The sequence below is a fragment of the Dreissena polymorpha genome, chromosome 1, assembly GCF_020536995.1.
Source record: "Dreissena polymorpha isolate Duluth1 chromosome 1, UMN_Dpol_1.0, whole genome shotgun sequence".
NCBI lineage: Eukaryota > Metazoa > Mollusca > Bivalvia > Myida > Dreissenidae > Dreissena > Dreissena polymorpha.
Genome location: NC_068355.1, coordinates 195036683 through 195108771, shown reverse-complemented (window position 1 = coordinate 195108771; position 72089 = coordinate 195036683). Strand labels below are relative to the sequence as shown.

At 34.9% G+C, this 72089-nt stretch overlaps 1 protein-coding gene and 1 long non-coding RNA gene across 2 annotated transcripts; both read right to left on the bottom strand.

Annotated features, from left to right (window-relative positions):
• Nucleotides 1-24828: 24828 nt before the first annotated feature.
• LOC127864452 (uncharacterized) lies at nucleotides 24829-30044 on the bottom strand. Its single transcript, XR_008041997.1, has 4 exons — nucleotides 29779-30044; nucleotides 29184-29325; nucleotides 26738-26944; nucleotides 24829-26268 (listed from the first exon to the last, which is right to left on the bottom strand). It is a non-coding gene; the product is annotated as an uncharacterized LOC127864452 (long non-coding RNA).
• A 14274-nt stretch (nucleotides 30045-44318) lies between these two features.
• LOC127865502 (uncharacterized) lies at nucleotides 44319-65462 on the bottom strand. Its single transcript, XM_052405355.1, has 3 exons — nucleotides 65049-65462; nucleotides 45545-46527; nucleotides 44319-44668 (listed from the first exon to the last, which is right to left on the bottom strand). The coding sequence occupies exons 1-3, from the start codon at nucleotides 65405-65407 to the stop codon at nucleotides 44319-44321; spliced, it is 1692 nt and encodes a 563-aa protein (XP_052261315.1). The 5' UTR covers nucleotides 65408-65462.
• Between the last annotated feature and the right edge of the window lie 6627 nt (nucleotides 65463-72089).

The following is a 72089-nucleotide window of genomic DNA, read 5'->3' as shown; positions in this document are numbered from 1 at the left end:
CCTGTATTATACTAGAGCCTGCATTATACTAGAGCATGTATACTAGAGCCTGTATACCAGAGCCTGTATACTAGAGCCTGTATACTAGAGCCTGCATTATACTAGAGCCAGTTTACCAGAGCCTGTATAATAGAGCCTGTATAATAGAGCCTGCATTATACTAGAGCTCTTATACTAGAGCCTGTATACTAGAGCCTGTATACTAGAGTCTGTATACAAGAGCCTGTATACTAGAGCTTGTATACTAGAGCCTGTATACTAGAGCCTGTATTATACTAGAGTCTGCATTATACTAGAGCACGTATACTAGAGCCTGTATACTAGAGCCTGTATTATAATAGAGCCTGTATACTAGAGCCTGTATACAAGAGCCTGTATACTAGAGCCTGCATACTAGAGCCCTGAACTAGAGCCTGTATACTAGAGCCGGTATACTCGAGCCTGTATACTATATTCTGTATACTTGAGCCTGTATACTAGATTCTGTATACTTGAGCCTGTATACTAGATTCTGTATACTTGAGCCTGTATACTAGATTCTGTATACTTGAGCCTGTATACTAGATTCTGTATACTTGAGCCTGTATACTAGATTCTGTATACTTGAGCCTGTATACTAGAGCCGGTATTCACCAAACAATTCTAAGTCTAAGAATATTTTTTTTCTTTCAAGTCAAATATTCTTTAATTACTTTTAGTTTGACTCAAACATGGTACTTACCACCTCTATATACAGCATTCGTCATTAATAACATGCTTTACCTTGTTTTCAATGTAATACAGACATTAGTAAAAAAAACTTATATAACACATTTGTAATACAACATTTTAAGCGTTTTCATTGGCCACAGAATCAATGACTAACCAATCGCATGGCTTTATTTTGGTAAAATGACGTCGTCAACATGAAATGACGTCACGATAGTAAACAAATTTTAGATCTATCAGCATTTGTTTGGTCAATTTATAATATGTATTTTATTTAGTTAAAAAGCATGTGATTAAAAAGATCTGACACTCGTTGTCATATCATATCATATTTTATTAAACTCGTCCTGGAAATTCGTTAGTAAGCTCGCCAAAGGCTGGCTTACTCACAAAATCCTAAACTCGTTTAATAAAATATGGTATGATATGACAACTCATGTCCGATCATATATGTAGAACATTTTGTTAAATAAAATTAACGCCAGTGGAAGCATGTATATATTCAAACGCTTGACGTATTTGTCTTGGTTCTACGTCTATTCTTTATTCTTAAGTCTAAGCATGGGTTGGTGAATACGGGCCCTGATCGGAACGAGTGGTATTCAACTTAACCCAGTTATGCTAAGCGTCTCGAAAAAGGCCTTGGCAAATAGCATAGACCCAGATGAGATCAGGGTCTGCTCTGTTTGCTTATAGGAATTTCTGTAAGAAATATTCTTAATATAGAAATAAATATATCCGACATCTCTAATTTTGGAAATAAATTGACCCAATTTAGAAGGATGGGAGAGTACACTAGGCATAAATGTGTTAATTGCTGTTCACATGACACCTAAGCAGTTATGGAACATGAGACTTGAAGTTTTCGTTTATAATAAATTTAATTGCTTGTGTGCAATTTTGCACGAAATAACGTTTGTTTTGGAGGACACAAATTGCTAACAAATAGTTGATCAGGTTAAAAAGTGTGTTTCCTACATATCCGTATTCCTCTTTATGTATGTTAAGGGAAACAATTACATAGCTTAACGTCAATTTTAATGAGTTGATTGATTACTAAGTAAGCGGATATAATTGTTTGTCCACTAGGCATAAATGGGTTAACCAGTTACATACAATTTTAGTTTCCCGTGTTATAACCGTAAACACACTTTTCGATCGCGAATTAACCAAATGTTGTCATTTTTGTCGTTAACGAAATATGTATGTTTTGATTGATGATTATTTGTGTCGTGTTCTGAGAAAACTGGGCGTCATGCTTGTGCGTAAATTGTCATCACAGATTAGCCTGTGCAGTCTGCACAGGCTAGTCAAGGACGACAATGTCCAGTTTTATGGAATTTTACGTTTAAATGATGTCTCTTCTTAGCAAAAATCAAATTTTAGCAGAAAGTGTTGTCCCTGATTAGCCTGTGCGGACTGCACATGCTAATCTGGGACGACACTTCACGCACATGCATTATGCCCAGTTTTCTCAGAACAAGACTCAAATATTGACCAATAAACAACGATCTGAAGGTTGGATGCATGAAGTGCATCCTAGATACGTATTACAAAATGATTGTTGAGCTCATGTCGGTAGTATTTGCGATTTGTGATGCAGAAAAAGAAACGAGAGCGCAATCGTATTATAAAGTCGCAAAACAACGAAAAACCCATAAGTCGTCAGATGACCTTTGAACTTAGTCCGTAAAGAACATGATATTTTCCAATATATAAATAGGCTTTGTTAAAATGGGGTTAAATGTGCGTAAAGTGTCGTCTCAGATAAGCCTGTGCAGTCTGCACAGGCAAATCAGGGACGACACTTTCCGTTTGTATTGCATTTATAGTTTAAAGGAAGTCTCTTCTTGACGACAATCCAGTTTAGACGGATAGACTGCACAGGTTTATATGGGACGACACATAATGCACATACATTAAACCCTTTTTTGACCGAGAGAGGCTCGTATACTTTGCCTTTGATCTCAATTTAAACAAGCGTCTCAATCGATATGTATAAGAAGGTCTTAAAATTGTTTTGGTTTACATGTTAATGGTTTTCGAACCTGAGCGTTTATGTGAATAGCTTAGGACGAAATACATGTAGATATTAAACCCACGCAAAAATGGCCTGATTTCGGAGACGTGAAGCAAGGTTGTGAGTTTACCAAGCGTTACGTCTTAAAAGCACTTGTTCACAGATTGTCGTATTTTTGAAAATATATATTTGAATTAAATTTTTAACAAACCTGTAATATTTTTAAAAGTTTTAAATGACTGCGATTAAAAATTAAAAGAAAACATTACTACATCTGCTTGCCCTGAGGACCATAATAAGCAAAGACTAAGTCCCTTCTTCTGCTCGATTGGTCATTGTCGTCTCGGGTTCTACTTAAATGTACCCCCGATGCGCTTAATATACTAAAACGTACCCGGTCAGTTTAGACTGTACCCAAGTTTTGTTCCCGCCCAAAATCCGATGTCGTAAAACACGCTACGGAATACGGAACAAAATTCTCTTTGAACAAAACCTTCCTCAACATGCTTGTTTAAGTATGTGTTTCGATAATATAGAGGTGACTTATAGGTCCAATGGGCCGGGTGCTTATTTTATATGTATATGTTATTGATTGTATTATATGGAATGCACATGTCACTATAATAAACTATTTACTTACTTACTTACTTATTGAGGCCATTTAACAACATATTGAACATAAATATAAACATAATTAATTTTTTTAAGCCGATAACGACCAATTTAGCGTTAGAATTTCCGGGTACGTTTGAGTATGTTTTCCGTACCCGGGGTACATTTAAGTATACTTAATAATACTCGGGGTACATTGAAGACGTACCGGAGCCGACAATGAGCAATCGAGCCCTACTACAAGATCACACAGGATTTAAAATCAGACATGTGATTAAAACGTTGTGTCGGTAATACACGTTTTTTTTTCTTCGTTTGATCGATGAAAAGCGTTACGAATGCTTAATAATGTTTTATAACTGTTATTTTTCAATAAACAAAAACTGTTTTAACATTTAAGTTGTCTGGAATGTTATTTTGATTTTTTGGATATACCGGTAATATATACATTCAATCATTTTTTATCATAAGATAATTTGTATTTTTTTGTCTGTGAACAAGTCAATTTTAAATACTAAAACAAAATATTTAATTGGGGATTTTTGAAAAACTCTGGGTTTGAATGGGAAAGTATCATATTTAAAAGTTGAGTCACACTGTCTGTTTGCGGGAACTCCACGCGGTTATCGTGTACCAAATACTGCTACTTGCGTGATTGTAATGGCCCGTAAAGTTTCACCTTTGTGAAACTTTTCAAATCGTCGACACAGGTCAATAACTTAAGCAACGCACTTGATATACCGTAATGACAAATGTCCGTGCAATGTTTAAATTACTATATTATGACAGTTTGCTATAAATGACCCGTGGTCAGTGGAGCTAAAAGTTGAATAATTTTATTTTTTCTGACAAAGTCAAACGTAAGGTAGTTTGAGCAGAGCACTTGTCTTGTATTTTTAAAATGAAGAGTGCAGTTCAGTGTTTGAGTTATTAGAAATACTAATCTAAGGATTCAGCTGGTAGGCAAATAAAACTTTATTCGTTTTGCAACTGTATGCAAAATTAAGAAATAAAGATTAACTCAATAAGGTTCCATCCACTGTTGTTTCAAAATTTTAAAATGTTGACATGAACATTTGCGTATCAGACACTACAATGTTAATTAATTCAATAAGTACCAAGTATATTACGTCATGTTACCATTAATGAGTTTAATTGATTACACTGGCAAGATTTATATAGTTCAATTAAATTACTGACGTGCGAAAAGTTGTCAATGAAATATTTTTTAAAGTTTACTGTGCCAGTAATATATTTCACATTCCTTAGCCAAGCCTGTGTTCCGCACATAACACTATTTAAAATACTATTCAAATAAATGAGCCTCGCTCTGTGAAAATGGAGTATAATGCATGTGCGTAAAGTGTCGTCACAGATTAGCCTATGCAGTCCGCACAGGTTAATCAGGGACGACACTTACCGCCTAAACTAGATTTTTTGTTAAGAAGAAACTTTCTTACTATAAAAGCTGAAAATATCGTCCCAGAAAAGCGTGTGCAGACTGCACAGGCTAATCTGAGACGACACTTTACGCATATGCATTAAACCCCCCTTTCACAGAGCGAGGTGCAAATAAATAAGAACAATCATATTGAGCGGCTATTATAAGTTCGTTTTCAATATTAACTAATTATACGATTTTAAATCATACCTAAAGTATGCCTGCTGATATATCAATTGGAAAATATTTGGATGTAAGAACATATAACTATGCCTTCCAATCACAGATAGTGAAAAAGAGACATCACTCGTGATAACGCAAGGGAAGTTACTTAGTTTTTGAAAAAGCCGTTGTTGGTAGAAACAGTTTCGTTCGATTTCTGTAAACGTATGATTGAGCACAAACAGAGGCATTTATTTATTTATTTGTTTATTTGACACGTTTTCTTATTGTGCCTGTTAAACGTATGATCTCTTTGATTCGCTACATGTTATTTTTCCGTTTGCAAGTAGGCGTCTATATGTATTCTTAAACACGAAATTAAGAAAACAAGCTTTTCAATTGATTCAGCCTCGTTCTGAGATAAATGGTCTTAAAGCATGATCGTAAAGTGCCATCCCTGATTACCGGTAGCCTGTGCAGTTCGCAAACAGGGACGACACTGTCCGCCTCGTTTCAAAGAGACCTTCTTTAAACGAAAACATCCATAAAAAGTGGAAAGTATCGTTCTTGATTTCCTAGTGCAGTCTGCACAGGCTAATCTGGGACGACACTTTAGGCACATGGCTTAAGCCCAATTTTCTTATAGAACGAGGCTTTATTAAAACGGTCAAAGGCTCGCCTAGCAACCGGGAGGTCATGGGTTCGATCCCCACTGTTGAGCGTTCTCAGATTTCCCCCGTAGACACCAAGTACTGGTTCTAGTCCCAGAAAACGGACTCGGGAGCGTTTCAAATAAGCATTTGGCTTCCTATGCAATCGAGCTAAAATAAAAAGTTTAAAAAAATGACTCGCTAATATCCGCCATTTTTATTTGCTACTTGTCCACTATCTGGGTCTAAAGATATTCCCCAGTCAATTCCGTACAACACGTGCTTGCTGGATCGCGAACAGGCACACATGAATATAAACAAAGCCGAAGGTTAGTAAAAAGAAGAGACTTTCTTTCTATAAAAGTTGAAAGTATCGTTCCAGATTAGCGTGTGCGGACTGCACTTCCTTTAAACAATACAAAAAATGAATCGCCTACACGTGTATAAAGACTTGTTTGGGACATTCTCATTTTTTTTTCTTACGAGCAAATATATGAATCAACATCCGCATTCACCGTTATACGTTGCAAACTACCAGATCAACATGTATTAAGGAATCTTTAAACGGGGTAGTCTATTAGATGAAAAGCGTTTATACATTTGAGCCTCGCTCTGTGAATAGGGGTTTAATGCATGTGCGTAAAGTGTGGTCCTATATTAGCCTGTGCAGTGCACACGGGCTTTTCAGGGACGACACTTTCAGTCTGTATTGTATTTTTTGTTGAAAGGAAGTCTCTTCTCATCAAAAATCTAGTTTAAGCGGAAAGTGTCGTACCTGATTAGCCTGTGCGGACTGCAGAGGCTAATCTGGGACGACACATTACGCAAATGCATTTTACCCCCTTTTCACAGACAGACAGGCAGACAGATAGACAGACAGACTAACAGAGAGACATACATACAGAGAGACATACAGACAGACAGACAGACAGACAGACAGACAGACAGACAGACAGACAGACAGACAGACAGACAGACAGACAGACAGACAGACAGACAGACAGACAGACAGACAGACAGACAGACAGACAGACAGACAGACAGACAGACAGACAGACAGACAGACAGACAGACAGACAGACAGACAGACAGACAGACAGACAGACAGACAGACAGACAGACACACAGACAGACAGACGGACGGACGGACGGACGGACGGACGGACGGACGGACGGACAGACAGACAGACAGACAGACAGACAGACAGACAGACAGACAGACAGACAGACAGACAGACAGACAGACAGACAGACAGACAGACAGACAGACAGACAGACAGACAGACAGACAGACAGACAGACAGACAGACAGACAGACAGACAGACAGACAGACAGACAGACAGACAGGCAGGCAGGCAGGCAGGCAGGCAGGCAGGCAGACAGGCAGGCAGGCAGGCAGGCAGGCAGGCAGGCAGGCAGGCAGACAGACAGACAGAATGCTCATTGTTTAATATGTCGTCGTTGTGAACAGTATTTAAGTTATATTAAGGTTTCAAAGTTCACCTACTCATACACATTTCCATTGCTTACTCACCTGATATAAACGGTTTTATTGAATAAGAAAACTGGTTCTGTTAAGCATAACGGGACGTATGCCCTCCCGGACGAATGCCCACCCGGACACTGACCCTCCCTATATTGTCATCAACAATAGACAGTGTTTAAGTTAGTTACAAGTAGTTACAGGGCAACTATGTGATTGTATATCATTTGTGTATTATTGGGTCGGTGTCCTTCATTTACTTAAATGAAATTGTTTGAGTTTGAGGTCATGACAGGTTAGGCTCCCACGAGTATAGGCTCTATCGCAATTGAAAGTGTACAGATTAATGGTATTGTAACTGTCAACATTCCTTTGGAATACAATGATGGGTGAATGAACATTTACCGGTACTTAGATAAATAATTGGGCCTCGCTCTGTGCAAAGGGGGTTTAATGCAAGTTCGTAAAGTGACGTCCCAGATTAGACTGTGCAGTCCGTACATACTAATCAGGGACGACACTTTTCGATTTCATTGTATATTTCGTTTAAAGGAAGAGACTCTTCCTGGCGAAATTCCCATTACGGCGGAAAAAGTCGTCCCTGATTAGCCTGTGCGGACTACACAGGCTAATCTGGGACGACACTTTACGCACATGCGTTAAACCCCCTTTTCACAGAGCGCGACTCAACTTCATGACTAATCCTGTAATACGTATTCTTGCCGCGATGCTTTTTAAATTATGGAAAATCGTTTGGTCTTTCTCTTTATTTCCGTTAATTCTGTTATTTTTAGAATAACTATATATTATCTTGTCAATTAATATTCAAAAACATTTGTTAATTGTTACTTTTTCAATTGACTATGTAACTGAAGAACCTATTTTTGTACACAAACACATCCACCGGAAAATACCATTTGCGAGAAGCTTAACCCATTTATGCCTAGCGTCTAGAAAAAAGCATGATGCGGCGTCTCATCAGGGTCTGCGCTGTTTGCTTCAAGGAATTTCTATAAAAAAATATTCTAAAATAGAAATAAATATACTAGACATCTCTAATTTTGGAAATAAATTTATCAAATTTAGAAGGTTGGGAGAGTCCACTAGGCCTTTTTGTGTTGCACTTTATATTCAAAATATATTTAAAGGAAAGTTGAGAAGCTGTTGAGTTAAGCCTTACCATCGGGTCTCCTCATGAAACCAGCCCCAACACACCCAACAGTGAAAAAGCTTAGTCGAACGCACGAGCTCACGTGCTCTAAACATTTCTGTTTCAGACCTGCATGAGCATGCATGCAGACACCAACTAGTACATTATTTCCTTCTTATCAAGATTGTAAAAACATTTTTATTCGCGGGGCACTTGATATTGTTGATTTCGTGTTTGGATCGAATTGATGTGTGCAATGAATAAAAGATCGGTTTGCTATATTACAACACCCGATTGTGAGTCATCATATAAAGTTACTAACACATACAAAGTATAAATTGGGGAAATATATTAACTACGTGTTATCACCAATAAATTGAAATATTGTAGTGTTTTTGTGATTTAATTGTTACTGCAAACAGGATGCCATTTTGTATCATACGTGCAGATAAATATGATCCATTTTATTTGCGTGTGACATCTTAATCCCCCTGGCGGTCCAAAACGAGGCCCCAATGTACTTTAACCCATGTATGCCCTGTGGACTCTCCCATCCTTGTAAACTGTATCAATATATTTCCAAACTAAGGGAAGTCTAGTATATTTATTTCTATATTTAGAATAGTTCGTACAGAAATTCCTTTAAGCAAACAGCGCAAACCCTGATAAGACGCCGGATCATGCGGCGTCTCATCTGGGTCTACGCTGTTTGTGTAGGCCTTTTTTCTAGACGCTAGGCATAAATGTGTTACTACGCTCGACGTACTAGTATAATATTCTGCTGCCCATCCACTAATTCTGTGTATTGGATTGTATCGTTTTCTCACATAGCAACGTTTTATGTGCAACGTAAATACTGTCCATGTTGCAAAGTTAACATTTTACAACGATTTAGTACTGCACTGCTTACTAAATTAACTTTATTTGCACCTTCAGTTCAACAGTTTGTTTATAATCGAGAAATTAGTAACTAACTTCGTTGTTTTTTCACGTGTTTTTTTATGTCAAATGTGTTTAATTAGGGGTGGATGGTTCACTGTCTAATTGACACTATGCAGCCAGACATTATCTCCTTCAGTGGCGTCCCCTATTTGCATAACACTACTTAACGCAATAAATGAAATGTAAAATCCGCGTATGAAAGCGCCGACGAAATAAAAAAATAAATGCAAAATAACCAAATTTCATGCAGGGGAATATTTATGTTTTATGTGTGTGAATGTCAGAGTTAATTTAAGGCAAGTCTTTACGACTACCCTATATGCTGAACTGCCCCTGTGACCTTTCAGGAGAAAATATTTAATTTTGAGCCAAAATAGGTTTAATTTATCGCGGCAACCCTGGTATAAACAAAAGAAATAATTTTGATCCAAATAAATCCCAGTGCACGATGGCCAATAAGACCTTAATGTTCACTGGAGAATATTCATGGTTTTACAAAATATTTTATATAAGCGACTGGTTATCAACATAAAGGTGCATGTTTCCATACTCCCCGTTGCGTTATCATTTTGTGATACTTTATTCAAGTTTGACAGCCATACACAGCATCAATCTCCTTGTATGAACAGAGCCCCTTCATTGCCGCCAGAACCTATAATGGCCCATTTCATCGCATTGGTCAAGTGTTCTAATGTTGTTAACCAGATGACGTAATAGTCCGCTCGATGGTTTTGATCAAGTGGTGTCACAATAAATCCAGGTAAGCGCCATTTGGTTTGAACCAGAACACCAAATACCACGATTCGTGTAACAGTCTGGCAACGTATCTACAGTTGCAGTAAAATGTTTTTATATGTGCGCTATACGTGAAGTCAATTGTACTTTGCGCTTGACCTAATCGACACATGGACATATAATAACGCAAACCCGATTAACGCAGTGATTGAAACATTTAACCCATTTATGCCTAGTGGACTCTCACATCCTTCTAAATTGGATCAATTTATTTCCTATATTAGGAATGTCTTGTATATTTATTTCTATATTTAGAATATTTCTTACAGAAATTCCTTTAAGCAAACAGCGCAGACCCTGATGAGACGCCGCATCATGCGGCGTCTCATCTGGGTCTAGGCTGTTTGCCAAGGCCTTTATTTCTAGACGCTAGGCATAAATGGGTTAAACATATGTATTTAAAGATCTTTGTTTTAACAAGTGTTTCTCAGGTGCTTCTCACATAGGTAAACACTGGTCAATCCCCGCTCCCTGCGAACGTGAGCTTTGTCGATGGCCACTATACCGGACACGTGGGATCTCCTCTGGGTTAAAAGGTTTCCACACCACATCAGAAGACCACTCACAAATGTAACAGCTTTCAGTAAAAACGAAATCGCTGTAAAATGCAGATATAGTTCAAAAGTCGTCCAATCTTTCATTAGTTTGGTAAATTGGTGTACGGACATAATCCCTGTGCCCACCAGCCCCGAGGTATTCACTCCGCCCCCCCCCCCCCCCCCGATGGTGTAATTTAAACTTATAATATATTTTAAAAGTTTTTTTTATATTTCTATTCATCATCGACATATTACAGCATACTAGTAGTACTGTGTCATCGTTTAATTTATATCATCAGTACATTCTATTTCAAGTCGTCTTCATTGTACAGGAAGCAAACTGCAAATTATTGAATGTGTATTTTATGTTGAACTTTATATGACACTGCTTTAATTGGCATGATTATATAACAACTTAAAATCACATCATCGACTGTAAAGGGATCTGTTCATGGAGTTTGGTATGTATTGGATTTCGTCATTAAATGCTTGCAATTGATAAATGTAAATATTGGAATTAAATAGCTCAAATAAACACCAAGAACACAATTTAAGAAAGACAAAAAGTAATACTCAACTGGGCTCGAACCACTGACCTTTGGAGTAAAAGTATATCCCTTAAACCAATCGGTCATCCGTTATCATACAGGGCATGCAGAGAGCGGAGTATTTTATACTTTATATTAGCAATCTTCGTAATGTCACAAAATATAACTATAACAACAGAACACTCCAAATTATTCAATCGTTTAGCGTTTGTAACGCTGTATAATGTTCAAGTTCTTAAATCGTTAAAAAGATGCGTATAATGGATACTTTAGAGCATGGAAAATGTTCAATATTACTGTTTCATCGCGGCAAATATCATAAAAACAACGAACATTTGCAAATCTGAAACAATTTTTTAAATATTGTCTTAACATGAAAAGGTCCCTTTAAAGAACGTGTTTATAGTGTACGGTGGAATAGATAAATCATGGTCACATAACCCCAAACCGGAACTCCTGTTTACAGGGTTACATGCAGTCAATTTGATATATAGCACACATTGTTCAGTGAATGCTGCCTAGGATTTGTAAATAGAATGCAAATGGTACGTTTTGGTATTAATTTGAATGTATATTTGTAAGCAATAAGAAAAAGAGCCATGTTTGTGCTCTACTTTTTCTGTTGATGGTTCCCGGCTTTGAAAGTAGGTCATAGTAATGAGTAATGAGTAAAAATGGTCGCCTCCACATGTGTCAAAACTGGTGTGCCTATTCTAAGGTAAATATTTTGAGTTACAACACATAGAATTTGATGGCATGCATTTTTTTCAAAAGATTATGCATTTATCTTTCCAATGATGTATGATGATATAGTGTTGAAACGCTTGGTCATGGTAAAAATTGATATCGAACATCAACTATTTTATATGTAATATAGAAGGAAATTAATTGCGCATGCGTAACCTCATTGCCGATTTTACAAAATTAGCCGAGGTGAAAAGCGTGCCTACCCATAAATTTGAATCCGGGTATGGCGACAGTTTTAAAATCGGGCGTATCTAATCAAATAGGGCATTCCCTGTGCATCCTACTTTAATGACAACTTTAACTGACATCATCGGGTTTAATCAGTTCAATCGTGTCAATTCGATGATTCATTATACGACTTTAAAGTATGCGTTTATGGTGTCTGTTATAATTTTTGGTTAAACAAAGTGAGATTACTCAATCTATATTCAAGTCTCAAAAAAAAAGAGACGGGAAAACAGAACTTGTGTTTTCCGCTCCAACAAAAAAGACGTGAAAACAGAACTTTTGTTTTCCCGTCGCATAAAAAAAACTCCTGAAAACAGACTTATTTTGTGTTTCCCCGAGTTAATTTAATTTTTTTTGGCGACGGGAAAACATAACATGTGTTTTCCGGACTTTTTTTTGAGCGGTGATGTCACCTTAGTGCCAACGTATAACCGCTTTAAAGAAATATGACCGTTAAATATCAATCCATCTTTCTGCAAATTCATTCATTGCCTTTTCTTTATTTCAAACGAATCATCAGCATTAATAGTCTCAAATCTACAAGTCTTCTCAAATCGTTATTCGTCAAAATTGTCTTTCAGGTTTAATTAATTCAGAGCTATTTATAGGGAACTCGAACACGACTCACTCGCCTATATGACAAATGTCACGTAAGTGCATGTATAAAGCACCACACTCACTTTGGGATTAATCAAAACAAGTCGGTATGGAATGTTTTTTGCTATTTATCGAATAAAAACACATTTTTTTTTAAGAATGCTTTAAACATAAACCTTACATGAGTACAGTTATCACATGGTATATATATGGTTTGTTTTATTCTTATATGATTTTGTACACAATGCATAGAATGTATGTTTCGCCAATATGCATACTCTTGGTAAACCGGAACTCTCTGAAAATCGGACGATCAGGCCGGTCCCCAGCCTGTCCGGTTTATAGAGAGTCTACTGCATACACAAAATTTAAAATGTACAGCGCCGAGCAGTCCGCTGGGTCAAGCATAATTATTCTCCATATGACAGTGTCACCTCCATGCAACAGGAACTTGGTAGGCAGACCCTACAAGACAGACGAAATGGCACTAAATTAATAATCTTTTTTCAAAATTGTTCAAGGTTTAGTGGCCGTGCCCCTACCATCATATTTCGAGCGAACCACCAGATTCACTCGTCACATGCACCCCCTCTCTTTCAGACAGATCCATACCACTGCAAATTATTATAAGTTTTCATTTTCCCCAAGTGCTTTTGTGATGTGGAACAACCTCCCTGCCACTAAAGTGTTACATCCTGATCTTGAAATGTTTAAGCGGTCCCTGCTTTCCCCTTCTGCCCCTTGAACTCCAAGAGACATGTTTTAAAGCGGGTATATACGATTTTGTCAAATATTTATGAATTTATATAAAATGTGTAAAAAATTATTATATATATATTTCAATATAAATAAAAATAAAAGTTAAGAAGAACATGTGTCGAAAAATGCGAAATAAGCCAGATATTTTATTCTGAAATTGAAAACGGCTGTACAGCCGAATTCGCAAGCATGTATACCATACATGTACGATGTGAATCTAAACTTAGTTTAACGGTTTATTTGAATTCCCACAACGATATCTATTCATACGACACACGAACACTAACTCCGATCCTAATACAAAGACGAATGCTTCGGTTATTGTAAAAAAATATGTACGTCACAATCGGCTCGGGGCGCTAATTTGTCTTTGCTGCATTTTATGAAATTCGGCTTTAATGTATACTTTTTCTTTCCCATTTTATGTTATTGTAACATACTTTCTCAATATATTACAATTAAACACATATAAAAAATCGTATATACCCGCTTTAATCAGTTTTTTTTATCTTTAAATCACTTCACCATGCATGATAAATCTAACATACTTTTATCTTTCTCACTTTTTCACTTTTAACACTTTTATCTTGCACTGACTTAGAACCTGTCAACAAAACCCGCAAGGGGAGTTAGACAGTATAGATAGATAGATAGAATATAAGATGAAACATATTAACAGATCGTTAATCAAGTACTATTCTTTGTTAGCGGCATACAATAAAAAAAGTAAAATGCATATCAAATTCTGAAATAATGTGAACTATGCGTCCATATAGACCCGCGAGCCATTATACATGCCGCAAAAACTGCTACACTGATCTTTTTTAAACACCTACTACAGCTATTGTTTTTCTTTAAATTATTTTAAAAGTTGTTTTCAAATATTTTTTGACAAAAATTGAACTGAATGTTTGAACATGTTATTAAATACATGTATATAAAACAATATCAGATGCCGGGCCATATGAAAACAACATGATGGGCTACTGCTTTATGTAATTTAACGTGGATCAGATTCAAAAGCATACATATAAAGTGTAAGTTAGCGCAAACCTGTAACGTTTGTATGTGACGAACAAAAATCCGTATCAGGAACCGCTAATACATCGTTAGTGTCACCGGAATGTGGACAATGTATCACTAATCTCTCGCTATACGGACAAGTAGAGTTACCGAGTGAGCCTAGCTGGCCTCGTTCACAGCTAAAGTTTGGTACAGGGACGAAAGCATAGTTTCATTAAAACACTCACATATTTTTCCATAAAATAATGGGAATTTCAAAATTAAAATCAATTTAGTAAAACAAGTATCAGATGCCATTAAACACCTCCCTCATGTTTGTAATGAGGATTTCTTATTACACTATATCGATGTTTCTTATTTGTAAATTTACTAAAACTTACATTTCCTCCTTGATAAGGCATTTGACTTTAAAATTCCTCTATGGGAGTGCATTGGTCCATTTTCTCAGGAGTGGGAATATGCCGTGTTATAAGTTTAGCCGCATTGTGGGATAACTAGGCTTTATACATGTGCGTAAATGTCTAAGTCTAATCAGGGAATGAGAATATGCCGTGTTATAAGTTTAGCCTCGCTGTGAGATAACTAGGCTTTATACATGTGCGTAAGTGTCTAAGTCTAATCAGGAACGACACTTTCCGTCTAAACTGGATTTTAAATTTGGAAGACACCTCCTTAAACGATAAAAAATCATTAAAAGATGAAAGTGTCGTCCCTGATAATCAGGTGCGGACTTCACAGGCGTATCTAGGATAACATTGTACGCATTAAGCCCAGTTTTCCCAGAACGCTTCTCATTTGTATACGTGTATGTTATTCAAATCATTTAACTTTTTTATGTACCGGCATCTAAGATTATTTTATTTAATATAAAATATTTTTTTGAATAATGTTTTTCAAGTTTCTATTTATATCAGGAACACTCATTACATAAATGTGTATTTTTAAATATTCATAATTAAGGTATTGCTTTGGAAGATCGTTTACCTTATTGCTTAATTTGGACACACAACTCATGTTTCTGAACTAATATGACTTACGCAATAATAAGACGTCGTTTAAAGACTGCTCATAAAACGTATATTGAAGTGGCGTAACATTTTCCCTTATTGTCTGTGTTCTTTGGAAACTGTTTTATCAATGTTTGGTGTGTTTTTTTTTCGGAGACCGAAACAAGTGTTATTAAGGGACATTGAGGACGATTTACCGTTGATTATTATAGATGCGATTTTATTAATTGATTATATGCGTGTATGCCATAAATAATTGCCCACGTGCATGCTATTGATCCTTTGGTGATCTGTTCCGTTCAAAGTACAGAATGGAGCCTCGTTCTGGAAAACCTGGGCTTCATGCATGTGGGTCAATTATCGTCCCAGATTAGACTGTGAAATCCGCACCTTCTAGTCAGGGACGACACTTGGGCTGCATGCATGTAGGTTAATTATCGTCCCAGATTAGACAGTGCAGTCCGCATATTCTAGTCAGGGACGCCACTTGGGCTGCATGCATGTGGGTCAGTTATCGTCCCAGATTAGACAGTGCAGTCCGCATATTCTAGTCAGGGACGACACTTGGGCTGCATGCATGTGGGTAAATTATTGTCCCAGATTAGACTGTGCAGTCCGCACCTTCTAGTCAGGGACGACACTTGGCTTTCATGCATGTGGGTAAATTATCGTCCCAGATTAGACTGTGCAGTCCGTATATTCTAGTCAGGGACGACACTTTCCGCCTACACAAGATTGTCTTTTAGAATCCACTTTGTGTAAACGCAAAATTTCATTAAAGCGGCGTCACTCAATAGTCTAGCTTTTTGTAATAGCGGTCAACCTGTGAACATTCAATAAAATTAACGATTTCTAGTACATCCATAATCGCAAAAATCATGTTTAATTTATAAATAAAAATCGAAGACTATTATTTGCGGTATACCTTTACAAGAAACGATCAAATATAACTCATAAATGGATGGAGCACATAAGTTACACAATAGTTCCTTAATTATGTCAGAAAGCACTACAGTAGTATATCATTTTCAACCAAATATCAATCATATTCCGCCGCAATGACTAATTATTCTTAACCTAAAGTGTACCATCGAAAGAGTCGCACGCGTCATATGAGGCTAAAGAAATAAACATAACAAGATACACTACGGGTAAAACTCGTCCCCACACAATGCCGCGTTTCCAAAAGATAACGAAGTTCCGCACAGATCTTTTTTATAGCTTTTTTGTCTTACAAAGAAATAGTTTGTTCTTGTGTATGTCTAACGACGGAATATTGTCTGAATATTTGAGGCATATTTTAGCGGCGCCATACTGAAACCTTCCGTTTTCTTACAAACGACTACACAAATAATAAAAGTATTATTCCCTCAATTAAATTATATGATTTTGTCAATAAAAATTGTCGCATTATAATGGAAAAAGCATTGTGCAGATACTTTGTTCGATATTTGAACAGTTAGCTACGTAATTATATTTACATGTATGTTTAATGAAATTTAAAGAACGTACAACTAAATCTCAACACAGAACATGTTGCGTACGGACACCTTTTTTACCACATTTATATAGCGCCCTTTTCATACAGTATGTGCGTTCAGAGGCGCTTCGTATTTTACCCCCCCCCCCCCCCGATCACTGGGCCATAAGTAGTCCGTCAACATTCAACGCAGTATGCAGCCACAGCACATTTACACACCTGGGTGGAGAGGAGCAAATGTGGGATAAATTTCTTGCTCAGGAAATTTCCAGTGGTCAGGGCGGGATTTGGACCTCTCGATCTCTAAGCCAGCGTCCTATCCTTAAATCACTGCTCCCACCTTTACTCTGGTAATTTTTGAAAATGACCGATTGAAATTACTGGAAACAAATTATATGCGAACGAACTGTCAATGTTCTCATCGACAAACAACACATTGATTATCGGGGTCATCCACATTAATTTGAGGTCGATTACTTTTTATTGGTTAAATGATCGTCAAACATTAACTGAAAAAACACCAACAAAGATCTGCGGCTCGCTAACTGAAACGTTATTTTCCGTTCTGATTAAAAGTCAAACGTTAAAAGTTGCGCTATTGGTCGACGACATGACAATCATTGAATTTGCGTTGTTTTTAAGATTTGCTTTAAATATTCCTTTATTTTTGAAATATTTAAATCCCGAATACATATTTTAGTTTCGCTAGGAAGCGAAATGGTTTACGAGTAAAAACAAATACACAACTAAAAGGCATGTCCGATGTTATTTTCACCATACATTGAGCTAAGGCGTAAATAACGGTGTCTTTGCTAGCTTCAAGTTCTTTGCAACATCATAAACAACACGGTAAAGGATCCACTCGCGTAAGTGCATGATCACATAAGTTAAATCACATATTTTGTTAAAACAACATATTTTCCCAACGCAATTGTCAGAGAATCGTCGCTCAAAACTGTCTCCGTTGAGTACTCTTTTACAACTGGTGCTTCAAGTCGCAAACAAAATTGTCTTGTACGTTGTGAAACTTATATAATATTTAAGCCGAGCAATAATACAAATATCTTTTTTTTTCAATAGTTTATTGGCAATCCGGAATTCTGCCTTTGGCCAAGAACATATATACACAAAAGATGTGGCCAAGACAGGGAATCATACAATATAACATATAACCTATTGAAGTATAAACAAATATGTCAAACAAAAATACAACGTGTGCATAATAACAAATAACATGTGAGACTATGCAATACATTAATGTGTGAAAACATGCAACTATACATCAGCTAAACGGTTTACTTTCTCAGATTCTAGTTTAAAAGCTCCTGTCAAGAATTTTGCAATAGTTTTGAGTTTTAGAACATTAGTGATAGACATCATTGATATGTATTTACTAATGATAGGCCAGGATGTTTTGATATAATAATAATAATAATAATAATAACTTAATTTCACGAAGATAACACATTAAGAAAAAGCATATATTTTTTACAATGTGGTCTTCAAAAAACACAGTATATGTAAATATAACTCCACTATGTCTAGCATACTGCAATCAGCCTTAAAATAATTACAAAAGCATCATATAATGAAAATAATAATACTAATACAAATAATATTAATAATATAAAATAATAGTAATATAATTACAATAATAATAATAATAATAAATAATAGTAGTAGTAATAATAATAATAATAATAATAATAGTAGTAATAATAATTATAATTATAATAATAATATTATATTTTATACGCAATTCGTTATCTAATGGGCAACAAAGTAAAAGTGATATTCAGATTTGCATACATTTTGATAACAAAGTCTACACTTCCGCTCTTCTCGGGATATCCTATTATATCTGCCAATTTCTATTTCAAGACAATGTTAACTTAATCGAAATGTGCTCATTAGGATTCTGGAGTGTTCGTTGGATATACAATCAAGGTGTTTTTCATATTAGCTTTTTTTAAATTTTGAATAGAATTCCATTTCGGCTGTAAATATAATGTATCACTCCATTCTTGTACCAATTGATCTTTTAGTCTTTGAGTTACCTTGCATTCAATATCGTCTGTTAATTCAGGGGTATTTAGCATATAGCCACAGCCAAGGTTGTCTTAACTTAATTATAAAGCTTTGCACCGTAGATTATTTTTCGTACAATTGGTTAAAATATGCTTCTGTTCCGTAAACACTTGATATATACCGGTAATACTGAATTCTGATTACAAAATTACTTACAAGTTTCATCCAAAAGCGCAAAGCCCTTAGTTTGGCTATAACAGCTAAAGGAAATCTACCCAGTCCACTTAGTACAGCATAGTGAGAAGTAGATTGTTTTACACAAAGAGTATTTTTGCAAAATTTGTAATGCAATTTATCATTATCAGAGATGACATAGATGCCCCAAACTTAATAAGCATACATGATCAATGGCGGTAACATGATTTAAAATGTAACAGCGATTAATACACGGTAATGTTTAATGAAAATAACAAGGTCGTACATGTGTTATAAATTGCATTTAATAACATTCGCTCGTGTGACGATCAATTCAAGTATTTATGAAATAAAAACAAAAAACAAATTTAACAAAAGTTGTAGATTTTCCGTTTATGCAATTGGATCGTTTACAATTTCAGATGGTAAGTGGTTTTGAGATTCCAGCGGAACACGCGAGAAATGAATTATTTTAATATATATTTACAAACAACTATTTCAAAAACACCACTGACCAATGCAATACTAACGAGCGCTAGATACAACTAACATCAGTACTTTACAAAAAAATATACACACAATATAGTTGTATGGAATAATATAAACGACTTATGCACTTGCTAACGTTTAGTGGTTACGAACTGTTGATAACGATATGGAAGCTCGCTTGTCCCGAAACACTTCACAGCTTAATCTTTGACACGAGTGTTTCGTATGAAAAAGCATAAATGGCATTACCAATAACACCTGTGTTAATACTGAATCAAAACTTGGAAGACTTATAAGGAGCGAATGCTGATTCCTGAGGAAAATCGGTTCAGTGGTATAGATCGCAGGGCCCAATTTCAAAAATATGCTTGAACATTTAAGCTTGCTAATAAAAGTAAATGAAAACGCCCGTAGCTTCTTATTTTTAAATTTCACTGCTTAATAATTCTTCACCAAATGTATACAATTGAAACTTTAACCATGTTTCTAAACTTATATTTGCATATAAATGAAATTAGACTGCCGTTTATATTCAATAAATAGCATAGTTACGATATCATTCTATACAGTATGAACGATTGCATCATAGCGTAGGTTTATGTCTTAACATTTGACTTTCTTCATAAAGGCCCAGTCTCGCTATGATGCCGGTGGAGCCCCGGTGCATGATCCGGAATCTACCGGGATGAACCGGGGCTCTACCGGGATGAACCAGGGCTCCACCGGGTACAACCGCAATGAACCGGGGACGAACGGGAACAACCGGGATGAAACCGCAGCTCCACCTGGGCACATACAGACCCCTGCAGAGCTACGGCAACGACCCGGTCGCCGGTGTTGCCCCGGTGAATTCCGGCAGAGTCCCGGTATAGCTATGGTACATCGTTTAACCGGCGCTCTGCCGGCACGACGCTGGCATTTACCGGGGCTACGCCTCAGCATTACCGGCGACGCCAGGGTTTAAACCGGGGCGTTGCTGTAGCTCTGCCGGGGTCTGATGCCGGTAAAGCACCGGTGAGTGCAGGTGGAGTTACGCTATACCGGGGCTCTGTCGGCTTTCATCTGGGCATTACCGGCGACAACCGGGGCTTTGCCGGGACTTCAACGGGATAAACCGTAGCTAGGCCGGGACTCTGCCGGATTGTTGACCGGCTTCAACCGGGGCAGCACCGGGAAACAGTGTTACCGCGTTAAAAAATTATACGAATTATTCCGGTTCTCGCCGGCGTTAGCTAGCCGCGATGGACCGGGACTCTACTGACAACAGTGAGACTTGGGCTTTATGCTAAAAAGTCATATAACGACATTACATATATTGCATATTATACTTTCACTTGTTCCGGTAAAACAGGTAGGTATTACTTAGAGGTGTATCTTTCGAACGTATTTGGAACCTTCATAAACGCATCCACTGTCTCAATAAATGATGCCGATAATAATTTTAATGCACATTATTTGATGAATGACAAAACTCGATATTTTGCATTACAACGACACATACCTGTTCCTTTACAATTTTAAACATTTCTTGATAATAATAATATTCAGCATATTTTCAAATATTCATTGGCTATTCACAAGTAGTTGGACTTCCTCTTGCCTCATGGTGTTGGGCAAAAAAAAACGAACGATTTCAAACAAAAATTGTTTTACCACGTATTTATTCGTGCAGAAATCGGGCATACAGTCGCTGACATAGGAAATAAGGCTAACGTCTCCAGGATTGCATTTAAATGCATCAGAACTCCAAATGGTAGTTAATTTGCCAATAAACTAATATGCATACATATATTGAAATACGTCTAACTTTAAAAGTTCGCCCATCCGGCTCCTTTGACAATTACTGGAATTATCAAATACCGGTAAACACAATTTACAAACAAGGGCTGTTTGTAAAACATGCATGCCCCCCATATGGGCTGTCTGTTGTACTGGCAGCCATTGTGTGAATGCGACTTTTGTCACTGTGACCTTGACCTTTGACCTTGTGACCTGAAAATCAATAGGGGTCATCTGCAAGTCACGATCAATGTACATATGAAGTGTCATGATCCTAGGCAAAAGCGTTCTTGAGTTATCATTAGAAAATCATTTTACTATTTTGGGTCACCGTGACCTTGACCTTTGACCTTGTGACCTCAAAATCAATAGGGGTCATCTGTGAGTCATGATCAATCTACCTATGAAGTTTCATGATCCTAGGCATATGCGTTCTTGAGTTATCATCCAAAAATCATTTTACTATTTCAGGTCACCGTGACCTTGACCTTTGACCAAGTGACCTGAAAATCAATAGGGGTCATCTGCAAGTCATGATCAATCTACCTATAAAGTTTCATGATCCTAGGCATATGCGTTCTTGAATTATCATCCGAAAATCATTTTACTATTTCGGGTCACCGTGACCTTTGACCTAGTGACCTCAAAATCAATAGGGGTCATCTGCGAGTCATGAGCAATCTACCCATGAAGTTTCATGATCCTAGGCGTACGCGTTCTTAAGTTATCATCCGGAAACAATTTTACTATTTCGGGTCACCGTGACCTTGACCTTTGACCTAGTGACCTCAAAATCAATAGGGGTCATCTGCAAGTCATGATCAATCTACCCATGAAGTTTCATGATCCTAGGCGTATGCGTTCTTGAGTTATCATCCGGAAACCATTTTACTATTTCGGGTCACCGTGACCTTGACCTTTGACCTAGTGACCTCAAAATCAATAGGGTCATCTGCAAGTCATGATCAATGTACCTATGAAGTTTCATGATCCTAGGCCCAAGCGTTCTTGAGTAATCGTCTGACAACCACCTGGTGGACGGACGGACCGACCGACCGACATGAGCAAAGCAATATACCCCCTCTTCTTCGAAGGGGGGCATAATTAAAATCCTATATTCACATATGCGACTCAAATATAAAGTTTAAATTGCTATTTTTGCATTATTATTTTTTAATCCAACAATGCCGAACAAAATGCATTGAACTATATTGGAACGCAAATCCACGTAATGATTTCAATGTTTCATTACTCGAACACTTTCAAACTACGCGTGACCTTATTAAAAATAGTTTATCAAAGTGCTCTCAGTTCACATGCTGGTCAATATGTTTGTAGAGTTTCATCACTTGAGCAGCATAAGTTAAAAAGTTATTTAACTTGCTTAATTAGGTCCATAACCCCGCTTATTTTAAAAAAGGCACCAAACAAACTGTTATGTCTTAGTTTGTTGACAGAGGGCCTTAACTCAGCATATGGTCACAAACTATTACACAGCTAACATGCTGATAAATATGTATGTACAAATACATCACTTAAGAAAATGTACCTTTCATGTTACGTGCGACACAAAACTCTGACGGTCGACCATAATAATATACAAGGGCACATCTACATGCCAATTTGTCCCCCTGAACGCGTAGGCATGACAACATTCATACAGATTAATACTCTTCTAAAAGAAATCATAATACGACTTTCTGATTGACTGAGCCTTGGAATATTTCACTCAAGACAGTGTCTGATGTTGCTGAGCAATCGTATGAAGTTATATCAACTATATCGGATATATACAATAATCATAATTTGTACACTTGTATGGTCACCATTTTATTTTAGCTAAACAATGATACAAATTAAAATAAAATGTGTGTTTTGTTCTCACTGTAAATATCAATATAATATGTAATTGAAATATGACATAAAATGTACATACACAAAGGTTATTTAATTGTTGAACAACACAAAAAACATTTGATTTGAATTAAAGTTTGAATATAAACAATCAGATTTTATGGGGAAGTCTGGCTTTAAGATATGTGTAAAACTTTTAAAGCGTCAGTTATATGTCAAGTATAAAATAATTAGCAATTATAATATTATTATTAAAGTGTATGAATATCTTGAAGTGCCATAATATATTGTGCAGTACATGCTTTAATATTAGTCAGAATTACAAAAATAATTCAACACTCTATTGCCATTCTATCAAATTGATTTTTTACAAATTTCATTAAATATGAATTTTTTTATAACAAATACACAAGTGTTTGTTGAGCATGGAGAATTCAATTTAACCTAAACTAATAAATACATATTACTTAAAATTGCAGTTATTGACAATTTCAAGCACATCCCATTGCTCTCACTTGATATGAAATTGTTATCCAAAATTCCACATATTAATGTTTTTGACATGATTTCCTACATAATTAAAAATATTGTCAATATGTGCTGAGATTGTTATTGGATATGTTAAACGTATGATCGTATAAAACAATGTGTTTCTATTACTTAATATATTTTTGTTTTCAAGACATTTTATTTTGATATAGCTATAAAATCTTACAAGTTACATATGATCATTCACACAAACAAGGTTATTTTTATTGTCTTGCAACTAAAATATGCACGTAAAACATCAGTGTGTTCATCAAATTGAAACAAAACACAAATCATAAATAATTTACACCGGCTATGGATGTATTTTGCTATATATCAACAATAGCATAATGTAAATATATATATATACCAGTATACTATAGTGATTTCAAAATCTTGGTGAAGTTATATCACTCATTTACGCACATTAAAATCTGGTTTCTATGCAAGCCTGCACAGTGTATACAAAGCATCATGCACTATTCTGTCCGAATACAAACGTCAACACTAGAGATAAGTATGTTAGTAATAAGTGTGTTATCCACCATTAGCTATTTATAATTATAACGTTGGTTAGTATTCACGAATAATCTCATCATAATAAATCAATTAATTGAAAACATTCCACAGAATTATAGTCTTTCCATATCATTAAAAAACAGCAATTTAAGTTAAGATAACCTTTCAAATTTTATTCATTTCAAACAACCCACTTTCAAATGATGACAACATAGGTTTTGTGTCTATTATCAGCGTTTTGAACATGCATACAGCTTTTAAAATATAATGAAATTGTGTAAATATTTAATAATAAAACCAGTTGTCAATACAAAATTTACAATTTACAGAAGATAAAACAAGTTTGTCGTAAATTAATTAATATTTTGCATTTTAAATTGTATGAGACTACACACGATTCTTGGTTAAATACTTCAGTCCTCTAAGCAAACTAATAAGTATTGTATACAGACTGAAATACAGAAAGATCAAAATAGAAGTGTCAAAATTTTGAATCTTTCTTAAAAAAAATAGCATGTCTAGCTATATTACTGGTACAACAATACTGAAATATGTTTTATTTAATGAAAAGAAGACAATGAATATGACATTTTGTACAAGTTACTAGTATTATTTAAACAACTTTGCTTAAGCTGAAAGTCAGCATATGCGAACTCTTTATTTAAGTTTTTCCAAAATCTGGATCAAAATGAAGAGTGATAATTTCAGAATCTTAAGTATTAATAAATATAAAGAAGTGATCAATACAAAGACTTTCTTCTTTTTGGCTTAAAATAATAATTCTTTATATAAGTGCTTTAAACAAATAATATTCACTTCATTTCTACTACCTATGTTGACTTCATTTAACAAAAATCATTAACATCAAATCATTGACAGCATTATAATGCCCATAATACATGAAATGTATTCGCTGGTCACATGCCACAATGCAACACTACCTTATGGTTGGCCACATGACTTTCATTCTGCAATTTCATTTTGAACTATGCCACTCGTGTCCAACCCATCCCACAATTCTGATCTTCCATTATTGTAATTGTTCACAACAGAAGGCGAGGCTATAACACGACCAATGCAGGCACTAAGAAAGTAGCATGTGTTAAAATTTTATTTATAACTGATCTTCCAAGGTATGACTAACTCATGATGCAACAGGCTGTCTTTCTGATTGGCCCGTTTGATTGTGTTGATTAGTGTCTGAAAAAAGGAAGTTGCATTGTTGTTAACATCAGTTTGTCATTTTGTTTGTTTTTTAACAATGAGTCTGAGAGCAAAAAACAGTCACAGTCATGATGATCCTGGGGCTGTTGTTTAAATAAAAAAAACTTTAGGTGAATAAAAACTGAAGTATAAAAGTGTTTGTTTCTTTTTCACCTCTTCATTTCCAAATATCATCCAAAACCATCAATTAGGCAATATAGGATGGGATATGAAAATGATAATTTTTTATAGTAGAAAAATATCACACATCATCAAAATATCTGTGTAAGGCGATATGTTCTGAGAAAACACATATGTCCTCTAAGAATAAGTGCTGGCAACCATTTCACAGATGCGCCCACATTCTACTTTTGTCTAAAAACTCCATTAATGTTAACACTAAATAAACACAACATAGCCAAGAGTCCAACTTCAATCTCAGGTTAATATGTTTGGAGATTTTTATCCATAGCAGCATAAGTATTCCTTTTGTAATTGCAATTATTTTCATTAATGACTTATTAAAGAGAAAATAATTGCAACAAGATCTTAATTGCAATGGAAGATGTCCCATCACTCCAGTCAAACATGCCAATCTTGCAAAGGCCACCAAGGCCCATGTGACATTGAACCTTTCCCTGACACCAAGGTGAGTACTAGGGCGAGTTGGAGGATGTCATGGTATGGCACTGTTGTGAGGGCTGACCTCGCATGGATCTCTTTGAGTTGATGTGCTGCGACATCAAACCCCACTGATTTGCTCTGAGAGGTATGGGTCAACCTTGGTAGAAGAGAGGCAAGGTGAAATATTTATGTGTGAATATATTGTTCAACATAACTTATTTGTCTAAGTGTAAAGAAAATACATACAAGCAAGTTTAAATACATATATAAGACTAGTAAGTTTTGTTTCCAAATGCACTTTTGTTCAGAATAAGTTAATATTTTTACAAAATTCTTATTTTTATTGCTGCATTACTTATTTCATTAGTTATAATGCTTTATAATTCTTGCCTTTATATATTGCTTTCTTTGTACCTTTATCAATATATTGTTGTTTCTTAAATGAATAAAGAGAGTTTTAATATGAGTATATTTAGTTGAAATACCTCCAATATCACCTTTCACCCAAAATGAAAAATATCTTTCTCAAATATAACAATTATTAAGCAGAAACAACATTTAAATTCACAATTTTCATTCTTAACTCATAACAAAATATATAAAAAAACTATCAATACTGAGCTTACGTTTCAACAAACTACTGCGCCTTGGCTGCCAAAACATGGTTGACGGCTTAATTGACCACTTCTGCTGATGTAGCTGTTGCTGGGCAATAATGGGTTTGTTGCATGGATACTGCTGGTAGCTTAATATGAAGCAGTGTTTGGAGATGTGTACAGCTTCAAGCCATTGGAGAGAGATCTGTGACGATGTTTGTATCTAGGGGCACATTGCTGTGGAAGAAAATAATGTGCAGTAACATAAGTTTTTACTTAACAAGTACGGTCAGTGAGTGTTGCTGAAACCAAATATGAATTCACTAACCCTGTATTGTATACCCACATAGTTTTGGATCAGTAAGAAGTCATAAAACAAATTGATGTAACTAAGTATAATTTTTTCCACAGCATAACCGGTAAAATAATTAGCTACACTGCATGACATCATCATGCTTATTTCCACGCCAGTTGTTGCTTGCAGGAAAAGTAAATGACCTTAGAGAAAATTTAATGGTTATCCTTGTGAGGAAAGATAGTTGTTAATTTTATAGTTATACTGCATTTTATTTCAGAATTCATTGAGAAGTAAAACATTTCCATGACAGGGGTAGATTTATTGTTTCCATTTTTTTGAATAAAAACAACAACACACAACCTGACATTTGTTAAACTAAAACTGTGAAGACCCCAAAATATTCACATTTAAAGGTAGAACTAACAATTTCATACAGCAATAATTTCACAAACAAATTCGTTGAATTGATATCCCCCGCCAATATGCTTCTGGACACAAAAGTGTTTTATTTGACACTCAGCTAAAAAAACATTTTTTAAAGATGCAAAGGGCCATAACTCCGTTATTAACAGATGGTGTACAATCATCATCATCCTCTTATCCATATATATGCTCATACCAAGTTTCAATGAAATCCGCCAAAGCACTTCCAAGATATGGCTCCGAACACAAAAGTGACGGACGGAAAGAGGGACGGACAACGCCAAAACAATACCCCTCCGCCTATGGCGGGGGATAATAAAACATGTTTATTTTATTGTTTAACAAGGGCTGTTTGTAAAACACGCATGCCCTTCATATGGGCTCTCCATTGTACAGGCAGCCATTGTGTGAATACGTTTTTTGTCACTGTGACCTTGACCTTTGACCTAGTGACCTGAAAATCAATAGGGGTCATCTGCGAGTCACGATCAATGTACCTATGAAGTGTCATGATCCTAGGCAAACGCGTTCTTGAGTTATCATCTGAAAATCATTTTACTATTTCGGGTCACCATGACCTTGACCTTTGAACTTGTGACCTCAAAATCAATAGGGGTCATCTGCGAGTCATGATCAATCTACCTATGAAGTTTCATGATCCTTGGCATATGCGTTCTTGAGTTATCATCCGAAAATCATTTTACTATTTTGGGTCACCGTGACCTTGACCTTTGACCTAGTGACCTAAAACTCGATAGGGGTCATCTGTGAGTCATGATCAATCTACCCATGAAGTTTCATGATCCTAGGCGTATGCGTTCTTGAGTTATCATCCGGAAACCATTTCACTATTTCGGGTCACAGTGACCTTGACCTTTGACCTAGTGACCTCAAAATCAACAGGGGTCATCTGCAAGTCATGATCAATGTACCTATGAAGATTCATGATCCTAGGCCCAAGCGTTCTTGAGTTATCGTCTGACAACCACCTGGTGGACGGACCGACCAACCGACCGACATGAGCAAAGCAATATACCCCCACTTCTTCGAAGGGGGGCATAATTAATAAAAAATAGATATTGTGCTAGTTACCCCTATGTCGTATTTTTTATGTAATATAGGTTGATGATAATTACCAATGGGTTATTCAACATTTCACAATAGGGGTACATACATATTTAGACAAGTACACTTTTTGAAACTTCATATTGGACAAGCCATTGGATATCATTAGTCCAACGATTCTCGACTGTATTCCTTCACTGCAATACTTTAACATGAGGACTTAGTTAATCGCTGTCAAACTTATGTAACAAAATACAGATATTTAATAGATTTTGGGTTCAGTCAAATTGTTTTCCAACGAAAATACTTTGAACTACTGAGACTGTGACAACTGTTACGCTGGGTCTTGCTGGTAACAGAGGGCATACCGAATAAAGATGAGGTCAAGTAATGAGTGAACAGCATGGAACCCCACACATGGTTGACTGCTTATTTTAACGAAAGGTAACCATTAAGTAATGCTTAATAATGGTTTATATGTATACATAGACAGTTTAGTATCAGTTTATATTGTAGATAATGACTTCTACTGGTCAATATTTTTTCTTTCTTTTTATTAATTGTTCCAATTTCAAACAAATCTTGAAATAACAATCAATTTTAAAGGAACGAAGCCCACTGGCCCCACTAACTTGTCAAATATGTCCATATCACCATGACTTTTCAGACCCAAGTGACCCTGAACCTTACCTTTACCCCAAATGGAGTACTGGGTTGACGTCAAGGATTCTGGTGGCATTGGCAGAGTGGATATAAAGTCTGCTTAGTGATAATGAGGTCCTGGGTTCAATGCCCATTCAGGTACTGATATCTGGATTTTCTCCTCACACTCCTTGAAAATAAACATGGGAGTATCTCGATAAGCATGAGGATTTCAATGCAATCAGCTAAAATTAATATGTTAAAACTAATAATATGGAGATGTATTGCCAAAGGAATAGTTTCTAGATAATTCATTAAGACATAGGATAATTAATATTTAATATGTACAAGATGATATCACAAGGAACAATAAATGTAAGTGTATATTGTGTACATGAAGTATAAATAGGAGCCTGGATTTGAGTCAGCACAGGCTACGGAAATGGAGGACATTTTCTGCTGAAATTGTATTTTTCGTTAAAGAAAGTATCTTCTTAGCAAAAGACTGGGACGACAATCTACGCACATGCATTAAGACCCATTTACCCAGAACGAGTCACATATTATAATCATCCATACTGAGCTGGCGTCTTAATAAACTGCTGCAAGCAGGTTGCTGTCCAAACATTGAAGATGGCTGTACCGAGTGTTGCAGCTGCTGATGTTGTTGTTGCTGTGCGAACATGGCCTGGTTGCTAGGATACCCTGGGTTGCTGAATGTCCCCAGACAATTGTCTGTGACAGTTGTTGAATTGGGAGATCTCTTGCTGTGAAAGCAAATACAGAGGATATCAATTAAAGATCGCACAATGTCATAAACGTTAATCCCACTTCATTTTTCTCGCTGATAAGAATGTCAGGAATGATTACTCTTTCTGAAATGCAGCTCTTTCAACTAAAAACAATCTGCAATATCTATTACAAAGCGTCTATTCTTAATTCCGTGTATTTTTGGTTGATAAGCTTTCCTTTTCCACCAATACTCCACAAGTTATCTCATCAAATTTAGATAAATTACCAAAATGAATTTTTGGATGCCCTAAAAACAGATTTCCGGAAAAACAAGAGCTGTCTCCATCGGAAGACATATGCCCCCCAAAACTGCTTTTTTCGAAACCTAAACGCAAATTTCGAAGACTAAACGCGGACCCTTAGTTCAAGGTCATAGTCAAAGGGGTAAAAATTTGTGTGCGTATGTAAAGGCCTTGTCCATATACACATGCATACCAAATAGGAAGGTTACATCTGAAGCAACATAGCAGTTATTAGCATTTTTCGAAACCTTAACGCAAAAGTGTGACGGAAATACAGACGGACATACAGGCAGACAGTCAGACGGACATTGCGATCATTATATTCCCTCCTTCGGGGGCATACAAATTAACAAAATACATCAGAAACATGTAATTAAGCATTTCACAATTGTTAGTTGTGTAGCTGGGGTTTTTGTAGTTAACACAAGATGGTATAATTTCCAACTTTTATTTTAATTAATCATATAAATGATGATGATCTGAAATATAATTGCATAAAGTATTTTAAGTATTTTGATAAATTATAAATCATATAATTAAATAATACAATATAATTCAAATAATAGAATGATAACTATTATAACACTAACACGAGTCAATACACTTAAAATAATAAAATGACTCAACAGTGACCAGATGCAGACAATACATAAAGATGGTAGGTTTATAAGCAATTGGAAAATGCTTGCACCTCTTACAAGGTTTAATAACGAACTGAACCAAATGCTTTAGATATATAAAATCATAAACATGTTTCTTAAATCATCTCATCTTAAACGCATGCACGACTAATAACATAACTCGCTCATTCATTACTATTCAACTAAACAAATATGTTTCGGACTGTGTGATATGAAAAATGGATTTTTCATTTCCCACAATTTCACCAAAAAGTAATAATTACAATTAATAAAACAAAAGAAAAAAAGGCATAAAGATTTGTCACTGTTGGAAATAATAATAACTTAAGTTATACTTTTAAAGAAATACAAAGAATAAGCTGTGTCAATCATGAAAATATTAATAATTAACAAGAATTGTGACACCTTAAGAGTTTCACGGGCTGTAATGGGTAAAGAGACCAAATCATATTAAAAACCGATTATTTCTGTGCATTTGATGATGTTTACCATTATTCTTGCAGAGAATCATATTTTTTCCAGGCCGTTCGATTAGATACTTAAAAAAGTAGAAATTCTTTTCTCATGACTATAATATTAAATACTTTCAAAGAGCAAACAATTGCAGTTTTACGGACATCCCCATTCTTAGCCAAAACACTATTGACTGACATACCATCTGTTTCTGTCTTTAATTTTTTTTTCAATCGAAACATCTTCATTACTTTTCATAAGATGATGTTTTATTAATTGTGCAATGCTGTCAGCGTTTTTATTTTTAATTTTAAATATTTTGCGAGATATTCTTTTGTTTTGAGTATTTATGTAACTTTAAAATTGAGAATAAGTGTTTTCAATATTATATTGATAAAGGATCAACTTGTAGAGCTGGATAGGAAATTAACTAAATGTTCCCCTTGTAGTTACAAAAAACAAACATATTTTGAAACCAATTTGGAAACCTTACATCGGGAGTTTTAGGCTGTCAAAAGTGAAAAACATATTTGACATTTGATTAAGGGCCATTTACCAGCCACGAAAAATACAAAAACAAACAACAGCTAACCTTGGCCACCATGTTGGACGGCTGCCAGCCCATGGGCATAATTATCCCTCCCCTGTCAGCCAGGATGGCGGCTGTAGGAGCCCGGATTGGTACCGCGGTGACATTGGGCCTTGACTACCCTTTCTTTTGGCGTTGTGGAACTGTTCATTAGCTCATTGTTTTTTTAAAGAATGTAAGTGATCTAAAAAAAGATCTTGTATGTGAATTTGAATAACCTCGCAACAACCAGGCTATGTTGATGTGATGGCATTATGGGAAATTATTGATGCATGTGCTTATAAACCTTTATTGAATTACCAAGGGAGCTTACCGGTTGAGATGTTGGGACCGTTTAAGAGTGAGGGAACCTGGTGACCCACTGGTGAGGGTAAGGCGCCTGTGAAAAGATGAGAAACATCTGCATTAATCTCAGTAATGTCTTCAAGCACCAGTCAAATATTATCAAAAATAATAAAATGGCTTCAGTCATAATGGACTACAGTGAAGCTTGTTTCACAAAAAATCATTTTTATAATGTTTTAAATATGTTGATACAAATTGAATATTTACAGTACATTTTGTACAAATACAGTCTACATTGCTAAAGTTACTCCAGAGGCAATACAACATGTGTATATATTATACAACTAATTCATACATTCACTTTCAGATGGTACAAGTTGACCACTTAAATAAACAAAAATGTATTTGAATGACCAGGAAATTTAGATATTATTGTCTGTAACAAGTTTATTGTCATTGAAATACCAAAAATAAGAGATGTGTTTGTCAGAAAAACAATGCCCCATACTGCAACGCTTTGATTAATTATATTTTGTTATCATTTCGCAGGTACAGATAATTATCACCCTTTGAAGCCTATTACTTCCCTTGGATTTGTTTTTGACCTTTGACCTTGAGGGTTGACCTTGACATTTCACCACTCAAAATGTGCAGCTCCATGAGATACACATGCATGCTAAATATAAAGTTGCTATCTGAAGCAATATGAGCATTTTTCGAAACCTAAACACAAAGTGTGAAGGAAATACAGACAGACAGACGGAAAATCCAATCACTATATGCCCTCCTTCGGGGGCATAACAATCACAAATTAACCAACCATGTGGAAAAGGTAACCTCATTCGCCCCGTAGTCCACACTCAAGAGTCCACTGCAGTTTATGTCTGCCCCATGCTTGACAGAGTTTACGGTCGTTCAGCTGTTCAGACAGCCTGTTGTTTTCGGAAACCGATCTGTGATTGTAAGGGCTCCTGTATAACTCTGAGAAAAAAATTCAAGACTTTTATTTCTGTGTTTATAGAACACTGCACAAATTACAATGTGATTATTTATTAATGTGTTGTTTTTTTAGACCAAATAGAGCAGTATTTCAGTCATGGTCATTCAGTCAGTAAGTTTACATTCTCTTATTTGTATTGGGTAAAATGGTTTATAAGAAAAAATACACATACTTATGCAAATAACTGGAAACTGCCTTACTTTGGGATGAATGCTCGTAGACACAAGCAAATTCATTGAATTGATATCCCCCGCCAATATGCTTCTGGACACAAAAGAATTATATTTGACACTCAGCTAAAAAACATTTTTATAAAGATACAAAAGACCATAACTCCCGTATTAACAGATGGTGTACAATGCCATTTGGCGTGCATCATCCTCTTATCCATATATATACTCATACCACGTTTCAATGAAATCCGCCAAAGCACTTCCAAGATATGGCTCCGGACACACAGGTGCCGGACGGACGGATGGACAGACGGACGGACAGAAAGACGGACGGACGGACAACACCAAAACAATATCCCTCCGCCTATGGTGGGGGAAAATAATTTCATGACCAATATCTACACAAGCTATGTGGTCACATTTGGAATTTAACGTAGGTTCTAATGTTCAACAAACTTAGCTTACAACATGAGCTGTCTACATAGGATGACATATGCCCCCGAAAAACGCTTTGATAGTTATGTAAGAAAGCTAAATAACAAAAATAATTTTCGAAACCTAAATGCCGCCCCTAACTTCAAGGTCATGACCACAGGGGTCAAGATTTGAGTGCGTATAGGAAGGCCTTGTCCATATACACATGCGTACCAAATATGAAGGTTATATCTGAAGCGACATAGAAGTTATGAGCATTTTTCGAAACATAAACGCAGATTTTGAAACCTGAACGCGGACCCTAAGTTCAAAGTCAAGATAAAAGGGGTAAAAATTTGTGTGCGTATGGAAAGGCCTTGTCCATATACACATTCATACTAAATATTATGAAGGTTACATCTAAAGCGGCATAGAAGTTATGAGCATTTTTTAATACCTAAACGCAGATTTCGAAACCTAAATGCGGACCCTTAGTTCAAGGTCAAGGTCAAAGGGATCAAAATTTGTGTGCGTATGGAAAGGCCTTGTCAATATACACATGCATACCAAATATGAAGGTTACATCTGAAGCGACATAGAAGTTATGAGCATTTTTCAAAACCTAAACGCGGATTTTGAAACCTAAACCTTGGACCCTATGTTAAAGGTCAAGGCCAAAGGGGTCAAAATTTGTGAGCGTATGGAAAGGCCTTGTCCATATACACATGCATACCAAATACGAAAGCTACATCTTAAGCGACATAGAAGTTATGAGCATTTTTCGAAACCTAAACGCAGATTTCGAAACCTAAACGCGAACCCTTAACCTTAACGCAGATTTTGAAACCTAAACGTGGATCCTATGTTCAAGTTCAAGGTCGAATGGGTCAAAATTTGTATGCGTATGGAAAGGCCTTGTCCATATACACATGCATACCAAATATGAAGGTTACATCTGAATCGACATAGAAGTTATGAGAATATTTCAAAAAAAGTGTGACATACAGACAGACAGACAAGGCAAGGCAAGGCAAGACAGACAGACAGACAGACAGACAGACAGACAGACAGACAGACAGACAGACAGACAGACAGACAGACAGACAGACAGACAGACAGACAGACAGACAGACAGTGCGATAATTACATGCCCAACTTTGGAGGCATAAACATATCTTACATACAAACTACGGCTGAACTGTCCTATCTGATAACAAAATGTACAGTAGATACATCAGTTTCACAATCTACACTAGAACTGTCAATAATACCTGGAAGACTGTACAATCATATACAGTGGAAGCCCTGTAAACTGTACATCCCAGGGAATATGTTAACTCCTGTTAAGAGGGCATTCCATTTTGGAGGGGAAGTAATTTGTCTGATAAGTCCCTACAAAGTAAACAATGGAACTCAAATAAGTATGAGTTACCGTTTTTAAGATATATTTATCCTTAATACAATTTTTAGTTGTATTTTAAACATATAGTAAACATATCCTTATAGTAGTAGTCTTTTCATTTCAAAAAGATGTTACATAATATAACATACACATGCATGATATAATTTGTTATTCACAGCAACACAATGTTCACTAAGTTCTTATGATTGATTTGTTTACTTGTTTGATGCCAGAAACTGTCTCATCTATCTTCACAGACAAAAAATATTTTTTTGTGTACAGTTGTGTTTGCAATTGCGTGATAAAAATGAATTTATCCTGATGTTTGTGATAAACATTTTGCAAATCTTTTATGTTCAAAAGATAAACTGACCTTAATTGTATTAAAATGTCATTATATCATGTGAACAATCTCAGTGTTTTTTTATGGCAATTTCGGGGCCGATATTCGGCCCCATTCCCCTAAAAAAAGAGTATATATTTTTCCCCCATTTTGTAAAAAAATCCCCTCCAGAAGTAAAAAAAAAAAAAAAAAAAAAAAAATATTTTTATTTTTTTAGAAAGAATTGTCTCATAATCATGATAAATATATCTCAAATTTATTTCAGAAACAACTAACAAAGTATATAACTATAATTTATATTATTTTGAATTATTATAAAGAGTTATATTAATTAGTTTTTCCCAAACGAGTTGACTTTTCACATTAATTGCATTTTTCTCCCAAAATGGCCAGGAAAAGGCCTGATGTATCTATATTGTGTCAATATTTGTTGATAAAATCATTCCAATTTGGTCCATTTTATTGATAAAAAATGCTCAAATTTGCCATTTTATCGATTTAAAAGATCCCAATTAGACTCAAAATCGCTAAGAAAACTGAGACTAATGTTGAAAAAATCATTGATATATATTTTAATTTTAAGAAAAAGGACCAAGACATTCAGCTGTCAATATTATATTCATACAAACATGTGTATTAATATAATAAATATCATTACATATAAACATATAAACAAGTGAATTTTAATTTTCCCCTTTTCCTAAAAATTTGTTCCCTTTGGACGGGCGCCGCCACCATTCCCCTATAAGTGAAAAAAAACACTGACAATCTGTAAGCAGTTTATAGCAGCATTTAATAATCTCATTACACTGTAACTCCAATATAGTGCGGTCTGTTATAACGCTGTGTCCAATATAACGCGGGGGGTCCTTGGATCCCGTTTTTTTCTCCAACCTTCCATTTCTGATTCAAATCCATGTTATGCAACTTCATGTATTTTCATAAATTCAAAGAAGCCAGCGATCACAGCTTGATTGCTTTTTCCGTCCGTTTAACTGATTTTAATCGATTAGAGGTTAAACGACACTCGACAGCTAATTGGTGTTAATCTGTTGTGTAATGTCAATAAAGGTGTGAAAACTCGCGAGTCGGTGTTTATTACATGTATTCCCTATCAGAGCGTTTCAGTGCGCTAATTTCAATAAGGCAAGTGCAAGCGGAATAATTATCAAATTAAAGTTATTTAAAACGATTACCTGTTTATGTTTTGTATTTTTCGTGTATTGTATTTCATTGTATAAACTATGGCTGTGTAAGTGTGTTATCGTTTATTATATGCTACACATGCTTGATAAATAAAACTATTTTTGTGTGTGTTTAATGTTTCAGTACGTATACGAAAAATAAATTTTAAAATCCTGACGATTTATTTACATGCTAACGCAGTGTAATAGATAACAGAGATGCACTTAAATTTTTGCCCGTTATCAGAAAGTCCACGGAAAGCACATTTTTTACCGTATGACGCAATAAAACATTTCTTTGTACATGTATCGTATTGCATTCAATCTAAATTTAAATTCTGTGTCCCATAATGGATTTATTACCACATCAGAAGTTAGTACTTTAATTAATCAACTTCATTCAAACAAATCTGCTGGGGCTGATGGTATAGGACCCAGCATTATTAAACTTTGCAAAGATTTCATTATACAACCAATCACTGCTCTTATAAATAACTGTATATCACATGGAACTTTTCCCGACATGCTTAAAATTGCAAACGTAATACCTTTATATAAGGGTGGATCGGTAGAAGATCCCAATAATTATAGACCAATATCACTTTTACCTACTATATCTAAAATATTTGAAAAGCATATAGCTAAACAATTGCATATATATCTAGAATCTACAAGTCTATTAAACAAAACCCAGTCGGGTTTTCGCAAATATCATTCTTGTCAAACAGCATTGATTAATATAGTTGATTCATGGCTTAAACAAATTGATAATGGAAATCTGGTAGGTACAATTTTCTTGGATTTTAAAAAAGCATTTGATCTTGTGGACCATAGGGTTCTTTTACACAAATTAAAACTTTATCATTTTAATGATAGGTCATGCAACCTATTTTCTTCATATCTCCGCAATCAATTTCAGTTTATCAAAGCAGAAAACACTACCTCTACTTGTAAAAGCATCATTGCTGGTGTTCCCCAAGGATCTATTTTAGGACCTCTTCTATTTCTTATTTACGTTAATGATCTTTCGCTAGATCTTACATGTGATTCTGCAATGTATGCTGATGATACAACATTGCACACTGTGGGAACAAATATTCAAACACTTCAAAATAAGCTACAAACAAATCTTTCAATTGTAAATGATTGGTGCCAAACTAATAACATGATTATTAATCCACTAAAAACTACTTGTATGGTATTAGGGTCAAAACGGAAAGCTCAAAACATGACAGATCTAAAACTTAAAATTTCAGATACGGTGATCAAAACAGTAAATTGTCAAAAACTTCTTGGCCTTTATATTGACAATACTCTATCTTGGAAACTACACATTAACAGCGTTTGTTCAAAAATGTCATCACGAATGTTTCTTTTGCAAAAAATAAAACCATATTTAACCCTTGAAATGCATAAGCTCTTCTATAATGGTTATATCTCACCTATATCCGACTACGCATGCGTTACCTGGGGTTCAGCGGCCAAAACGGAAATTAATAGAATAGTCAAAATACAAAAGCGTTGTGGTGCACATATTTTAAATAAAAAGTACAACACTAATTCAAAAACACTATTTAAAGATCTAAAATGGTTGACTTTCGAACAGCGTAATCACTATTTCATGTCAGTTATTGTATTTAAAGCATTTCACAATCAAACCCCAACATACATACGTGACCTTTTGACACCTTCACAAAATATTCACTATAACTTGCGATCTTGCGAAAAAGGGGATTTAAAGCTAGTGCGAATACCCAAAACAAACTATTTCAAACAATCGTTTGAATTTTCTAGCAAAACAATTTGGAATTCGTTACCCCAATCTATACGTCAAACAAACAATTTAATTACATTTAAGAAAAAATTAAAAGCTTATCTTTCTTCCACACTTAATGAAATAAACTGAACATGCTTCATGTTGTTTTAGTAAATAACATTAGTTTAATGTTTAAATACTGTTCTTGCATAAATGGTTATTGTAGTTTTATGTCTGTCATTTGTTTTTAATTATAATATATATCATTATATGTGTATGCATATATGATTCTTTATGTTTTGTTCTTATTGCTCAAGATGAAATATGATGTATTTGTTGTAAATTGTATCTTGTTAGAAGACCTTGTTGAAAATAAGAAATGTATTATATAAATTGCATATTATGGAATTTCATCTGATGTATTTCTTAACAAGTCTATCTTCTTTAAATAAAGATTTTATTATTATTATTATTATTATAATGCACTGTACTAATTTTTCTGAAAAATGGCGTAGGCATATGAATTTGTTTACGAAGTTTGTAAACATTTCGTGTCATAAATGTTAAACATTATTTTTTCGTAAGTGATGTAATTATATTGGATTATCGAATAAATTTGCACATTAGAAAAGCGGTATGTATACTGTTATCGTTCGAATCGGTTTATATATGCATGTATTTGCGGATGACAACACAGCATGACAATACACAGGACCTATATTATAGGCTATACTATACCTGTTTTTATAGCCCCTTAAATAAATAAGCTCAAAACTTATAACGCTGTCCGTTTATAACGCTGTTGCGTGGCTTGGACCCCGTCATCTGCGTTATATTGGAGTTACAGTGTATATTGATTGGAGGCTTTTACAGGGTTTCTTCAACAGTCTTAATTTAATGATATTGCAGTATACAAACTTTGATAGTATGATAAAAGGTGTAAAAGTCAAGAATGGTTTTGAAGTATTTGATTTAGTTTTTGTAAATAACAATATAATATTAAAGTAGGTCATTTTTGTAATTCAGGCTTTTCCCGTACTGGGACAATTTTCTACATACAAATATATAGTGAAATACAGAAATAGACCAGAATAGTTGTAGGGTTTAGAGAAAATCTACTCTAGAGGGTTTCCACTGTACTTGACTATTACATAGTGAAGAGGTAAAAAATAATGTTAATTTATCCCATTTTCATGTTTGTATTGTTAAAATATCACGAGTAAACTTAATTCTGTGGCAATTGAGTTACCTATTTATTTTAGTTTGTTAAATAAAACAGGCTAATGAAATAATATTATGCTTTTTTAATACTTCCCTTAAAATGATGCAAACATTACCCCATCTCAGGGCTACGGAAGGCATCACCTGAAAACATTTAAGATGGAATCATAGGAGAGTCGATTAAGGCTTTAGATAAACAAAAATCAATCACATAGAATTTATTGGCATGTGAATTCACTCAATAATATGCATTTTTAAAAGTTTTCAAACAAACAACCTGTTAAATTAAATTTTAGGGATTTAAATAAGCAGGAGCCCACAAGCCATGTCAAGTAGAATGCATGCTGTCATACTAAATATTTTAGAAAATTCTTATGTCGCCTCTAAAAAAAGTATTGAAAAACATGTGGGCATAGTGTTCAAAATTTAGTTTCAAACCTTTTGATTCTAATTACATTAAAATAAAGGGAATAGATTTACCTTGAGTACAATGTGTGTGTTTTTTTAAGTTTAAGCCATTTGTTTGTTCGTGTTTTTCCGTATCAACCGACACAGCCATCTGACTCCAAGGGACCACATCATGTGGATGGTCAGCCAGCTGACACACAGAAGGGATCTAATCTGAGGCATATTATCAGCCTCCGTATATAGGCTTGAAAACGTTTGATGATGCTATACGGTTATATATATCAAATAATTTGATGTGCCGTGCACAATATTGTGCAATGATATGATTTTCAGACCTTAACAATAATTACGAACTTGAATGGCTAATTTCTAAATTTTATGGTATCCAGTATGTAGACACAATAATAATAAATATGATGTACGTATTCATTGAGATCTGTTCCAAGACAGCGAGTTTGACCATTCTTTCGCTTTGATAGCACAACGTACTTTTAGATCAGTCACTTATATAGCGAACAAACATACATATTTGAAGTTGAATATTGGTACATGTTGTGGTTATATCGTTTTTGTAACATAAGAGATAAACATTAATATATCATAGAAACATGACCATGACAAGAATAAGATTTCAAAATTGTTACCAATTAATATACTTAATTTAATCATATTTACAAGTGATATTTGCATATAAGCTACCCATACAGAACATTACAGAACAATACTTTCCTCCAGACTATAGTCATTGAGCAGAAACCTTTTTTTTTTAATTTTCATAAAAACGACCATAACCATATGCACTCCAAACTTTATCCAACCTTGGATGAACGCTACATACAAACAAAATTACAGAACGGTACCTCTATCTAAACTAAAGTTACTAAGAGGAAACTGTTTTCCCACTTTTAGAAACAATGACCTTGATCCCACTGGCCCCAAACGCAATCCCAACATTGGTCTGCATACACACAAAATAACAGAAAAATACCTTTGTCTAAACTTAAGTTATTGAGGAAGAAATATTTTCTTTGTAACAATTACCTTGATGCAAATGATCTCAAATTTAATCCCTTGCTGGATCAGCATTAAACTTACTTGCACACAAAATATCAGCAAAGTATTTCAACCCTAACTAAAGTAATTGAAAGCAAATTTTGTATCAATTTTTATCTATTTTTATTAACAGTGCTCAACTTGACCAATCATAAATACCACCCCATGCTAGGTGTACATGTCAAATAGAGATAGTTATTGCAAGCAAACATTTACCTGAATGTTCACAGTACTAGTTCTACAATTGGTAAGATTCTACTGAATTGCAGGTCAGAATTATGAACATTGGTACTATGTACACTTGCATGACAATCACTGAACCATGTGTAAGTTGCCATGAATATCTATAGTAGTTACAGAGATATGTACTTGTTGCACTCAACCTTAACCTACATTATATCTTGCACACAAACCTTAACCCCACTTTCAGAAGTACAAAAGGGGACATAATCATGCTTATAAAGACCCTGAACACATCAAATTGTATTTTTTTTAAAGGCAGCTGTGGCGTACTGGATATGGTGTCCATCTAGTGACAGGCTGTTAACCAGTTTGATACCTAGTACTGATTATATCCAGGAAACGGACTCCGGAGCGTTTCAATCAGCCTTTGGCCTTCGATGCAATCAAACTAAAATAAATAGGTTTAACTAAGCAACAACATAAGCATAATTCTGCTACCCTGCAAGTCACAACTTGAAAACTTGGATAGTGAACACAATGACACCGACCAAATTTGTAAAATTGCAATCAAATACATGTGGTAGAAATGTGCTATTGAGATCGTTCTGTGAGTTAGACAGCTCAGACTATTTGGTAAATAGTGGAGCTAATTATTTAAGCACACTGAGACTACTTAGCTCTCACGATGCAACAAACATAGTATATACACAAGACAAGAGAAGCTACTGTATTATACCGTATTAACATCGCCTCTGTGGATGTCACCCTAAGCATCATCGTTGACTCAATAGCAGTTTCAGGAGCTTGTTTCTCTCAGTTTCCTCCATCGTCATGTTGCAAACCCTGCTGAGGTGATTGTTGTTGTTGAAGTGCTCTGGAGTTTGTCGCGCTAGCTCTATCCGGGTCCTGGATGCAACGACTTGCGCTGTCCGTGGGGGGGGGGGGAGCAACACAAAGTATCCCTGATGACTGTCAGGTTGACTATGTCAATCTAGGATTTAAACCTGTTTAATACCGGAAAAACATCATCGAGTGTATCTAATGTCTGATGTGTTTCCTACGTCAACCTGAGAAGTTTACTTTTTTTCTCCCAATTTATGTTGTATTTAAGAACTGTGATCAAGATTAACACAACCAAACATTACACATTGGAAATACATGACTGCAATACACAACACACTTACACAGTGCACAAATCTTAAATCTTAAAATAAGCCTACTAACCTTGTGCGTTTCTTGATCAGATTTCACTTTGGAGACATGGGTTGGGACAGGAGCTGACGGTGCATGTTTGGTCTTTTAGTCTGGTTTGGTGTCCACTGCCATTTCGTGAGTCACACGAGTCTGTAACAGCCGGTCAGGGGCTTGAGTGTGGCTTAGCTGGTCAACTTGGCTGATCGCTTTGCTGTCTATGAAGCCATGAGGGCTGGACCTGTTACCGTGGTGCATTGATTGGGAGTCCGAAAACATGTATCAACAGTTGTGTTTTAATTCCTGTATGGTACTTGGCAGCGAAAGAAAAATACCTCCACTTCACAGCTTGGAGATGTCTCTACCAATTGGGTATTGTCCTTGCGCTGTCTGTTATCCTGATGGATTGTAAAGAACCTGGCTTTTATTCATGTAAGAAGACATGACTGATTATTTTCCCAATCTGTATGTTAATGCAGAACACTTATCAATATATGAGTAGTCTATCTCATCGTTCACGGCACAAATCAGCAGCTTCCTTCTCGTATTTAAGAGACCATATAAAAGCAGGGGGCATTTCAATTATGTTCACAACAATGGTGTTTTTTATTGAATGATAACAGCCATCACTATTGTCATGATTGCTTGCCACAATCTAATGTAATCAGTTTGTAGCCTGTTCAGTGAACAGCTGGAAAAGGACTTGCTGACATATTGCGGATTAAATGTGTATTCCCTTACATTCCCACTGGTTGATAGACTGGTCAATTCCAAAAATAATTCACATAAAGAGGTGCTTGAGTTACACATAAGCAGATATTTAGCCCACACACAAATTTGTGTACAATCGTTACTGCACATAACATAATAACAGTTAGCTAAGTCAGTGCAGCTCAAACACATGAGTATTTTGTACATAAGTTACTTCACACAAAATAATTTCTTGCAAATAAATAACATGAAATTACACAAGATTGTAGTTAGCTTACACAACACAAAAGGGAATAAAATGTAACGATAATCCAGTCATATGTGCAGGTCTTCAGTTTTAACATGTACAACAGGTGTGTCATAGAGTATACTGAAACAATTCCCATGTCAATCTTTTATGAAAACTAAACAACTTATCTTTATAGACAATTACATGGATGAAATTATTGTAACATCTCAACCAAAATACACTTAATTTTACAAGCCAAGCAGAATAGCCAGACTTTGTCCATCCTGTTTGTCAATTTAAGCGTCATACAGTCACAATTAACAATGTAATTATTTACAATCATACAGTATCATTAGCATAAAAAGGTAACAATAACCAATGTCCCACTATGCGTTCTGTTAATCTATAATGTAATTTAACAATGCTGAAAAGATCAATATTTTTCACCTAAAGTTTACTTAAACTTTTTCATATTTCAAATTAGTTTTCATAAAATGTTAAATAAATTTGCTATGTTTTGAAGTAATTATTCATTATGCATATTTTACATGCATCTAATAATGAAGGTTTAAAAATAGCACAAGCATCATGAACGTGTATATCTATGTACAAACAATTATTTAAATGGTCCTCTCATTTCATACACAGCAAATGACAAATGATTAATTAAAGGACAATACTGAAACAAATATGTTAACAATATAACGTATTACATATTAGTTCAAATGTTCAAACAAAAACCCACAAATTGTATGAGTAAATAACAATATGAGTACACAAATTATTTGAATCTTTAACTACAAACATAATGTAGTATTGTAACATAACGCACGACCATGCTCTTATGCTGAACAACACATTGTCATTTTAATATTTATCACTAGTTACAACAACTTATACATACATGTACACGTTATTCTACTCTGAACACCAGGATGTCGTCGTCCGTTCCCACAATGATGGATGATGTGGTGCTGCTGTAGCAGACTGGCCGTTGGCTGCACATGCTATCAAACCTCCCTGTCACCAGAGTTGCCAGCTTTTTCTTCCCCTCCCTGTCCACCTGTACAATAGTGTAGGACCGGCCTCCACAGACAAGCACCTGGCCTGCAGGGGTCACATGTACTCCCCATGGCGTCCATAGTGCTGGGTCTGTAAATGTAGCCAGGAGTGTCCCATCCCTGGCAAGGGTGAGAAGCTTGTGCTCAATCCAGCAGGTGATGTACAGCCTGTCACCTGTGGGACTCACAGCACACTTGATTACTGCAAAACAGAGAAACATCAAGAAAGTGAACTATGTAAATATTAAATAATATTATACTGCCGTAATAGTGTAATACGCATATGTGCTATAAGTAGGCCTTTACACAACTTAAATATATGCATACATCCCAATAATTCAATAGTTGAGTGTGACAATAAACGTCAGTAGCAGTGCTATTGTGTAAAAGTTTGACATGTTGACATGCAACTGGTGAGTTTGAAATGAAGTGCAGCAAAATTTCACAGATGATAACAATTACACATACGTAATCAATTGCACAGTTCAATCAACACATGTATATAATGAATTATACAACAATAATAGATTTCCCACACATGTATACATGTGATAACAATGTACTGAACAGACATACCTTATACATGTGTAATGTTACGAGTGTAGTTGTGTTTGTAAAGTGTTAATAACAAAACAAATAATATTTCAAACAACAAATATTGACGCTTTTCTATCTACATTCTTACGGAACCAATTACAACAGCAAAATGTTTAAATGAATTATTATAATAAATACATACCTTTGAACACTTCTTAAATAAAACAACAATTGAAAGAGTACCTATTTTATACAATGATATGAAATGTTTCAATTAATAAAACATATTGTACATGTGCAGTAAGTAGATAGCAACAACAATGAACACCAGGTCAGAAAGTGTCTCTTTCCCAGGAATTCTGTTTCTATTTATAGACATGTCATGTAGTGACAGTCAAAATACTTCATTACTCATGTTTATAAATCAATAATAGTGCAAATCTCTCTGGCTATTGTAAAAATCAATGAACACATAGATTATACAAATTTTGAATTTATACTTTGTAATTCTTATTCCTAATGAATCCAACATGATTCTTACCTGTCAGATAAGATGAGCTATCCACATCTCCAAACAGTCTGCAGACCTGTTTTCCACTAAGTGAGTACATGTACAATGCATTACCAGAGCAGATAAACAGGTCACCACGGTGGTGGGCAATACCTCTAAAGTGATGTTGTAACTCAAACTTCCTCACTGGAGTAAGCTGACTCTGGGTGACTTTGATAAACTGGACCCAATACGTGTTATTATACTTCACAGCCACAGCAACCTCACTGGGTGTGATGAGGCACATGTCCTTGGGATAACAGGCCCAGTGACTCACCACCTGGTACTGGTGGTTCAGCAGCTTGACTTTATCATTCCCACAGTCTCCAACCAGGACATGTCCATCTGGGAAAACACATATGGCTCCAATATAGCATGTGCATGTATCACTTGGTATTCTCACATTGTGCCTAGTATTACTCTGGACATTAAACACCTTGCCTGACTTTCCCAGCAGAGTCAGTGCCTGCTGTATTATATGCTTACATTTTATGCTGGCTATAAGGCAGAGCACCTTATGATCTCCAATTTTCTCAACAATTTCATGGAATTGTGACAAGTCATTGTGAAGACTGGTGCATTTATGAATAGAACTTGTAACTGACCCTTTTATGCTTATAACTTCATTTTTTATCTCGTTAAGTTCCTTCACAGAAATATTATTAAAATCATTCAAGATAGAAAGAACAATCCTACACATTTCTTCTTTTAAACATTGCTCATTTTTGCCCGAGGTACCCACACAACTATTACCACACTCATCTATATGAGTATTTAAATTGCCACGCATTTGTTCTATCATGACTGCCCCATGTTCATTGTATGTGTTCTGCAATGACTGAATGCTGGCCTCCTGACTGATCTGTAGGTTTTTGATTTCTTCCAGGACAGTTTCAAGCTCCACTGACAGTCCCTTTAAGTCTGTGGGCTGTGTGTTGGTCAGCTCATTAATTGGAGTCACTTTACTGCACTGGCTGAAATGAACAATCAATACATGTACATACCAAGGAATAGTCAGTGATATTATGTCATGCTTCAAACAAGAATAAAGTGTTAAATAAAAACATACATGGACAATAAATTAACGCTTCTTGGGCTTTATATGGGGTATATATATTTGCACTTATCCATCCATCTGCGTGACTTATTTGTCGTATATAACTCAACATGTATTCCTGCAACTTTATAAGTACAGTATCCAGGCATGTGAGCTAATGCGCACCTCTATATTTTGTTTCTGTTGTTTTCATCATAATTGTAGTAATGTCTCCTATTTAGACAAAAATGACATTTTAAAATATGTGTAGAGTGTAAAATAAACAAGGGCTGTTTGTAAAACATGCATGCCCCCCAAATGGGCTGTCAGTTGTAGTGGCAGCCATTGAGTGAATACGTTTTCTGTCATTGTGACCTTGACCTTTGACCTAGTGACCTGAAAATCAATAGGGGTCATCTGCAAGTCATGGTCAATGTGCCTGTGAAGTTTCATGATCCTAGGCATAAGCGGTCTTGAGTTATCATCCGGAAACCATTTTACTATTTTGGGTCACCGTGACCTTGACCTTTGGCCTAGTGACCTCAAAATAAATAGGGGTCATCTGCGAGTCATGATCAATGTACCTATGAAGTTTCATGATCCTAGGCATACGTGTTCTTGAGTTATCATCCGGAAACCATCTGGTGGACGGACGGACATACGGACGCATGGACATACAGACGGACGAACATGTGCAAAACAAGATACCCCCTCTTCTTCGAAGGGGGGCATAATAGTATTGCTACTAGAAGACTAACACTTTACATAAATATTTATCATTGTGTTATTTTACCCACATGCATAGTTTGGTATGTCTTTTTTCAACATACCCAGAGTTATGGCCACTGTTTAGCAAATAAATCACATTTAAAATTGTGTTGTGAGTAACTCAAAGAGTACAGCTGATAAAGGGATGAACTATTCTTAAAGTATTACCCACCATGTGAAATTATGCACCTTGATATTTTTTTTTCAGTTTTTGTTTACATAAGAAAAGTGTGAAAGTCCCTTTCACCAAACGATAAATTTTTTGAATTGTGAGAATTGTTACTCAAATAGAGGGATACTTCTACAGTAACATATTAATTGCCAGGTTAACTTGTGCAACTCCATGTTTGTTCATAATTTTAAGACAATATATTTGTGCAGTTGTGGGACAAATTGGACTGTAGAGGTATCCATGTACTCAGAACAATGTTCTAGTTGTTTATACTTTTTTCAATTTTAATATTGTAAACCTTGACCACACTATCAATAATAACAAATGCAAGAAAAGAGGCATGACTTTTAGTTTATGTATATTCCCACACATTTTTAAATAAGCCATCGATAAAAGTCAATAAATTGTTCACAACCACCTGTCTTAAGTGGATTAAAAGTCAATGAATGAAAGCATTTAATAAAGGCAGTACTGTAATATATATGAAGAATGTCCAATTGTCCTACATGTACAATGTTTTATGATAATGAAAATCTGTTTAAAATATTGTTATGATTGGTATAACAGGTACTAAAACTGACTGCGACACCTTTATACGTGTAATTTCATGTTATAAGCTTCTGTGACTTTTGACCTATTGACCGAAACATGGATTTACCTCTTAATCTTCCTCCATGTAAACATAAAATATGTTGCATGGTTGTAGGTCAAAGTATTCCCTAGACATCATGTGGAAACAATTTGTCTACAGACCAATCTACAAACGGACCACAGGACAGATGCCAACCAAAATAACACGGCTTCTTAAAAGAGGGTCCTCTATTTCATAAAGTCTCAGCATGAACAATCTAGCCTGTGATGAGTGGCTTATGGCATGCAACCTCATGGTCTAAAGTTTCAGCATGAACAATCTAGCCTGTGATGAGTGGCTTATGACATGCAACCTCATGGTCTACTATAATGTCCCAATATGTTGTGTTGTTATTTTAACTATTGTCATTACTTTGCTTTAGTTGTTGTCACATGATCTATTTGTGGAAAAGAAAAGACGCCATTGTAAATTGTTTTAAAGAAGGATCTGAGAGATTGGTCTATTGTTTATTTATATGTGATATTGAAATACCATACAGTAGCAAGCCTAGTGGCAATGATGTTTTTTTTAAATTGGGATATATGAATAATAATTTTGTAATTTACTTTATACTACACAACATAACAAAAAATTATAACTTTTTTAAAAATTTGTGGAAAATATACTTTAATTGTATTCGCATTATTTGGAAAAAAAATGTTAAATGGCACCAAAGCAAGAGCCAATCGCTGTTCATAAGCTATTTTCACATTCAAAATGTTAATTTCCTAATGTTAATGAAATCCAAGATACAAAACATGTTTATGATTATTTTACACACATTTTTTTTACAGTATGAAAAGTGTACTTAATATTGAACACAGAGGACTGCACATTTTCAACAAATATACACTCATTTACTTTTCTAAATTATTCAATAAAAACAAAGGTTTAAGTATTGTTGTGTTGTTTTTTTCCTTAAAGTCACATAACATCCACCGCATGAAATGTTTGTAAAAAGTTTATGTATTTTAAATCACATTATAGTGTTAGTAAATGTAAAAAAAATAACCTGTTATTCTGTTTATCATACCTCAACGTCCCCGATTTTAAAGAAATAATGACAAAATCGCTAAAAAGCTGCAGTTTAAGCGGAAATGAAGATGACTTTTGTCATTTGACGAGTTAATAATGACGTCATGAGCACGGGCACTGTTCTATAGGGTTCTATTTAAATCCGCCTCAGGAAAAATAATAAACACACACTATTGCACTTTTCAACTATATTATACTTTTATTACACTATAGTTGTTTAAAGATTTCACAATATACTTTACTTTTCATATAAAGCATTAAAACAACTATTTTCTATTATTCTTAGTGCTGCTATAAAATATTTCCATGTCTATGCTGCTTTCTCTATAAAACCTAAAATTTAACTGAACTAAAACAAAGCTTATTCTAACAGCTATTTTAAATGTCAAAACATCTATTCAATTTGCTACAGGAAACAAGAGCATGGTGAAATTAATTCTCTATCAACAGAGTGATATTTAAAGTAAACAACAGTCAACACAATGTTGTTATTAATTTCATGGTTAAATGCTATCCATTAATTTCCCTGCAGAACATTCTCCCCTACCTTGATAAACTTTAGTTTATCAAAATGTCAAGTATACCAGATGTATGCTTACTGCTTATGCTAACTGTACTCTGTCAAATTTCAAAAGTATGCCATATACTATATTCTTTCAAAAGCTGTAAGTATAAGACTTATACTGTATTCTATCAAATGTTAACAGTATGACAAATTGTCGCATAATAGGTGTATTTCATGTATATTCCTTGTTCGGTGTAACAGAATACATAATATCTGTCTTCATGAAGAAATGCATAAATGGGCATCATATGTCGTCGTCAAATTAGACGAGAAAAATGCACCAAGTTATTGCCCATGGCTGGGTTCACTAATTAGTTATGTCTATGGTAAGCACATGCAGCACTGTTAATTTGGGTATATTTTCATGTTAAATGACAGGTGAACTTTCATATATGCAGTTAAACAAACGTGGTCTCGCTTAATTATTGGCATATATATGCACAAGATATGTCAGTCACACATAAAGCCATCCCGTATCAGGTAATTCAACTCATGTTAACGTCAATCATCCAGACAGCCGTCACCCAATTTATTTGTCCATTATTGTATAAATTGGCATCTGCGTTGTATGAAGGAGGTCCTGAGTTTGACAATCGAGTAGAGTAGTCACGCTTTCTTGACGTGGTGGCCATGTTGGCCACCGCGATGTAAAATTGTACTTCATGAACATTGGAAGCGTTGTGTTAGAAATTATTTAACAGAAATAAATCTCGATAAAAACAGAAATGAACTTTGGTTGTTACTGTGTGTTTTCCACGAACGATACATAATTACGTGACACAGTACATTTATGGTGCGCAGTGCCAGGATGAACCAGAAGTGCCACTCATTTTAACGACCAACAGGGAAAAAATCAACGCGACATGGAAAACGGAGTACAAACAACACTATACGGAATCACAGGCCAACGTGAAAAAACAACGCAACATGGAAAACGGTCAGTGTTTTCATAAATTATGGCAAACAGGGTATTATGTCAAATTTTATAAAGTAAGAAATAAAACGTAAAACAAAAGCTTCATGACAACGAACTTTTTCAGAATTGTTTTAAAGAATTTTACGAAGTTAAGTGTTTAAAGAAATAATTAATCATGTACGAAGAAATTATGCAAGTATCAAAATCATACAGTTTTTCATTGATCTGTAGTTTTTCTAAAATATCGGGAAATTAAGAATAAAATAAATGAAAAAGAAAGTAATTTAAATTTACAGAATTTTCTGAGTTATAGAAATAATGAAATTAGAGGCGAACAAATCATTGAGAATATTTAAAGAATTTTATATAAATTGTGTATGATTATAATATAGATTGTATACGAACGTGCGTTTTTTCGCACAAATCCATTTTAAATTGTTGGTATTTTTTGTAAAATTCCATTTAATTAAAACGTACAAGGAAATAATAATATCTTATAAAGTTTTGTTTATTATTTTAATAAAGAAACTTTGGCAGTGGTTTTATTTATTAATATAATAGAAAAAACTCGGAGATGATACACATATTCAAAAAATTTACCTAGAATTTTACATTTACGGAATTAAGAATTTAGGAATTTAGATTATTTAAGACAGTTTTGTTTATTATTTTAATAAAGAAAATAAGGCGGGTTTTGTTTATTAGAATGATAAAGAAAATAAAAGAGGACGAATAAATAAAATTATTGGAAAATTTAAAAATAGTTTCAGAATTGAAAAAGAAAGAAAATAGGAAATAAGAAAAATAATGTTGATTGCGAATATGAATAGGGCAGACACACACAAAAAAAATATTATGTAAATATGTATATACGTCATTGTGTTGATGCAAATATATGTAGGATATTGGTAATATTGAAGGTCTTGAGTAATTTTAAGTAAGAATTTAATGCGATCTGACGCGTATAGCGCAGTTAAAATATAACGATATGTACGTATTAAATTTCTAATATAATTGTTTAAGGGTTACAATTATATTTTATGAGCACGGCTGACTGATCAGCGTTCGGACATACCGAGCTCGAGGTTCTGATAACCTTAGCGTCCTCATGTGTTAGTGAATTTATCCCTGTGCCATCGAAGCAAATTACGCTATGGACAGAAGATGCGATGTCGCATAAGAATTATTTGAGTAGTTCGATTAGGAGCAAAGACCTGAATTTTGAAGTATACCGATACGTGTTCTAATATTATGAATGCATATATATAAAAGTCTGCCTTGTCATATTTGCGCATCTTTACAAGTGCACAGGTCAAACATGTCAATAAATCTATGCCCAACGGCAAAACTTTAGTAGTTAAGATGAGGTTTATGAAATCATGATATGAACAGGTACGTCTATCATTACCCATTACTCTAGGGCAATAAAGTGGCGCGCGCCTGTCAAAAATTTACTGGCTGCACGTGCGTAAAATGACAAAATACCAAATAGTCGAAATAGTAATGATATTATGCCTAAGGCGGTACGCAAGTCATATTAAGTAAATGGCTTGTCAGATGTCAAACTGTCATGTACTTATCCGAAGTATGTTTTGAGGAATTGACTAATATTTTTTCGTTGTAAAGAATTTATTGTTTTGAATAAGATATCACAGTAAGTTGTCATGACGATATTTAACAATAACTAAGGGGATATTTATAAATGTTTGCCATGATTTTGAACAACTGATACTTGTATCACCACGACGCAGATGAAAATATCGAGATTTGAAGACAACGCCGAAGAAGAGCCACTTCGCGAGACAACGCCTTCCACAACGAATAGAAGAAACAAACAACATAATTAGAATGGAACATCACGGCGTTTACTCTCAAAGTGAATACCTGGTTCTATCGCTAAAAGAAGACCAACGCCAGAAGATTTCGAAGGACAACAAGTGACGCAACACTGGACACAATACTTGTGACGTTAAACAATATAGAGTAGATGCAGCCGTTCAACTGTTTGACGTGCGTAGATAACGCATTTGGAATGATACTTCCGAGGCCTAAGACATCAAGGAGAACACTGCTATAGTTAATACCTCGTGAGCATTATGGCCAATAGAAGATCTTAATGTCCCAAGAGAAATGAAGACGCTGGAACCAAGAACAAAAGTACAATCAACAACAACAGAAACAACAATGCGATCACAAAGGTTTTAACAGACGTCACAATTATAAGCAATGCGGTACGCATCAACACCATATCCAGAGACAATATCACGATGGATTCAACAACAGAAACAACGACGTGATGACGGCTGGTTCAGCGACAAAAACAACAGAAACCACGATGACATATCCAGCCTCGATGTGAACCTTGATACGCAGATGAGTGCAACCGACCACGTGCGATTTGCCTACACAGCTTGGCGATAGATAGAGCTTCATCACGACAGCAATGGTACATCACCCATGAATCAACATAGACAGAAAACAACAAACCAAGACATCTACTTGACAGCAACAGGTACATATTCAACCCGGGCAATACCTACTTCGAATGGACAGCACAGGAGGTCACTAGTCAAACAACGCCTGTAGTGTTACGTGGACAATCGACCAACGTCATTTAACATTGATACATGATATTGTAAGACACTTGTCATTCAGGATTTGATCTTTCTAAAGATTTTAAATCATAAAATATAAAATCTTTCATTAATGAAAATGAGGTGTGTCGCATAATTGGTGTATTTCATGTATATTCCTTGTTCGGTGTAACTGAATACATAATATCTGTCTTCATGAAGAAATGCATAAATGGGCATCATATGTCGTCGTCAAATTAGACGAGAAAAATGCACCAAGTTATTGCCCATGGCTGGGTTCACTAATTAGTTATGTCTATGGTAAGCACATGCAGCACTGTTAATTTGGGTATATTTTCATGTTAAATGACAGGTGAACTTTCATATATGCAGTTAAACAAACGTGGTCTCGCTTAATTATTGGCATATATATGCACAAGATATGTCAGTCACACATAAAGCCATCCCGTATCAGGTAATTTAACTCATGTTAAAGTCAATCATCCAGACAGCCGTCACCCAATTTATTTGTCCATTATTGTATAAATTGGCATCTGCGTTGTATGAAGGGGGTCCTGAGTTTGACAATCGAGTAGAGTAGTCACGCTTTCTTGACGTGGTGGCCATGTTGGCCACCGCGATGTAAAATTGTACTTCATGAACATTGGAAGCGTTGTGTTAGAAATTATTTAACAGAAATAAATCTCGATAAAAACAGAAATGAACTTTGGTTGTTACTGTGTGTTTTCCATGAACGATACATAATTACGTGACAAAATCTTCTGTACTATTTGCTTATCTAGATTCAGTGGAAGCGTTACTATTACTATACTAACTATAATTTACTGTAATATCAGACTACAATACAAACGAGACACTTTAATCTCCAAATACTCAACTACACACAATCGCATTATTTTTATAAACAAAACTATAACATTTCGCATGCCTATATATGATAAAAATTTGTAATAAAAGCAACATATAATATACATTCTCTATCATCAAAATGTCATACAATGTATAGTATACTAAGATGTAATTACAAGACATCAAGCAAAATTTCAAGCTCTTCAGTTTCACAAAATGTTCACTATGTTTGTCTTCCCAAAAATAGGATATACAGTTATTATTATGCACTCTGAGTCAAATTGCAAATCTGTATATAAAACTTTTTACACCTATCAGTATTAACTGTGGTTGCTTTGTGGATTATTATGCCACTTAACATAACAACCAACATACAACTAGCTTATTTACACTTGCGCTTGGTTTTGAAGCTGAGTTTATGCTCTAATCTTCTTCCTCTGGCACAATTAAACAAAGTCTTGTAATTGATCTCTTCAAAACTGACTGTCCAATACGAACACTGACAGCGCGAACATGACCATCAGCTCCTGGGAAAATCTCCACTATTCTACCAAGCGGCCATCGACCTCTAGGCTGCTCAGGATCGACAACAAGAACAACGTCTCCCATCCTAAAGTCTCTGTTTTGTTGAAACCACTTCTTTCTGCCAGCAAGCATTGGCAGAAACTCTTGCAACCAACGTTTCCAGAAGTGTTTCACGAGTTCTTGTACACGTCTCCAGCGTTTAATTGGGCTATAATCTATGTTGTCAACTGAGTCTGGAGCAAATTGACCTCCAACTTGTCCAAACAGGAAATGGTTAGGAATAAGCGGTGTGCAATCATCAACATTTGCAGACTGGTACGTTAGTGGACGAGAATTAATCAAACTTTCAGCACCAGTACAAGCTGTGATGAGCTCTTCATCAGATATATCAGCTGAGGTCAAGATTGCTGATATTGCTCGTTTTGCTGATTTAATCATTATTTCATGTACGCCACCCCAGTGTGGCGCCGCAGGAGTGTTGAAAAACCACTGTATTCCTCGGTTAGCAGCACTTTCTTTGATTTTGTCTTTGTCTACATTCTGCACTAGTTCTCTTAGTTCTTTATCTGCCCCAACAAAGTTAGTGCCATTGTCAGAATACACTGAAACTGGTAAACCTCTCCTATTCACCATTCTGTAGAATGCATTCAAGAAAGCATTTGTGTCGAGACCAAAGGCTATTCTAGGTGCACTGCCCGTGTTGATAAGCATGTAAATAGACAGAGGTATCTCTTTGCTCGTCTTGTTCCCCTTCCCTGGATTGTAATGTAAGGACCACCAAAGTCTACTGCGACATTACTAAATGCACGCATGGTTACTTTTGTTCTCACTTTAGGTAAAGGTGCCATGATTTTATCCTTTGGATGGCCTTTCCTTCGTTTGCATTCAGAACACTTGTTTTCCCAGTCTCTTATTTGTTTTCTAGCAGCTACAATCCAGTATTTCACTGACAGATCAGAGAGTGTTTGGTTTGTTCCGCTATGATTGTTCTTTTCATGGGCATCTTTCACAATTAACTCTGTAACTGGACTCTTCCTGGGTAGTAACACAGGATATTTAGTGTCATATGGAAGAAAGTCAGAGTACTTTAGTCTACTGTCACTTCTTATCACCCCGTCGGTGTCTAATCTTGGATTCAGTTTGATCAGTTTGCTGGAAATTCCTACTTTCTGATTCTTACTTAGTTTATCATACTCTTCTGCAAAATATCTTCTCTGTGTCTCTTTGATCATTTCAGTCTTGCTTTCTTCAATTTCGACCACATTCAATGGCCCACTGACTCGATCTTCTTTCTTCATTTGCAGTTTTCAACAAATCTAATGACCCATGCTCGAATTCTAACAAGTTTTGTCCAATTTGAATATCTTTCCGGGCTAAGTCTACACTCTTCTTGTGACACAAAAAATGTACGCAAATATGTTCGTGCTGTTTTTTTCGCATTTCAAGTTTTCCATCATTACCCACATCAATTTTGCTCTTTGGCCATTCGTTTTCACTTTCCCTTAGAAAGCTGGGGCCTTCCCACCAATTGTTCGCAACAGCAAGACTGTTAACAGGTAAACCTCTTGACACATAGTCTGCTGGGTTTTCGTTTGTAGGAACATATCTCCATTGACTTGGATTTGTTACTCTGCGAATTTCACCAATTCTGTTTGCAACAAATGTTTTGAATTGTCTGCTGTTATTTCGTATCCAATATATGACATTCATGCTGTCCGAACATAATGTTACTTGTTTGATTTCTATTTCAAGAGTTTTGCAAATCCTTGATGTCAGTTTTAAACCAAGTGTTGCTGCAAGTAGTTCAAGTCTTGGGATACTAGTAGATTCTATGGGAGCAACACGACTTTTTGCAGCTACAAAGCGTACAGTCACATCGTCATTTTCATACTCACATCTCAAATATGTTACTGCTCCATATGCAATTGATGACGCATCTACAAATGTATGAATTGACATTGACTTCAGCTGTGTTTCATTATTTTCGTTTTTGAGACAACGTGGAATCTTGATCTTATCTAAATGTTTAAGCTCTTCGAACCACCTTTCAAAATTCAACTTCTCTGCTTCTCTCACGTTTTCATCCCAGTCAACCCCACTTAACCAGATGTCTTGCATGATTTGTTTCCCTCGTACTACATATGGCGCTAAAAAACCTAAAGGATCAAATATCCTACAAACAGTCTTTAATACATTTCTCTTTGTGATTTCATCTGGCATTGTCATTTCGTCACCGACTTTGAATATAAATTCATCATGTTTTGCTTGCCAGGATATTCCAAGAGTTTTAGTTGTTGGCAGATTTCCTGTTCCTAAATCTATTTCTGCTGCTCTATCTTTTTCTGGTATTGTTTCTAACACTTCTAGTGAATTTGAAATCCACTTTCTAGCATGCATATCAGCTTTCTGCCACAGCTCTCTCAATTGTCTACATAGTTCTATTCCCTCTGTCACGTTTTTCGTAGAATCCATGCTATCGTCCATGTAAGTAGACTTCAGAATTGTCTCAGCCGCCATCGGATATATGTCGGCATGGAGCACAGCATTATGTTGAGATACATACTGGGCTAGATATGGTGATGAGTTAACTCCGAACACTAAACGTGTGAATTCAAATGTTTCGATGGGGCTTTCTGGTGATTCTCTCCATATGAATCTTTGGTATTTTTGATCCTCACTTGCTAGGCCAACTTTCAAATACATCTCCGCTATGTCACAGACAACTGCGATCTGATTTCTTCTGAACCTTAGCAACACATCAAACAGTTCTCTTTGCAATTTTGGACCTGTACTTAGGTACTCATTCAAACTTGTGCCTTCATGTTTAGATGATGCATCAAACACAATGCGAACTTTTGTTGTTTCCTTTTCTGGCTTCACTACAGCAAAATGTGGCAAATACCATCCTTTTTCATTGTCTTTTCTTTCAACCTTCTTAATAAAGCCATTCTCTTCATATTTTCTTATAATGTCATTATACTCCTGTTTCAATTCAGGAGATTTCTTCAATTTTTCTCAGTACCATATAGTCTGTTTAAGGCACTACTATAGTTGTCAGGTAATGTTTCTTTATCTGATTTCCATGGCAATGGAACTATGTATCTATTGTCTTTGTGTTCAATACTGTTTTCTATTTTAACCTGCACTTTCTTGTCTTCTAGTGACATTTGGTTACATTCCGTTTCACTTTCAACTTCCCAAAACTGTTTCAATGAAGTCTCCAAGGTATTATTAGCATGAAACACAAACATGCTAGTGCTATCATGATTATTCTCTCTATTTATTGGCCCAACACATGTCCATCCAAGTGGTGTCAATCTAGCCTCTGGTTCACCATCACCACCTACTATCTCTCCAAGTGACCTATGAAGGTGCGCATAGTCAAGACCTATCAGTAAATCTATCTTCTTCTTTCTACCAGTACTTGGGAATGGTATGTCTTTAAGATGTGGCCACTGCTCTTTCATTATTTGCCAATTCACTGTTTGAAGTTTTCCAGTTACATTTCTTGCTGTTTGTGCTTCCATTGAAAGTTCATATTTTCTATTTAAGCTCTGGAGTTTGAACATAACATTCATAGTGCTGAATCTATCTGATTTTCCATTCATCACACTTACTTCAATAGTTTTTCTTTCTCCTTGGAGTTGTAATTCACATGCAACATCTTCATTAAGATAAGACGTTGTACTCCCGTCATCTAAAAATGCATTGATGACTAATTCACGATTGCCTGCTGATACTACTACCGGAATGGTTCTCAGAGCAATACTTGATCTATTATGGGCACTATATGTCTTCGAGACATCTTCTTGTGGTACTGGGTGAAATGCTTTAGCATTAACATTCAAAACATCTCTATGTAATAGTCTGTTGTGTGTCTTTGTGCAACTATTTATTCCACACTGTCCCTTTAATCTACATTCTTTCCCCATATGATTACCTTTAAGGCATCTGAGGCAAAGTCCAGCATCTTTTGCTTGTTTCCATCATTCTTCTACATTCATAGTCTTGAATTTCATGCATTCCCATGCATTGTGATTTTCTCTGCAAATTTGACATTTAACAGATTGTTTTTGCCTTGCGTCTGTTTTTAGGAAGAAGGTCTTTTGGGATTTCATTCGCGGGTTTTCTTGGTGTTTCAAACCATAAATAGTCTCATTTGCATGAACTGCATATTCCGTCTCTTCATTCACAAACGTTCTCAATGTTTCAACAGAGTCTGGTAATGATTTGTCATGGAGTGTTCTCATATAGCGTGTTAACATGGTTTGTGGCAGTTTCTTTAACAAACGGTGGTATAACGATCTTCCTTCAAGATCATGAAGATGGTTTACTTCCTTTAAGTTAATAACTGCAATGTCAAGTAAATCAGCGAATTTTTCAAGTTCTTTAGGTGATTTATTCTTTAAAGGCTGGAAATTCTCTAACTTATCTAAGAATTGGTTCACTACTCTTTTGGTACCACCATATTTCCTGTCAAGCCTTTCCTTTGCAGCATTATATGCCTCTTTCGAATGTCCCAGATTTTTAATAGAATGTAGCGCTTCGCCCCCTAGGTACTGGCGTAATTGCAGAAGTTTGTACTGTGGGGTACTTGGCGATTCGTCAATACATGCTTGAAAAGCTGCCTTCCATGCAGGGTACTTTGTTTTGTCAGCAGTTAACAAGGGAATCTTTACTCTTTGAAGTTGTTTCCACATGTCTTTTCCTAATGCGGAATCTGATTTACTGCCGTCTTCATGGTTTGATTCATGATCTTGGTCAGACTTAGAGCTTACTTTGTGGTCAGACTCGGAGCTTACTTTGTTGTCAGACTTGGAGCTTACTTTGTGGTCAGACTTGGAGCTTACTGTAAAAACTTCATCATATAAACTCACGAGTTCATCATACTGTTTTTCAAAAATGTCAATTTCATTCAAAGTACTTGCCAATTCTGTTGAATCTTTCACCACTAAGGCTAGGTCTTGAACACTTTGCACTGCCATGTCCATAGCCTCTTCAACCTTGTCAAGTGACTCTTTCACAAGATCTTTATTTGGCGTATCATCGCTTAAAATGTCTTTCACTTTATTACGCGCCCTGGTGAATGCTGCTTTACATCGTGATTTCTTCACTTTTAATTCTACTAAATTCTCCTGAGGGGCCTCTTGAGGGGTTTCTTCATCTTCTTTGTCATCCATTGTGAGATGTAGAAATAGGCAAACCTCGCTCTGCTACCAAATTGTTCTATAGGGTTCTATTTAAATCCGCCTCAGGAAAAATAATAAACACACACTATTGCACTTTTCAACTATATTATACTTTTATTACACTATAGTTGTTTAAAGATTTCACAATATACTTTACTTTTCATATAAAGCATTAAAACAACTATTTTCTATTATTCTTAGTGCTGCTATAAAATATTTCCATGTCTATGCTGCTTTCTCTATAAAACCTAAAATTTAACTGAACTAAAACAAAGCTTATTCTAACAGCTATTTTAAATGTCAAAACATCTATTCAATTTGCTACAGGAAACAAGAGCATGGTGAAATTAATTCTCTATCAACAGAGTGATATTTAAAGTAAACAACAGTCAACACAATGTTGTTATTAATTTCATGGTTAAATGCTATCCATTAATTTCCCTGCAGAACAGGCACACTTAATATTTGCAAAAAATGTGGGGGGTTTTCTGTTTGTGTTGCACTTTATGTTTAAAAAATATGACATCTTGGTATCAAATTGTTTTTTTTGCTGAAACTGATCTATTTTACTAAAAATGATTACTTTATAGCTGATTACGAGTAATATGACCATCCTCCACACATGACTGATATAAGAACTTCCTGTTGACCGTGATATAAATAGAGAATATATGACTGGTGACTTTTGATATCACATGATATCAAAAGTCACCAACCAGTTATTCTATTTATTATGCCACATTTAAGTAAATATGAAAATATTAACAAAACAAACAAAAATAAACAACCGCTTAATCTCATTGATGTATGGTAGTAAAATATGCAAATTAGTAGCAGCCTGATTCCATCCGCTAGCGTCTATGCATATTTACACATAAAAAATAGTTCGCAAGTGAGCAACAAACAATAAAATTTAAACACTCATAATTTAACTAAATAAAAAAATTGAAGCGAGAATTCGATACTTAAAATTACAATTTCTGCACTAAAAGCGCATTACCAATATTCTTTATAATAACACATTCGACATGTACATGTACTTCCAAGTACACACCAACCGCTATTTCAAAGCGAATGTGTAGAGTGAAAATCTCAAACAATAAAGACAATAACTAAATGGAACGGGATTTTAACATAGTGCGCTAATTGGAAGTGTTCAGAGTGATTTATTTTTCAACTTGTCCATCTCCGTAGTATACGTTTAGTAGTGAGATGTTAACGGTTTCGCTGGGAAGTCAAAGTGGGTGGGGAACGCAACTGCTTGTGGATTTTGAACTTTCTAAGGAAGCTGCTTTTGTGCAATATTCAGAGATTTTACAAGCTGTGTGTTTGGAGTTGGAGATATATATTGCTGAGATTAATGATGTGTATGTTATTGTGTCCAATGATATGCATGATATCAGTGGGAGAGCATCCTGAATCCCACATAGTCTGTGCAACCATATGTTTCCTGGTCGAGTGGTTGGTAAGTTTCATCTTTATACATACACATTACACATGCTTCATTATTTTTGCTATTTTTGACACCCATTTTCATTCTGATGAACCAACAGTCAGTGCCAGTAGTCCTACTGTCATTGGTCTGTGTGCTTGTTGAAAAAGAATGGGTTGTTTAGCTCCGAAAAGCAATGGGGCTATTTTTTGGATAAAATTTCTGGCAGTGGGCTTTTCTCATCTTTGAGCAGCTACCTTTGCCCCCTCATTTTGTGAAAAAATTTGTCGCACACTGTTCATATTGTGAAAAAATGAGTCGTTCACTGTTCACAGTTGTGAAAAATGGGTGGTGACTATTCAACATTGTGAAAACATGAGTCGCGCATTGTTTACAAGTCAGAAAATGTCAGTCGCAAACTATTGAAAATTGTGAAAAATTGAGTAACGCAATGTTGAGTATTGTGAAAAATGAGTCGCGCAATGTTGAAAATTGTGAAAAATTAGCCGCTCAATCTTGAAAATTGTGGAAAAATAAGTTGCACACTGTTCAAAATTGTGAACAAATTAGGTAAATTGTGACTGTTCAAAATTGAGAAAAAAATAAGTTGCACATTGTTCAAATTTGTAAAAATATGTGTCTCAAACTGTTCAAAATTGTGAAAAAAATTAATTGCTATAAACTGTTAAAAAATGTGTAAAAAAATAGTCGCTTACTTTTTAAATATTGAACATTTGCATCGCAAATTCATCAAATTTGTGCAAAAAAGCCATTTGCTAATGAAGAAAAAGCCCCTAGCCTATTATAAAAGGTTTTCAGTTTAAAGACATTCTTAACTATTATTTATCGGCCATTTCATATGCCTATATTATCATTTTTTTGATAATGATATTGTGTTCCTGTCTAAATTGTAATTTGTTCAAGTTGTGCTATAAAAATGTTATTTTAATAATCTCTATTTTGATATTTTGTCTCATGTTGGGTTTGTTAGATTTTATTACACAATATAGTTTTTTTAAATTTTATTTGCAAAAAGTTGCAACCACACCTTTTGATGGGTCACGATCATTCTCCCAAGTTCTTGGCAAAACAGTTCTAGCCTTATCAGATTAACCGGTCTCAGCCTTTCTCTGCCACTCAAAGAATTCAAGATATAACCCCCCCCCCTCGCTGCATTCCGGCAGAGCTTCAAATCAACCCATCTAATTACTTTTTTTGGAAAGGTGAAACTTTTTTTAACAAATTTATTATTGAGTAAAGTGTTTTTATGTTATTGTTTTATCTTTGAATGTTATAGATCTTATTTCAAATAAATGGTCTAATAATATTTTATAATTTTTAGATTTAGATTTTTATTTTTTAAGTAGTTGTGCAATGATTGCAGCCGGTAAGGGACTTATATTTTTCTTTAACACATTCAAATAACACTATTACATCCCCGTCATGCAAAAATTGGTCTTATAGCATATTTGGCCAGCGTAGCTCAAGATTTCGTGATATCTCCTGAGTATCCTCTACATAATGCATATCCTGAAAATACTGCTGGACTGGAGATACACTGGCAGCATATTGCATAAGACCCATTTGTACATGACACTGTTATTTACAAATCTGTGCATCTTGTAAATGGAACATCAAACCACAATACTTTCTAATAGAAAATTGAAGTCACACTGTGTTATTAATAGCAAAATGGCAAATGTCAGTTGCCTATTCTGGATTACAAGAAAGATTTTCAAACAGACTGAGTGCGTAAATGTACGTCACGTATGTGTGGCTAGACAATTCAATGATTTCAGATCTAGCATGCAAACCATATTATTTTGGTAATTGAAAGACAAATGCAAGACAAACAACATTTACCAATATATTTTAGGTTTTCAATAATTTATTTCCATAAAATTCATGGGATCTTTATTTGATATCTTAAAAAGCAATATTGTATTATCAAAATGAGGTATTTATTAATAGTACAGTCCATCTTCCCCTGACAATTTACTGACCAAGCATGGACCCTGAACGTATTGCAGACAAAATTTATGTAATGCCTAACTGTAACTGGGCCAAAATGAATATGAAAAGAGAAGTCAGCATTTCCCTACTCTGTGAGTGTTTCATCTGATACTACAGACGTGGTTATGTTGCCAATGTTCTGGGGGGGGGGGGGGGGGTTCTGTTCAAATTAGCCAATGGAATGAATGGAGTGTATTCATTCGGGTTTGTTGGCGTTATGTAAAGGTCATTTAAGGTAAAAGCTGGGCTTTTAAAAGATGTTGAATGAATTTATGTTTGGATATTACCCACTACTGTTAAGGCTATGACATATATGCTCACTGGGTGTAAAGTAAATCATATGCACTAATGACAAGGTCATGACCTTGACCTTTGACCTAGTGACCTGAAAAATTAATAGGGGTCATCTGCAAGTCATGATCAATGTTCCTATGAAGTGTCATAATCCTAGGCATAAGCGTTCTTGAGTTATCATCAGGAAATCATTTTACTATTTTGGGTCACCTTGACCTTTGACCTAGTGTCCTCAAAATCAATAGGGGTCATTTGCAAGTCATGATCAATGTACCTCTGAAGTTTCATGATTCTAGGCCTAAGCGTTCTTGAGTTATCATCCGGAAACCATCTGGTGGACGGACAATACGGACGGATATACGGACAGACATGTGCAAAACAATATACCCCCTCTTCTTCGAAGGGGGGCATAACAATATATAGGGCTCTTAAACCAGGCAATCACTTTTTCTAGGTAATCAAAGTAATCTAGGTAATCATAAGTAGTTTTTTGACAGCTTTATTTCTTATTGCAGCTGGATAGAGATTTATTTAATATTGGAAACAAAACACCAGACAAAAATTCTAGTACACATAAAGGTAGTCTTGTCTAAAAGGCTTGTGAGAATTGCTCATGCAGTGTGACTGGTCTGACAGTGATTGTAGAGCTCATAATTTGTGTTGAATGCACTTTGTTTTACAAGTTAAAACAATACAATCATACATCAAACATGAGCTCTACTTTGGACAAAGAACCCAGTGTATAATGTAAATCTATTCTATAATAACGCCAAGCTTTTCTAGTACACATAAAGGTAGTCTTGTCTAAAAGGCTTGTGAGAATTGCTCATGCAGTGTGACTGGTCTGACAGTGATTGTAGAGCTCATAATTTGTGTTGAATGCACTTTGTTTTACAAGTTAAAACAATACAATCATACATCAAACATGAGCTCTACTTTGGACAAAGAACCCAGTGTATAATGTAAATCTATTCTATAATAACGCCAAGCTAATAAAGACCTCCCATACCTGAGCATTTAATATATACTTAAATTTAGTTCTGTACTGTTTACTTAAATTTAGTTCTGTACTGTTTGAGTTAAAACACACCTTCAAACTTCTTGTTTTTCTGATGCATGGTTATTAAGGACACAGGTTATAAATGCCATCACAGGAAATATTAAACTCCCATGAATAAGAAGTTCAGGAAATTTCTTAATTAAACAGTATTTCTGTGAAAACAAATAACAAGTCCAGAAAAGACACAATTTCAAATTAATTTCATAAGTCATTTCAAAAAATTTGAAAGAAAGTGTAGTCGTAAAATTTCATTGTATTTGATTCTTTTCACAGAAAAATCAGGAAAAAATGTGTTTGCTAAAATACAATAAATCAAAATTGCAAACTTGACAATACTTAATTCTCATTAACATTGTGACATGATATAGTTCATTGATTTCTAAACACATTTATGTGCCAAAGTATTTCAGAAAAACCTGTGATCATTGAAGGCACACTTTGTGCAGCACAACTGACTGTGGTCATCACATAACATTTCAATTTTGTCATCCTTGTGCGCTTGACACTTCAATAGAAATTCCTCCACCTGTTTCGAAACTGGCCATTCTTTCATGTCATTCCTTCCATAAGCTGAATGTTTTTTAAACCACTTATCATGCAACTGAATACATTTCCCACAATAAAGTTTCAAACATGTTTTGCAGTAAAAATCTGCATTTGCTTGCTCTTTGCATGACGAACAAATAAAATCCTTAACCTCATCAGAGCCTTTGGCATGAGAAGATGTAGACAAGTCCGCCATTTTGAAAATTGACATTTTAAGCAAACAAAACATTCAGGAAAATTCTTAATTTCACAGTATCTCTGTGAATACGTATAACTAGTTCAGAAAAGACATAATTTAAATCTTTTATTAAAAAGTCAATCACAAAATATGTACTGAACAAAAATCCAGTTAAACCTAAAATGGTTAAGCCATCAAGTATTTTGAACTGAACAGAAACCAAATAAACTGTCAAATGACAATCAATTCTAAGCAGTAAACAGTGTTACTATGTTAACTGTACTGGGACTATTGGGTCACGTGGGTCTTCATTTCGGTGGCAAAGAAGATACCGAATTGGAAATTAGATCATGTTTAACAGATAGATAGGCCAGACTAAATGCAGTGAATTTGAATGCATATTGATTAATGGACAGAAATTTAACAATGTATAAGGCATGTATTTAGTGAAGGCCATCATCACAAATATTGTTCAATATTTTCTAACATGAAAACGTTCTCTGATTACATCACAAATATTGTTCAATGTTTTCTAACATTAACAGGTTCTCTAGTTTTTGTGTGCAAACTAATATTATGATACCAGATCATGTGACCTTGCCCTTAAACTTTATATGTTTATTACTTTCCACCTAAGAAATCACTAAACCTTGTGACACTGTCCTTTGACATGTTGACCTAAACATTAACAAGCGTATTCAGGTTTTCACTTATAACCAACATACCAATTTGCAAGATTGTACACCAATGCATTCACCAGATATAAGCAGAACAAAAATAGTCTACATACCAACCTACAGACCAACCCATGATGGGCATGTGCACAGCATTAATGTATACAAACCAATTATTCGAAGGGAAACATAAGCTCCATTGGTCATTTTCGGCTCGGGTACTAATAAAATTTACCTCGGATACTCCTTAGTATACTAAAATGTACCCCGGGTACAGAAACCATACTGAAACGTAACCTAACGCTAAATTGGTTTTTGTCGGCTTTTTTCAAATTAATTATATTCATATTTATGTCAATATGCTGTAAAATGACCTTTATATTATCGAAACTCCTGCTCAAAAAGCATTTTGACGACATTGGATTTTAGGCGGGAATGCATCTCAGGTACAGTCTCAATTGACCGGATACGTGTTAGTATATTTTCGGTACGCGGAGTACATTTAAGTATTATTAAGAATACCCATGCAGGGAACATGTACATGTAAGTAGTATCCGAGCTGACAATGACAAATCAAGCAAAACTTAAGAACATATATAGGAACTTTACAACATTGATTTTAAAAGTTTTGTAAGATTTAAATTTAAATTAAAGTAATTCAAGAATGCCAATATCAAAACTACTATTTCACACAAATCTGACATGCAAAGTGCACAAAAAGTAAGAAAAATAATATGTTTATAAATTTCCAATGCTTATTGGAATGGTTTTAATAAACCATGCATTGGCTAATTTGTTTAAATATCAAATTGAAAATTCATCAGCTTAAAGGATACATAATACAAATAAATGGTTGTGTATATTTGAGCATGTCTATTTCACACAAAGGAATTTTCTTTAAGGAGAATCTCATTTGCTGAGCTATTTAAAATTTTGTGCAGAATATTGATAAGTTTTAAAACATCAAAAAAACTTTTTAAATTGTTTAAGAACTAAATGATTACAGTAGCTTAAAGGGGTATAACAACAATATTTTCCACTTACCATAAAAATTATTTAAGCAATACATATTCTCTATTTTCAAGCAGACATTCATAAAGGAACATTGTTATATTTATTTATTTTTTTAAACAAGAGGGCAAAGAATGGCATTGATCGCTCACCTGTGTAATGGGGCATTGCCAAATTTTACCCCAGGGGCATGTGTTGAACAGTTTTTTATCAAGAGCCAAAAAAAATATCTGACATCACATACCACATTAAATGTGTGTGCGTTGTGTATGTTAACTCTTTAACTGCCGGAACCGAATTTTGAAGGACTTTGCAAACAGGTTGGATCCAGATGACGTCTCATCAGTATTCAAACTGTTTTCTATTCTGATAGTATACTTTGAAAAAATCGAAGAAAATCCTAATTTTAGAAATTCTGCATACGACATTTTAGCAGATGACACATTTCCCAGCATGCAAAGGGTTAAGTTGTTATGCTACGATATACATGTACATTATGAAATATTTCAGTGTAAACAACTACAGACATGGTCAATTTGAACCCTAAATAATGATTTAATCAAACTAAGTACAGGAACACTATATGATGTTACATGCCAAATATTACATCTCTCACTTGGCTTGTAGAGATGATTTTAAAAATAATTCAACTACATGTATGTAGGTCTATATCAATTATGCGACAATGAAGCATTTCCACTTCAGAAACCTGGGGAAAATATCTACAACAGTCTTTTTAGTGGAACACATTTGGATTTTACATACGAAATATCAAATATCAACGCTGTAGACATTTTGGTTTAACAGAAGAAGTTATTATGCTAAATAAATCAATACACAAAATGTGATTCTTGGGGAACGGTAAATTTTTTTTTACCAAGGGCTTCATTGAACATGAAGCCTTTAAATTTTGAATCTAATTAGAATGGTCTGATTTAAATTAAATTTTTACTTTCTAAGGGACTACACATGCGTCAAAATACATATCTATTTGGTAAAGGGTTAATTGTATTCTACATGTTCATTTATTTAGGGTGATTTCATTTGCAGTTGCACACATGCTATGCTTTTCTTGTATGTGTTAATCACAGTACAAAGACTTTTTATACTAAGCTGACAAATTCAATACAATATTGTAGTTATCTTAGTTTGAGATAAATATTTAACGTCAACAATCTGAACTAATATGTTTCTACGATTATGAGGACAATAACCCAAAATGTCCTGTGGATGTTCTAACAGTTAACCTGTTTATTCATGTCAGGTCGTTTTACCACATGATAATTTATAAAGGTGAAGTGAATGTAAGATAATTTAAATAGTATCAGACTTTATCTATTGGTTTTCCATTTATAAAACATGGGGTGATTAAACTATTTGTACTTTGCCCTTACATATGATATACAGATAAAGGTTGCACAATTTTAGTACAAAAAGCAGTTAATAGTGTTGTACATGTGTATCAAAGCTTTGGGTTGATTTGTATGACACACTGGGCACACTGACCCCTATACTAAAATAGAACACAAATTCATGTGACATAACGGTATATTCATATTGTTTATTCTTATGATAGAAATTTAAGTACAGATAGATTTAATAATAGGGAAATACTTTAATAATATGTTTGAGTAATTAATTAGTAACTGTTATAATTACTGATATGTAAGAAAATGTTGAAAGGTTATTTACATCAATATTTCTATCTTATACGTAAACAGAAGTTAAAAGTTTAAAGTGATCAAACTATTTGAGAGTTCATCTTGCAAAGTAGCTGTATGTTGCGGGTATTTAGGAATTAACATAACAGATGTCTTCGTATGGGGTATGTAATGAGGTTTGAAAAATTGATTATGGAAGTATGGTTTCATTTCTCCAATGTAGTTCAATTATCGGGAACATCTGTTGATTTGTCTTAGTTCTGACATAACAAGTCCGAATTCAGATATGATATATAATGAAATTTAAATAATTGACTAGAAAAGTGTAATTCCAATTTCCCAAGGTACATAACAGATACACGTTCGGATTGAATGTGTACCAGGGTTTACATAATTGATTATAGAAGTGTTAGGTTTCCATTAGTCCATAGATAACATCTGGTTATATGATCAAATATGCTTAATGAAATGAGGTTTCCTGTTCCCAAAGTGATAATTGTGTATTGCACTCTTCTACTGTGACAGGTGGTAGAGGCAGGAGCGATCCATCCAATCAATAAGGGTTATTCGAAGGGGTGGGTTTAGAAAATCGGGGGAAAAGTACAGTCAACCAATCAAGAATGGGATAGGAAATATCTAAATTTTATGTTTATGTACCTTGGAATAAAATGCTGTGTTATTGTGGTAAGACGGTCATTCTGCTGTTAGATTTGGAAAAAGAACTTGGAGAGTTGTCACGTCTTCTTGACGTGGTGGCCATGTTGGCCGCCGCGCTGTACAATTGTATTTCACGAACAATAGTAAGCGTTGTGTTAGAATATATTCAACAGAAATAAATCACGATGAAAACGGAAATGAACTTTGTTTGTTACTGTGTGTTTCCCACGAACGATACATAATTACGTGACATTCAATTATATCATGAAAATATTGACTGAAACATGACTGCAATATTTTTTTTGCTCACATTCATTTTTACCAGTAAACATACTATTATGTTTGTTTTATGTTTTGCTGAATAAAACACACTGCATTTAACATTTAACAATACTTTGTGGTGAAAATAGTAATGCAATTTCATAGACAGGAATTTATGTGTGAATAACGCAACAGTCTTCGCACAACTATAGTCAACTTTGTACAGGACAGTAGGTTCAGAAAACTGTGTACATAACCTACCTGCTACAGAATATAGTTGTAAAATAATCTGGTTTCATTGCAGTAATCAAGGTCATGACGGTGCGATTGACAACGATAATAAATAGAAATTACAATTGCAATAACAGCCACACAAATAGATATGTGTATCATTTAATAATAGGATTTTTGAATATCTTGTTAAGAAACTAAGCTGTAATGTATTTGGACCGGCATTTGTTAGATAACTCACTCAACGGTGAGACAGATCAAAGTCCAGTCAAAATTTAAAAAACGACAGGTCTGCTGGACGCACACATTTCAATGGCAGTCGTTAATTTCACCCCCCCCCCCCCCCCTCAATTAAAAGTGTTTTACCCAAGAGGGCATAGAGTCATGGCAAAGTATATTCACAAATGGCATGTGAATAAATGCTTAAGTCAAGGGGCCAAAAAAGCGCAAAACACCAATTTGATAAATAAAGTTAAGTTTCAGTTTGGGGAATATTTTTACACATAAAAACACATCTGAACAAACTTGAGTGTTAGTGGTGTATTCAACTAAAATCAATAAATATATTTAATAATATATTTAACATGTTGACAGGAATATGTAAGTTAGTACTAAATATGAGAACAAAGCCTTTAAGTGCAAAAGTTCTCGCGCTGAAAATCTTCTGAAAATAAAAGGTGGACGCACAAACTGTATTGATGTCGAGATTGAGTGTAAAACTGTTCTATCTATTAAGCCATTTCATTAGATATAAAATTGTTTCATGCTGAACACACAGTAAAACAGTGTTACAAAAACGCGGACATGTTTCCAATGATCTGGTCGTATTCTCAAATCAGCCAATGCAGTCAATGAAGTGTATTCATCTGTACTTGGCCGCGGGAAGTTTTATTTGAATTCTATTGGACGCTAACAAAGGTCAGGCTAAGGTAAAAAGCTGGCGTATACAGCTAACGCCGAAAAAAATTGTTTAATGTTTATGCAGAACAGATATTATGACAGCACACTTTATCAATGTTTTCAGCAAGTTTCATTAGAAGCGGGTCACACATGTGACTTCTTGAGTGAAAAAAAAGATAAATGTAATTTTACTGTACTATTATAAGCAAAACTACCCACCGCATTGAAGACATGTTTATTAATTGACTTTTATCATATCTTACTCTGTGGAAAAATAACTCAAATAAATGTTCAGCAAGTTTCTAGGATATTGAGGAAACATATAATACTTCTGTAACAGGGTATTCACTCTGACACTAATCCTTTTAACAATACTAACCCAATCAAGACTGAGAGAAGTTCAGAGTGAGAGATACTTTGTGATGTATGAGTGAGTTTAATTACTAACAGTGCATGCTTTTATTGTGAGATGATTTCATAGTCATCTATATAATTTTAAATCATAACTCAACATGTGATCATTTGTTTGTAAAACCTTGTAAGAGGTAGTAGGCTTTTTCCAATTGCCACTTTCTACAATAAGTCTTGAGGTCACTGGCCATCATTTACATCATTTACATCATTTATACTTTATAGTATTAAAAGCTTGGAACGTAAAACCCAGGTTGCGTTATAAACTCAAATCCCGGCTACACTTCTACTGTGTGTTCATAATATTTTCTTTAAATATGACCTAGTGATCTAGCTTTGAACTCAACCTTGAAATCATCAAGACAAATGTTATTACTTCAAAAGTTTTCAAATCGGCCGAGATATCATTGAAACAAATGCTTTCACGAGCATTATAAAATCAATTTGGCCTCTAGAGTTTTTTTAAGATTTGTAATCATGCAGTTTTACATAGTGACTTAAACACAGTATTATGTGAAGTTGGAATAAGACATCGATTTGTAATCATGCAGTTTTACATAGTGACTTAAACACAGTATTATGTGAAGTTGCAATAAGACATCAATTTGTAATCATGCAGTTTTATATAGTGACTTAAACACAGTATTATGTGAAGTTGCAATAAGACATCAATTTGTAATCATGCAGTTTTACATATAGTGACTTAAACACAGTTTTATGTGAAGTTGGAATAAGACATCAATTTGGGAATAAATTGTGTTTTTTCAACAGTGCATAATACGCAGCTTTACAAGTTGTATTTATTGAGTTTTACAAAATATAATTAAAATATAAACGTGCATGTATAATAACATCATTTAAATTGATTTTACTACAAAACTGGATTTTTTTTAATTTTTTTTTAAATCCTAATAAAATGAGACTGTC

Bases quoted from the DNA above. Each gene is read 5' to 3' on its own strand.
- LOC127865502 (XM_052405355.1), bottom strand. From the start codon at position 65,407: ATGTTTTGTTTGCTTAAAATGTCAATTTTCAAAATGGCGGACTTGTCT. The intron at 46,528-65,048 runs GTTTTTCTGAAA...TGTTCATTTCAG, and splicing joins TGTGCCTTCAATGATCACAG to CCAGTGCAGTAAAGTGACTC. The intron at 44,669-45,544 runs GTAAGAATCATG...TCTGTTTTGCAG, and splicing joins TAGCTCATCTTATCTGACAG to TAATCAAGTGTGCTGTGAGT.